Here is a 72,089-nt window from a genome sequence, read left to right on the forward strand (position 1 = left end):
GGAGTCACACTGAAGCCACACATGTCATATGAGTCCTCTGTGCTGCAGCTCCAGCGTCTGATAGAACATCACTAACACCAGCTAGCTTCTGCTCCATTCAGGAGTCATCCTCTCCAGAGTACATGAGAGATTCCCCCTCTTCATCCTCTCCAGAGTACATGAGAGATTCCCCCTCTTCATCCTCTCCAGAGTACATGAGAGATTCACCCTCTTCATCCTCTCCAGAGTACATGAGAGATTCATCCTCTTCATCCTCTCCAGAGTACATGAGAGATTCCCCCTCTTCATCCTCTCCAGAGTACATGACAGATTCACCCTCTTCATCCTCTCCAGAGTACATGAGAGATTCACCCTCTTCATCCTCTCCAGAGTACATGACAGATTCACCCTCTTCATCCTCTCCAGAGTACATGACAGATTCACCCTCTTCATCCTCTCCAGAGTACATGAGAGATTCACCCTCTTCATCCTCTCCAGAGTACATGAGAGATTCACCCTCTTCATCCTCTCCAGAGTACATGAGAGATTCATCCTCTTCATCCTCTCCAGAGTACATGAGAGATTCATCCTCTTCATCCTCTCCAGAGTACATGAGAGATTCACCCTCTTCATCCTCTCCAGAGTACATGAGAGATTCACCCGCTTCATCCTCTCCAGAGTACATGAGAGATTCACCCTCTTCATCCTCTCCAGAGTACATGAGAGATTCATCCTCTTCATCCTCTCCAGAGTACATGAGAGATTCACCCTCTTCATCCTCTCCAGTGTACATGAGAGATTCATCCTCTCCAGTTTACATGACAGATTCATCCTCTTCATCCTCTCCAGTGTACATGAGAGATTCACCCTCTTCATCCTCTCCAGTGTACATGAGAGACTCATCCTCTTCATCCCCTCCAATGTACATGACAGATTCATCCTCTCCAGTGTACATGACAGATTCATCCTCTTCATCCTCTCCAGTGTACATGACAGATTCATCCTCTCCTGTGTACATGAGAGATTCATCCTCTTCATCCTCTCCAGTGTACATGACAGATTCATCCTCTTCATCCTCTCCAGTGTACATGAGAGATTCATCCTCTTCATTCTCTCCAGCGTACATGACAGATTCATCCTCTTCATCCCCTCCAGTGTACATGACAGATTCATCCTCTCCAGTGTACATGACAGATTCATCCTCTTCATCATCTCCAGTGTACATGAGAGATTCATCCTCTCCAGTGTACATTAGAGATTCATCCTCTTCATTCTCTCCAGTGTACATGAGAGATTCATCCTCTTCATCCTCTCCAGTGTACATGACAGATGTATCCTCTCCAGTGTACATGACAGATTCATCCTCTTCATCCTCTCCAGAGTACATGACAGATTCATCCTCTTCATCCCCTCCAGTTTACATGACAGATTCATCCTCTTCATCCTCTCCAGTGTACATGAGAGATTCATCCTCTCCAGTTTACATGACAGATTCATCCTCTTCATCCTCCCCAGTGTACATGAGAGATTCACCCGCTTCATCCTCTCCAGAGTACATGAGAGATTCACCCTCTTCATCCTCTCCAGAGTACATGAGAGATTCATCCTCTTCATCCTCTCCAGAGTACATGAAAGATTCATCCTCTTCATCCTCTCCAGAGTACATGACATATTCATCCTCTTCATCCCCTCCAGTTTACATGACAGATTCATCCTCTTCATCCTCTCCAGTGTACATGAGAGATTCATCCTCTCCAGTTTACATGACAGATTCATCCTCTTCATCCTCTCCAGTGTACATGAGAGATTCACCCTCTTCATCCTCTCCAGTGTACATGAGAGACTCATCCTCTTCATCCCCTCCAATGTACATGACAGATTCATCCTCTCCAGTGTACATGACAGATTCATCCTCTTCATCCTCTCCAGTGTACATGACAGATTCATCCTCTCCTGTGTACATGAGAGATTCATCCTCTTCATCCTCTCCAGTGTACATGACAGATTCATCCTCTTCATCCTCTCCAGTGTACATGAGAGATTCATCCTCTTCATTCTCTCCAGCGTACATGACAGATTCATCCTCTTCATCCCCTCCAGTGTACATGACAGATTCATCCTCTCCAGTGTACATGACAGATTCATCCTCTTCATCATCTCCAGTGTACATGAGAGATTCATCCTCTCCAGTGTACATTAGAGATTCATCCTCTTCATTCTCTCCAGTGTACATGAGAGATTCATCCTCTTCATCCTCTCCAGTGTACATGAGAGATTCATCCTCTTCATTCTCTCCAGTGTACATGACAGATTCATCCTCTTCATCCCCTCCAGTGTACATGACAGATGTATCCTCTCCAGTGTACATGACAGATTCATCCTCTTCATCCTCTCCAGAGTACATGACAGATTCATCCTCTTCATCCCCTCCAGTTTACATGACAGATTCATCCTCTTCATCCTCTCCAGTGTACATGAGAGAGTCATCCTCTCCAGTTTACATGACAGATTCATCCTCTTCATCCTCTCCAGTGTACATGACAGATTCATCCTCTTCATCCCCTCCAGTGTACATGACAGATTCATCCTCTCCAGTGTACATGACAGATTCATCCTCTTCATCATCTCCAGTGTACATGAGAGATTCATCCTCTCCAGTGTACATTAGAGATTCATCCTCTTCATTCTCTCCAGTGTACATGAGAGATTCATCCTCTTCATCCTCTCCAGTGTACATGAGAGATTCATCCTCTTCATTCTCTCCAGTGTACATGACAGATTCATCCTCTTCATCCCCTCCAGTGTACATGACAGATGTATCCTCTCCAGTGTACATGACAGATTCATCCTCTTCATCCTCTCCAGAGTACATGACAGATTCATCCTCTTCATCCCCTCCAGTTTACATGACAGATTCATCCTCTTCATCCTCTCCAGTGTACATGAGAGATTCATCCTCTCCAGTTTACATGACAGATTCATCCTCTTCATCCTCCCCAGTGTACATGAGAGATTCACCCTCTTCATCCTCTCCAGTGTACATGACAGATTCATCCTCTTCATCCTCTCCAGTGTACATGAGAGATTCATCATCTTCATTCTCTCCAGTGTACATGACAGATTCATCCTCTTCATCCTCTCCAGTGTACATGACAGATTCATCCTATCCAGTGTACATGAGAGATTCATCCTCTCCAGAGTACATGAGAGATTCATCCTCACCATCCTCTCCAGTGTACATGAGAGATTCATCCTCTTCATCCTCTCCAGTTTATATGAGAGATTCATCCTCTTCATCCTCTCCAGTTTACATGACAGATTCATCCTCTTCATCCTCTCCAGTGTACATGAGAGATTCATCCTCTCCAAAGTACATGAGAGATTCATCCTCTTCATCCTCTCCAGTTCACATGAGAGATTCATCCTCTTCATCCTCTCCAGAGTACATGAGAGATTCATCCTCTTCATCCTCTCCAGTGTACATGACAGATTCATCCTCTTCATCCTCTCCAGTGTACATGAGAGATTCATCCTCTCCAGTGTACATGAGAGATTCATCCTCTTCATCCTCTCCAGTGTACATGAGATTCATCCTCTTCATCCTCTCCAGAGTACATGAGAGATTCATCCTCTTCATCCTCTCCAGTGTACATGACAGATTCATCCTCTTCATCCTCTCCAGTGTACATGAGAGATTCATCCTCTCCAGTGTACATGAGAGATTCATCCTCTTCATCCTCTCCAGTGTACATGAGATTCATCCTCTTCATCCTCTCCAGTGTACATGACAGATTCATCCTCTTCATCCTCTCCAGTGTACATGAGAGATTCATCCTCTCCAGAGTACATGAGAGATTCATCCTCTTCATCCTCTCCAGTGTACATGAGATTCATCCTCTTCATCCTCTCCAGTGTACATGACAGATTCATCCTCTTCATCCTCTCCAGTGTACATGAGAGATTCATCCTCTCCAGAGTACATGAGAGATTCATCCTCTTCATCCTCTCCAGTGTACATGAGAGATTCACCCTCTTCCTCCTCTCCAGTGTACATGAGAGATTCACCCTCTTCCTCCTCTCCAGTGTACATGAGAGATTCACCCTCTTCATCCTCTCCAGTGTACATGAGAGATTCTCTCTCTCTCTGCAGGCCGGCAGGGTAAAAAGCCTGTACCTGTGCTCCATCCCGCTGCAGCTGACACCAGCACACCACAACTGGCTGATAAGAAACAGCAACACTGGTTTCCACCTTATCTTTACTGGCCCTGGTTCACGTGACACTGACAGTCTGGCAGATGGATGGTGCTGGATGACTGGAAAAATAATAAAGGAAAAGCCAGAGACAGAGAGGAAGAGGTGGAGAGGTGGGCGTTAACGTCTGCTCTGGTAATGATTGGACAGCGAGGGAAGCTGACAGGATCGCTGCTGTTATTTCAGCTTTGTCAGGAGCTGCAGATACCACCGCCTCCCACCCTGCAGATGCTGGAAATATCCCCACTGTCTTCATGCTCTTCAACTTACTGACCCCGAAGAACATTTTCCTGTTTTCAATAATCCAGCAGAACATTTTCCTGTTTTCAAAAACTTTCTCTTGACTAATTCCACTAAGGTTTTGGATTCAGCTGCATTATCCCGCATTACGTTAAGAAAGTTATCTGCAAGTTCTGTAAGTATATTTCTCACATAAGCTGAAGGAGCTCGTCCAGGTTCACCATGGTGAGTGTGACGGAGCGTTTGGCCAGGCGGACATGTTTGGTAGTGGTCATACATGGGTATTTCCATTATGATAATCTAGGACAGATCACTGGTGGCCTTCCTCCTCTTTAACACAACAGCCAGTCTACGGAGTGGAATGCAGCAGCATTCATGTACCGCTGCAACTGAAACACAGCGTCCGTCCATCCATCCATCCATCCATCCATCCATCCATCCATCCATCCATCCATCCATCCATCCATCCATCCATCCATTCATCCACTCATCCATTCATTCATTCATCCACCCACCCACATATCCATTCATTCATTCATCCATCCACACATCCATTCATTCATCCATCCATCCATCCATCCATCCATCCATCCATCCATCCATCCATCCATCCATCCATTCATCCACTCATCCACCCATTCATCCACTCATCAATTCATTCATTCATCCACCCACCCACATATACATTCATTCATTCATTCATCCACACATCCATCCATCCATTCATCCACACATCCATCCATCCATCCATACATACATCCATACATCCATACATACATCCATCCATCCATTCATTCATCCAGTCATTCATCCATCCACCCACATATCCATTCATTCATCCATCCATCCATCCATCCAACCATTCATCCATTCATTCATTCATCCATCCATCCATCCATCCATCCATCCATCCATCCATCCATCCATCCATTCATTCATTCATTCATTCATCCATTCATCTTCAGCCGCTTCTCCGGGGTGGGGTCGCGGTGGCAGCAGGCTAAGTAGGGCACTCTAGATTTCCCTCTCCCCAGCAACGCCCTCCAGCTCCTCCTGGGGGATCCCAAGGCGTTCCCAGGCCAGATTGGACATGTAGTCCCTCCAGCGAGTTCTGGGTCTACCCCGGGGTCTCCCCCCAGTTGGCCGTGCCCGGTAAACCTCCAAAGGAAGGCGCCCAGGAGGCATTTTACACAGGGACGTGATGAAATAGCAAATGAATGCAGGCTGTGCAGAACATGACACTACCATGTGAACCCTCGGGACGCCGCCCGTGTACTGCATGTACAGTCCCTGTAGACCAGCGAGCCTGGCCCACAACACCACAGCATCTCCTTCCAGCTGTCACATGATCAGCTGAATAAGCCATGGATGGACTTTCACGCGGCTCGGGTCCTGGCTGTCCCAGTGGCATCTGGACACTGCTGGGCCTCCTCCTCCTCCTCCTCCTCCTCCTCCTCCTCCTCCTCCTCCTCATGTGCAGGAACCAGGGATCAGCAACACTTTATTTGGCATTCCATTTCATGTACTTCTGTAGGTGAAATGGAAGGACATGTCATTTCCCCCAGCCCACAGCAGTACAACACACATCCACACTGACGCACACATGCACACTGACGCACACATGCACACTAACACATATATCTAAACTAAATCAAAAAACGTTTTTTTAAATCGCTGTCCAAGGGAAGGACCGCCAGCCAGCATGACTGTCAGAACTGCCGGTCTGCATGGGCTAGCAGTTAGCTTAGCCTGCCCCACCTCTGCGTCCTGTCAGACCGCCCTTGGCATTGCCTCCTCGGTCGTAGCTCCAGGCAGGGCCGTAGTCCCTGGGTCCACAGGACGCAGCAGACCAAGCTCTCCCAGCCGATCCAGCGCCAGCTCTCCCAGCCATCAAACGAAGACACACCTGAGACGCAGACGTGGACAAAGACCCTGCATGGCGGTACTGGGTGAGGCCGCCGCAAACCTGAATTCGCACTGCCATCTTCCCACACCGGAAGCAGAAAATGTTCTTCATATATTTCATAAGTCCATTATGATCCTGTTCAATCCTCTTTCAGTGCTGTATTGTGTAAATTGTGTAAACACAACATCATGGCACGTTGTGCGTCTTGGGAGAGAGAGCCTCCTCTGGTGCTCTCCCCGAGCTTTCTTCCTAGTTTCCTCCCTGCTAAAGGGGGTTTCAGGGAGTTGTTCCTTATCCGATGAGAGGGTCTCAGGACAGGATCGTGTGTTGCTGTTAAGCCCCCTGATGCACATTTGTAATTTGTGATATTGGGCGATACAAAACAGAGCTGACTTGACTTGACTTTCCCTTCCAGACTGAAACAAAGAGGGGGGACTGTAGAGGTGCACGGAGGCCAAACATGTGCAAGAGTCCTTGTGAGAAAAACACACCTCTTACATGTCAATGTGCTGTGAACAGGTCTGAGTAGGTCTACTGTTGTTTCTGTAGGTCCAGCTGACTCTCTTCCACCAGATGCCTTTAGGGGAAAAACAAGTGAAGTTTTGCTTCTGAGCCCACCAAGGTGGCCCTTCCCCAGCCCTCCTTTGTTAGGTTTCCTCTTTGTGTGCACATTTAAGTGATCCGAGTTGTGGAGAGATTTTCTACAAACTACATTTCCACCATAACCACCATGTCCTGCTCTCTTCATACCGTCAGCAGACACACGGTGGAGGCCACTAACACTCCCTCACTCTGCCTGTCCAGGTGAACGCATCCCTGGAGGAGCAGGCCTTCACTGAGGCCTGGGGGTTGAAGGCCAAGGAGGTGTTCACCCCTTCGTTGCTGGAGACTCTTCCAGAAGACGTCAAGAAGCTGCTCGCCAAGATAGGTGAGCTGGGAGCCGCCAACCTGCCGGAGGATGAGAGACAGGAGGTTTGTTCCCATCTAATATTTCATTATTGTGGAAGGCCGAACCAGATGGTGTCCGTATGTCACGCTGACAGAAGTATTCAGCGCTCTCGTGTATACCGGTGTATCAGAAAAAGACTGACAAATGTTTGAAATCTTTCTGTTTCCCCGTTTAATTTTGTGTCTTTAGTACAACAAAATTCTGAGCAGCATGGACCAAATTTATTCAACAGCCACCGTGTGTCCAAAGCCAGACGAGTGCTGGAACCTGGAGCCAGGTAAGATGACCAAAAGAGTCAATCAGGTCCATAAAGAGTCACAAACTACGGGATGAAGGGATTGTTCAGAGGACACTCAGTGAAAACTAGAGGAGTGTACCCAGTAGACTGCAGGCCTCTGCCAGGTTTACGTATCTCACCTTCCCTGTACACACGGACAGAAAACCAGAGTTTTCCCTGCCATTATACCACCTCTGTACAGCGCCCAAGTCAACCGGGTGGGAGTATGGAAGGGAAACTATTTAATATGCCGCGCACATGGTGCCTGTCAGTCTGTGGATGTGCAGCCTCCTAGGTGAAGCCTGGCATGAAAGCCACCAAGTCTGACATGAAATGACAGAGATCAGTCCATGACCATTTCAAAGCTCTTATTAAAAGACTTGAGATGTGTTTGGCTGTCATGGTTTTCATGAAATGAAATGAATGAAGGTGAATGACGTTCATTCATTCTGAAGCAATAACACGGTGGTAAGAAAACATAGCTCAGCCAGGTGAAATGTTTTGTCGTAGCTACTGAGATGATTTCCAGCTGTGGCTGTGATTAATCCTACTCTTGAAATTGTATTTTTATAGCAGCGTTTTAACACTGGAGACTATGGCGCTGCTGCGTGGCGGCGAGGTTAATAAGGGGACTTATTGTTGGTTCCTCCAGTGTTCCTCCAGTTCTCTTGTGCTGAGCTCAGCAGTGAATGTTATGCTGGCTTGTGAAACACGATGGACTTCTTGTTTACTTTCAAGACTCATACCTGAACACATCATGTTTTGGTTCCGACACCATTACTGTCCGATCTGACTCAGCCGTAGATGTGAGTCACGCATGCTCACGGTTGACCCAGGGCAGCGGCGACGGGGAGCAGTGTGGGTCGAGCGAGTTAGAGAGTGAATGAGGAGAGGGAGCGGCGGTAGTGAGAACAAACGTTTTTCAAAGGGTTTTAATCACCGCAACCACGAGAGGTTCTTCATCATACAGTCATAACCTGCACACACATCTTCAGGCTGATAGGTCCAGTAGTCACACACACACACACACACACACACACACACAAGCATACGTGACCACTGGTGGAGGTAAAAAACAATGTGGAAGAAGTTGGTGTAAACACAAGCTGAAGGGAACACGAGAGCCCAGAAAGAAAAACAGCAGAGGAGGTAGCGATGTTATCGCCACAAGGAAAAGCAACAGGATGCAGACCATTACAGAAGTCTCTAAGTGCTTTAGCAGAAACTCATGGGTGTTGAATCGGAGAACCAGCATGTTAGCAGTCTTAACAATGCAGCACGAAGCCCGCTGGCTTGACCAGCAGCTGTTTTCCTCAGCAGAGTGGGGCTAACAATGTGCCTGCTCACACACGGCCATGAGCAGCGGCCGGGTCCAGCGACCCACACTGCTGGAGCACTTCCCTTCAAGTGCCAGGGGGCTTGTTTGTTAAGGAAAACCTCCTTAGCGGTTCTGGGTTTCATAATGCTGCAGAGTAAACACCTCGGGGAGGAGCGGGGGTCATTCTGAGTACACACCCTACGGGACTGACTACCAACAAAATAAAACCCACGCCGTTACAATAACAGACCACTGAACGCTCTATCTTCTGCTGACTTTTTCAACCCTTTCTGCACCGCCACTTCCTCCAGACCGTTGAGGGTGGATGTTGCTTTAGTTGTTGTAATCAGGACTAATCTCTTGAGTCTTGTGTCTGTCCTTCTGAGAAAACACACCCAGGTCACCGCAACAATGCATGTCAAGTTGGTTTCAGAGTTCTTGTCTTTCTTACTGTGTTGGGGCTGGAGTGTCTGGATGTAGGCTATGCGTCCCTGGTGTCTGAGGTTGTGACGGACTTTTCTTCTCCTGCAGAGCTAACCAAAATCATGGCTACCTCCAGAAGCTACAAACGGCTGCTTTACGCATGGGAAGGTTGGCACAATAAATCGGGCGTACCTCTTAGGAACTACTACCCTAAATTTGTCCGGCTAAGTAACAAGGCCTCAAAAGCCGACGGTAAGAACATGACCTTTGACCCTGCCAGTGCATTTTTTAGTTGAAGCTATTGCAATCAGGTAAACATTCAGCAAATTTGCTGCATTTCTCTGCTGCCTTGAATTAAAAACAGCTTTGACAATAACCAAGTCAGGGCAGATGAAGCACAGCAGAACAGAAGACGAGACACATGCGAGTGAGTCTGACATGTGAGGACGATCTTCTGACAGGTTTTAAAGACACTGGAGACTACTGGCGCTCCTGGTATGAATCCCAGACGTTTGAGGAGGACGTGGAGGCGATCTACAGGACTGTGGAGCCACTCTACCTGCATCTGCACGCATTCGTCCGCCGCAAACTTTACAACCAATATGGCTCCAAATACATCAACCTGAGAGGACCTATCCCCGCTCACCTGCTAGGTACACCACCTAGGCCTCTTTTACAGGCTTCCTCTTCTCTTGCATGCACTTAACTGGAGGGATGGGTTCTATTCAATCACTCTGTGTTATAAGTACATGTGTCACCATCTTACAGTGCTGTGATTACAACTATGCCCAAATGCCCTGTGAACAGTACACATGGCCACCGTGACTCTAGTTAACGCTCACGCCATATTTGCAGATGAAACTGGCCATTGGTTTTGGTCGTTATGCCCCTGTATTGTTTATAAGGGTGGGGCCACCTGCAGTCAGTTGAGACTGAAGAGGTCACTTAGATGATAATGAAACGGATCTGTCAATGAACGTGTCCGGATGAACTGATTCAACCTTCTTTGAGCATTGTAAGGTGGTGACAGATGTACTCTTAGACCCCCCCCCACCCCCCGTTCAGGGATGGACATTCCCTCTTAACATAGATGGCCTCTTTGACTCCCCGTTTAAACCAGCGTTCCTCCCTGTCAAGGATGTGCACATCCTCATCCTTGAAAGAGTGGCCTGTAGATGGTGTAGACTGTAGATGGTGTCGACTGTGGAGTCCCGGCCTGACGTGTTAGTGCTCCTGTGTTGTGCCATCCTCTTGGTGGGCTGCATACACATTACTCAAGTGGTTCCCACAGTAATCAAGTATCTGATGTCACTGTCTCCAGGAAATATGTGGGCCCAAACCTGGAACAACATCTACAGCATGATGATCCCCTTCCCTAACAAACCCAATGTGGATGTGACAGAGGAAATGGTCAAACAGGTAAGTGAGAGGAAACTGTGGACTGGAAGTGTTTGCCATGAGCAGTCTCGCCAGCAGAAGATGCACACCACAAATACAAAAACCTGTCCAATTCAGGTGTCCAATTCTGTCTTTATGATCTGGAACCTGGAGACGGGTGACTGAGATGAAGACCATCGTCACTCATGTGCGTTGTTCTTCTGTCCAGGGTTACAACGCCACATACATGTTCCATGTGGCCGAGGAGTTCTTCACCTCACTGGGTCTGATCGAGATGCCACAGGAGTTCTGGGACAAGTCCATGTTGGAGAAACCAGCTGACCGTGAGGTGGTGTGTCACGCCTCCGCATGGGACTTCTACAACCGCAAAGACTTCAGGTAATGTGATGATCTTATGACTAGGAAGACCAGCTCACACGATTAACATGTGCATGGTGCTGGAGGCTATGGAACATATCATAAGCATGATACTGGATATTGACACATGTCATGACATCTGTTTCCATATGTAAAAACAGCATGTTTAAGAGTCCACCTGAGCTCCATCACATTGAACTGTTTGGTAATATAAAGTATAATATCAAACCAGAACTAGTTTTCAAATAATACTCCCTCAAATATTTCACACCTCATTTTGTGGGAAATTTGCAGTCATGGGTTGTTATTATCATTAATTTAGACAACACAATTGTGTATTATGATATGACAACATCTGAATTTCCTCCCCATACAATACCACTGACGGATGATAAACGGTAATATTGAATTATTTCCAAGTTGAACTGCCTACAGAGAAGCATGATTACCACTCTCTCCCTTTGTTAAACAACAGGAAATAGGACAAACACTGACAAGGGCCAAGCAGATGGAGCTTCAGAGTCTTATTTAAGGACATTATTTAGGGGTGTCCGGGTGGTGTACCGGTCTATTCCGTTGCCTACCAACACGGGGATCACCAGTTCGAATCCTCGTGTTACCTCCGGCTTGGTCGGGCGTCCCTACAGACACAATTGTCCGTGTCTGCGGGTTGGAAGCCGGATGTGGGTATGTGTCCTGGCCGCTGTACTAGCGCCTCCTCTGGTCGGTCGGGGCGCCTGTTCGGGGGGGGAGGGGGCACTGGGGAGAAGAGCGTGATTCTCCCACGTGCTACGTCCCCCCGGTGAAACTCCTCACTGTCAGGTGAAAAGAAGCGGCTGGTGACTCCACATGTATGGGAGGAGGCATGTGGTAGTCTGCAGCCCTCCCCGGATCAGCAGAGGGGGTGGAGCAGAGACCGGGACGGCCCAGAAGAGTGGAGTAATTGGTCAAGTACAATTGGGGAGAAAAAAGGGGGAAAATTACATTTAAACAAAAGAAAGAAAAAGAGCTGTTACGGTTTCACCCTCACGACCTCCGCAACCCACCTCTTCCGTTCCCTCCGGGCCTCCACGGCGCTCGGCTTCGCCTGGGCCTCCGCTCCTCACCAACACAGCTGGGGCACGTTCACGTTCGCCTTCACCGGACTCAGACCCTGAGGTCCCCAGCACCCCCCAACGGGCACGGCGCGCCCTACAGCGCCTCTGATGCCATCTGCTGGCAGACTGGCAGCACGGCTCTGCACTTCCCCAGTCACTCGTTCCCTCAGCTGTTCCCCATCTACAATCATCTCAGCTGTTCCCCATCTACAATCATCTCAGCTGTGCCCCATCTACAATCATCTCAGCTGTTCCCCATCTACAATCATCTCAGCTGTTCCCCATCAACAATCATCTCAGCTGTTCTCAACACATAATTTCAATTAGCTTTTACATAAAATTACCTTTCATCTTTTACTTTGCAAGGTATTTACTTGATAATTAATTTCCATGTTCACACATGGTGCTCTGTTATAAAACACTCGTCTAATTTTAAAAGACTAGTCTTGTTTTAAAACACTCGTCTAGTTTTAAAAGACTCATCTTGTTTTAAGAGACTCGTCTTTAAAAAGGCTTGTCTTGTTTTAAAAGACTGGTCTTGTTTTAAAACGCTCATCTTGTTTTAAAAGACTTGTTTTAAAACACTCATGTTTTAAAAGACTGATCTTGTTTAAAAACACTCATCTTGTTTTAAAACACTCATCTCGTTTTAAAAGACTCGTCTGGTTTTAAAACACATCTTTTAAAACATTTGTCTTGTTTTAAAACACTCATCTTGTTTCAAACACTCATGTTTTAAAAGACTCGTCTTGTTTTAAAACACTCATCTCGTTTTAAAACACTCATCTTGTTTTAAACACTCTTGTTTTAAAAGACTCGTCTTCTTTTAAAAGACTCGTTTTAAAACAGTCATCTTGTTTTAAAAGACTCATCTTGTTTTAAACACTCTTCTTTTAAAAGACTTGTCTTGTTTTAAAACACTTCTTTTAAAAGATTTGTCTTGTTTTAAAACACTCATCTTTTAAAAGACTCGTCTTGTTTTAAAACACTCATCTTGCTTTAAAAGACTCGTTTTAAAACACATCTTGTTTTAAACACTCTTCTTTTAAAAGACTCGTCTTGTTTTAAATCGCTCATCTTGTTTTAAAAGACTCATCCTGTTTTAAAACACTCGTCTTGTTTTAGAACACTCATCTTTTAAGAGACTCGTCTTGTTTTAAAACACTCGTCTTGTTTTAGAACACTCATCTTCTCAAAGACTCGTCTTGTTTTAAAACACTCGTCTTGTTTTAGAACACTCATCTTTTCAAAGACTCTTCTTGTTTGACGTAATTTTGTTTGATTGAGTTTCTTCTTTGTGTTGCGCAGAATCAAACTCTGCAAGTAATGAGCCAAATGTTTTGATTGGCCGCTTCTTCTTCCATCCTATTAGTCTTTTATTGTTTTCTTCCTTTAAGTTTTAACTTCTTGATTCTTTTTTTAAATTATTCTTTTTATCTTTACTATCTTACTATTATCATGTTATGTGCTCTGAAGTTGCTCTGTGTTTTCGTTCTCACTTGTTGGTTGTAAAACAGTTTTAAAGGGGCTTCATTATGTTTTCCTGCTGTGATGTGCTTCCTAATACATCACAGTGAGCAGTATTTCCTGTATGAAATATGAATAAGTTTTTTATTATTTATTTGTGTTTCTTTTGGAGGGTTGGATAGTGTGATGGGTTTATTTCCATCTAGGTCAGCACTTTAAAGTGTTTTTGTTGGGACATGTCTCATATGCAGTAGGTCTTCTGATCCAAGACGATGTTCTGCTACGGGAGAAAATAATGCAAGTATGACCTTTGCTATCTGCAGGATCAAGCAGTGCACCAGAGTGACGATGGAGCAGCTGTTCACAGTGCATCATGAGATGGGTCATGTGGAGTATTACCTGCAGTATAAAGACCTGCCCGTCGGCTTCAGACGAGGAGCCAACCCCGGCTTCCATGAGGCCGTGGGAGACGTCCTGTCCCTGTCGGTCTCCACGCCCAAACATCTGCACACCATCGGCCTGCTGCACTCCATCACCAACGATAACGGTACTTTGAATTACTACAGTTAGACTTACAGTTAGTTAGTCTGTGTTGATATATTCTTACATAACTCATTCATTATCCAAGCCGCTTATCCCAACTGGGGTCACGGGATGCTGGAGCCTATTCCAGCAGTCATTGGGTGGCAGGCGGGGAGACACCCTGGACAAGCTGCCAGGCCATCACAAGGCCAAAAGACACACACACATTCACACCTAGGGACAATTTAGTGCGGCCGATTCACCTGACCTACATGTCTTTGGACTGAGGGAGGAAACCGGAGCCCCCGGAGGAAACCCACACAGACACGGGGAGAACATGCAAACTCCACACAGAGGACCACCCGGGACGATCCTCAAGGTTGGACTATGCCAGGGCTTGAACCCAGGACCTTCTTGCTGTGAGGCGACCACGCTAACCACTGCTCCACCGTGCTGCCATTATATTATATTATATTATATTATATTATATTATGCAGCACTTCAACATGCATTCAAGCACAAAAATGTGTGGTGAACTTGCAGCAGTAGAGCTGCATGATGCAGAAAAATACTGGATAAATGTGACTCAGAATCAGAGTTTCAGCCCAGAAATCAACCTTCTGAAGGCAGGAAAACGCCTCAACACTATCTCTGAAATCAGAGATCTAAAACAATTTCTGGATGATGAGCTACTCCAATAATGGTGAAGCGCAACATAGTGATGCTCAGCGTGGAGAATGTCTGGGATAAACAGCAGAGTATTGAAATGGAGGCAATTGTGACCCCCCCCCCCCAGATGTGCTCAGCCATGATGAAGGTGCCTGGTGAGCACATAAAGAAAGCGATGAAGAGGAGAGGTCTTCAACTCAGACTTCCTTGGAGATGACAAACCTTAACTTCAGTGCTAATGGGCTCAGATTTCTACTGGAAATAGTATCCGGCCGTGTAGCGAGAGTGACAGAGAGCCTGGTAGCACTAGAGAACACGTTTGGATAGGCAATGCAGGGCCCAGTATCAGTATCCAGCGTGACAGAGATAACTTGTATGCAGATTCAGCTCAGCGCAGATGCACAGATTGATAGGCAGCTGCATGCATTTTGGGAGCTTGAGTCACTGAGAATCCCAAGTGAAAAGTCTGAGAGCCCCGAGGATGCAGAAGCTCTACAGCGGTTTGAGGAAACCACCATCTACAAGGATGGGCATTACCAAGTAGAGCCGCCATGGCGCCAAGACCATCCTACACTCCAGGATAACGTCCGCATCACCAAGAAAAGGTTGGAGGGTTTGGAAAAGAAACACAGAAAGGATGTTACGCTCTACAGCAGATACAATGATGTAGTGGAGGACTACTTAAAACAAGAAAAGCCGAGGATGTGTCCAGAGAAAATATATCGTGCAGTGAGACATATTACCTTCCTCATCATGCTGTATTGAGAAAGGATAAAGTGACACCCAAATTACAAGTTGTGTTTGATGCTTCGTCCCACGAAGATGGAAGATGCTGTAAGAGTTCTGTGGTTTACAGGCCTGCCCACTGGACAGAAGGACAAGAAGCTGTGGGTGCTACAAATGAAAAGGGTGGTGTTTGAAGCTTCTTCAAGCACATTCTTACTTGCAGCCACCATAAGAAAACATTCAAGGCAAAATAAGTCAGAACACCCACAAGTGGTGGAGACCATAAGAAGCTCACTTTATGTTGATGACTTTATTGCCAGCTCAAGGGAGGTGTCTGAGGCCCATTCAGTGACGACAACAACAACAACAGCTAAGGCCATCATGTCCACTGTGGGCATGGACTTCTGCAAGTGGATGACAAACTCTCCAGAGTTTAAGGAAAAATACCAGGAGATCTCAATGGACTGCACTATAGAGCCAGAGACACATGGGTCAATGCTAAAAGTTCTGGGCTTAGTGTGGAGACCAGCAACTGATGACTGTGTTCTACCTCAGGGGATTGATAGCCTTTTTGAAAGAGAGATTAAAAACAAAGGTGCAGCCGAAATAGCTCAGTTGGGTGAGACGTGCGCTCAGTCAAAATAATTCCATGAAAAGTGCCGGGAAAAGCTAAACTCAATTTCGAGGAACTGAGCACCATTCTGACAGAAGCTGAACCCATAATAACCTCAAGGCCCCTCACTACATGCACAACAATGTGAATGAGCCACGACTGCTGTCACCAGCTCACTTCATGGTGGGTCAGAGACTACTTGCATGCCTACTAAGCCATTCCAGCATTTACTCACCACCTAACAGTAAAGAAGGAGGAAATGACATGGAGGTGAAGATATGGGCAGAGACTCATAACCAGTTTCCGAAGCAGCTGGCGAAGAGAATATTTGTTGGACTTGAAGTCAGCCCAGTGCTGTGAGACACCACAGCCATCCCTGCTGAAGGTAGGGGATGTTGTCCTCATCGGAGAGGACAACACACCAAGGCAGTCATGGAGACTGGGGAGGATTGAGGAACTGTTTCCAGGTGGTAATGGACTTGTGCGGTCATGTGCAGTTCACTCTGCCACAGGGACTGTATTAAGGAGACCAATTCAGTTACTGTATCCTTTGGAAATTTAGATGAACAGTAGTTCGTCGAGGGGATGTTGTGACTTTATTTTGATAAAGCTGATGTTTATTTGATAAGAGCTGTTCATAATGCAGCGAATTCGGGGGGCAGTCTGGGAACCGCCATAGCCGGGACGCGAACCCGTGTCTCCCACTCCGCAAGCGACAACGTTAACCAGTCGACGGGCTCGCGTCCCGGCTGTGTGGGTTCCCGGGCTGCCCCCGAATTCGCTACAATAATGTAAACTACTAATAAGACACGTTAGCTAACGGGTCTGACCCTTTAGTCGAGCCGTTAGTGACGTCGCCTTGTGGTGCAGTACACCCCGTATCGAATCCCGCACCGGGCAAGAAAATAACCGGTTACAATAAGATAATAATTCAGCTAATTCCAGTTTATATGGCAAATACTGAGTTTAAATGACTGTGCGTTTCATTTGAATATTCTGTTTGTGAAGTAGGTACAGAGGATAATTTAGAGATGGCGTGTATGGTCAGCTGTTAAAAGACTACATTTCCCATGATGCTCCGGGACCGAGCATCACGCTAGCGTTAGCGAGCGTCGTTAGGGACTGTGTTGTTTATATGCAGTCAGCTGAGGCTGAAGAGGTCACTGAGAGGGCGATGAAAGGTATCTGTCAGTACAGGTTGTGTCCAGATGACCTGATCCAAACTTCCGCGATAGAAGAAAGGCATTATGGGAAACTACATTTACTTTAGTTCAGTGAGCTTGTTATTAGCAGCCATGTTGTTTACGCCTCGCTATGACGTGCTAAAATGTATAGTCCCTTACTTCTTTACGCAGATAACTGTATGACTGTATTAACATGTAGTTCTCTACATTTATCCATGAAGTCATACTGCTGGCTAATGTCAAGAGTATGGCTTTGGAACAGGCATCGTGTCTGGAGAGCTAAGCGAGTGTGTGTGTGCGCATGTGCAGAGACGGACATTAACTACCTGCTGAAGATGGCGCTGGAGAAGATGGCCTTCCTGCCCTTCGGCTACCTCATCGACCAGTGGAGGTGGAGCGTGTTCAGCGGCCAGACGCCTCCGGAGCGCTACAACGCGGACTGGTGGAATCTCAGGTGGGCTTCCACACCCGCACGTGACCACAGGAAGTCCTCTGATGGACCCTTAACGCCAAGTGATGGGCTGATGTGCCGATAATTTGCCAGTTTTCTGAATCCACCCCCCCTCCCCCTGTCTTCTTTTTTTTGAAGGGTAAAGTACCAAGGTATCTGTCCCCCCACCCGCCGCACAGAGGAGCACTTTGACCCCGGAGCCAAGTACCACATTCCTGGAAACACTCCATACATCAGGTATTACTACCCAGTTCCCACCTCTCTCACCAACACCATTACTGACAGGAAGCATCACATCCAGCTTTACAACGATACCATCCTATCTGTGCAATGAAGGGATGCCATATAGTACAATGTGTGTATATATATACAATTATTATCATACATACATTATACTGTATGTATAATGCTTATATATATATATATATAAAATCATTATCATACATACATTATACATATAGCATAATGTGATTATATAATTATTATCATATGTACATTTCACATATAATGTATATATATCATATATTATTATCATATATATACTGTAACATGCATGGATAAGTGGGTAATGGGTCGGACCCTTTAGTCGACTGGTTAACGTTGTCGCTTGCGGAGCAGGAGACAAGTGTTCGCGTCCCGGCTGCGGCAATTCTTGTGGTTGCCCCCTGAATTCGCTAAAATACATTATACATATAGTATAATGTGTGTGTGTGTGTGTGTGTGTGTGTGTGTATATATATAATTATCATATATACATATATTATAATGTGTATGTATGTATGTATGTATGTATGTATGTATGTATGTATGTATGTATGTATGTATGTATGTATATAAAATCAATCATTATATACATTATACATATAGTATAATGTGTATATATAATTATTATCATATATACATATAGTATAGTATAGTATATATATATATAATCATTATATACATTATACATATAGTATAATGTGTATGTGTGTATATATAATCATTATATACATTATACATATATTATAATGTATATATGATAATAATAACTGATGACATTCATACAGCGCTTCATCTAGACATCCAAAGTGCTTCACACTGGTGTGTGTGTGTGTGTGTGTGTGTGTGTGTAAGAAAGCAGTGGAGGGAGAATGACAGGATGCAGAGAGAAAGGGAAGCTGGGCTGTAGGCTGTTCTGATTATCTTGACATGTATATGCTGAGGCAAAGACTAAAGACTAACTACCAAGCTCTGAATGAATAGTGTGTCTGACTCCCTGACAAAGACGAGCAGCTTCTTCCATATGGACGGAGGTCTGCTGAAAGACAGATTAAACTGAACAGTCAGTTGAACAAAGGAACAGGTAGTTAAAGGGAATAAATACTTCTCAGATGTAATGTGAATATCTCATTGATGGATTGGTTGGTTGGGTGGTTGGTTTTTGTTTCCTGCAGGTATTTTGTCAGCTTTATTCTGCAGTTCCAGTTCCATGAGAAACTGTGCGAGGCAGCCAATCACAAGGGCCCCCTGCACACATGTGACATCTACTGGTCCAAGGAGGCAGGAACCATCTTAGCGTACGTATTTTTCTCCAGAATCGGTCTTTTGTACAAATGATGGAAAGATAAAACTCGAACATGGGTGATTTGAGGATAAGTTAAGAAGTCAACACTTCCATCATATAAATATACACTACCGTTCAAAAGTTTGGGATCACCCAAACAATTTCGTGTTTTCCATGAAAAGTCACACTTATTCACCACCATATGTTGTGAAATGAATAGAAAATAGAGTCAAGACATTGACAAGGTTAGAAATAATGATTTTTATTTGAAATAAGATTTTTTTTACATCAAACTTTGCTTTCGTTAAAGAATCCTCCATTTGCAGCAATTACAGCATTGCAGACCTTTGGCATTCTAGCTGTTAATTTGTTGAGGTAATCTGGAGAAATTGCACCCCACGCTTCCAGAAGCAGCTCCCACAAGTTGGATTGGTTGGATGGGCACTTCTTTGAGCAGATTGAGTTTCTGGAGCATCACATTTGTGGGGTCAATTAAACGCTCAAAATGGCCAGAAAAAGAGAACTTTCATCTGAAACTCGACAGTCTATTCTTGTTCTTAGAAATGAAGGCTATTCCATGCGAGAAATTGCTAAGAAATTGAAGATTTCCTACACCGGTGTGTACTACTCCCTTCAGAGGACAGCACAAACAGGCTCTAACAGGTACTATTTAATGAAGATGCCAGTTGGGGACCTGTGAGGCGTCTGTTTCTCAAACTAGAGACTCTAATGTACTTATCTTCTTGCTCAGTTGTGCAACGCGGCCTCCCACTTCTTTTTCTACTCTGGTTAGAGCCTGTTTGTGCTGTCCTCTGAAGGGAGTAGTACACACCGGTGTAGGAAATCTTCAATTTCTTAGCAATTTCTCGCATGGAATAGCCTTCATTTCTAAGAACAAGAATAGACTGTCGAGTTTCAGATGAAAGTTCTCTTTTTCTGGCCATTTTGAGCGTTTAATTGACCCCACAAATGTGATGCTCCAGAAACTCAATCTGCTCAAAGAAGTGCCCATCCAACCAATCCAACTTGTGGGAGCTGCTTCTGGAAGCGTGGGGTGCAATTTCTCCAGATTACCTCAACAAATTAACAGCTAGAATGCCAAAGGTCTGCAATGCTGTAATTGCTGCAAATGGAGGATTCTTTGACGAAAGCAAAGTTTGATGTAAAAAAAATCTTATTTCAAATACAAATCATTATTTCTAACCTTGTCAATGTCTTGACTCTATTTTCTATTCATTTCACAACATATGGTGGTGAATAAGTGTGACTTTTCATGGAAAACACAAAATTGTTTGGGTGATCCCAAACTTTTGAACGGTAGTGTATAACAGGAAACATAAAGCACTAGTGTGATCTACATCTACTTCCTCCAGTAAGGTTCTCCAGTCCGGCTCTTCTAAACCTTGGCCAGAAGTTCTCAGTGAGGCCCTGGGCACCAACAAGATGGATGCCGGTGCCTTTATGAGATACTTTGAGCCCATCATGAAATGGTTGGAGGAGCAGAACAGGAATGAGACATTGGGCTGGCCCGATTTCAGCTGGGTCCCGCCCATCCCAGAAGGCTATCCTGAAGATATTGGTAAGACAGAGGTTTGAAGGTGATCAGTGGTGACTGAAAATAATGAGAATGAAATTCAAATGACCAAACTAGCGAAGAAGAAGCGGTGACAAAAGAAAAGATTTTGATGTATGCAAATTGTGAAGAGCATTTTCCTACTGGCAATGTACCTAGCTAGCTGCTTTATAGATGAAAACCACAGTGAGTACCTGAAAAAGAAGATGGTGCTGGATGGAGATTCAAGTTAACATTGAGTAAACGGGGGGGGGGGGGGTTGCGTCTCTTTCAAAAATGGGTTCTGTACCATTTATCCATGGACTTAGTCATGGCTTTACATTGAACCCGTACTCGCTGTCCCTCCACCAGATAAGAATACAGACGAGCTGGAGGCCAAGAAGTTTCTGGAAGAATACAACCGAACGGCAGAGACTGTGTGGAACGCCTACACCGAGGCCTCCTGGGCATACAACACCGACATCACCGAGGCCAACAAGCAGACCATGGTCAGTACATCCATCCGTCTGTCTGTCTGTCTGTCTGTCTGTCTGTCTGTCTGTCTGTCTGTCTGTCTGTCTGTCTGTCTGTCTGTCTGTCTGTCTTTCTACTTGCCTGTCTGTTTTTCTCTTCCTGTCTCAGTTCATTCTGTGGTCGTATGTGACCAGCTGTGTAACAGCATTTGTTATTCCGTCTGCAGCTTCAGAAGAATCTGGAAATGTCCAAACACACTCTGGACTACGGAGTCAGAGCCAGAGGTTTTGACACGGCCGACTTCCAGGACCCTTCAGTCAAACGCATCATCAAGAAACTCAGTGACATCGAGCGGGCTGGACTACCGACTGCCGAGTTGGAAGAGGTTTGAACTGCCATGTGATTATTTGACAAACACAAAATCTGAAAGTTTTTTGTTTTGTTGCTTAAATAGACGGAAGAAGCTGATGTACATTTTTGAGTTGTAAGGGGGTATCTTTACTATTTCAGTACAACACTCTCCTGTCAAACATGGAAACAAAGTACAGCGTCGCCGAGGCCTGCAGAGCTGACGGGACCTGCCATCCATTAGATCCAGGTGAGGTGATGAGACACAGGTGAGATGATGACGCACAGGTGAGGTGATTAGACACAGGTGAAGTGATGAGACATAGGTGGGGTGATGAGACACAGGTGAGGTGATGAGACACAGGTGAGTTGATAAGAGACAGGTGAGATGAGACACAGGTGAAGTGATGAGACACAGGTGAAGTGATGAGACACAGGTGAGGTGATGAGACATAGGTGAGGTGATGAGACACAGGTGAGGTGATGTGACACAGATGAGGTGATGAGACACATGAGGTGATGAGACACAGGTGAAGTGATGAGACATAGGTGAGGTGATGAGACATGGATGAGGTGATGAGACTCAGGTGAGGTGATGAGACATAGGTGAGGTGATGAGACACAGGTGAGGTGATAAGACATAGATGAAGTGATGAGACACAGGTGAGGTGATGAGACACAGGTGAGGTGATGAGACATAGATGAAGTGATGACGCAGGTGAGGTGATGAGACATAGATGAAGTGATGAGACACAGGTGAGGTGATGAGACACAGGTGAAGTGATGAGACACAGGTGAGGTGATGAGACACAGGTGAGGTGATGAGACATAGATGAAGTGATGAGACACAGGTGAGGTGATGAGACATAGATGAAGTGATGAGACACAGGTGAGGTGATGAGACATAGATGAAGTGATGAGACACAAGTGAGGTGATGAGACACAGGTGAGGTGATGAGACATAGATGAAGTGATGAGACACAAGTGAGGTGATGAGACACAGGTGAGGTGATGAGACATAGATGAAGTGATGAGACACAGGTGAGGTGATGAGACATAGATGAAGTGATGAGACACAAGTGAGGTGATGAGACACAGGTGAGGTGATGAGACAGATGAAGTGATGAGACACAGGTGAGGTGATGAGACACAGGTGAGGTGATAAGACATAGATGAAGTAATGAGACACAGGTGAGGTGATGAGACAGGTGAGGTGTTGAGACACAGTTGAAGTGATTAGACACAGGTGAGGTGATAAGACACAGGTGAAGTGATAAGACACAGGTGAGGTGATGAGACAGGTGAGGTGATAAGACACAGGTGAAGTGATAAGACACAGGTGAGGTGATGAGACACAGGTCAGGCGATAAGACACAGGTGAGACAGGTGGCCTACAGGTGGCAGCGTTGAGGCCAGGTTCCATCTTAAACCACATATCAACTGAATGAAAACTGACACCAGCCAGCAAAACTCATGGTCGCTGACACCAGCTTAACTGTTACACATGAGAAATGTGATGTGTTCAGTAGGGCTGTAAGAAAGGATCGATACACTCGAGTATGGCGATATTATCTTTTGTGTTACTGTATAGATTCTCAAAACCACTCTATCGATTTTTAATTGTTTACATGTAAAGGTTTGTGACAAACACGTTGTGTTGTGTGTAACCCCACGACCGCTAGATAACAGTGTTGTAATCTATCTTCAGCCATTTGACTCTTCCACTCCAACCAACAACATGAACTGAGACAGGAAGTAGCATAAACATAAAGAACACAGGCCTATGAAACCGCAACATAATGCCTTTCTTACAGTATCGCAATATAGCGCAGTATACTGAATATGACCCCCTATATCGTGATACGTATCATATCGTCAGATCTCTCAATACACAGCCCTAGTGATCAGCAATGTTTCATTTTAATTATAAATGACTACTATTGTGTAGGACATGATTGTATTTTTAGACATCGATCAGTGGGCATCACATAACATGTTAACAGAAAGGCCACGTGGGATCACTCATACAGCGTGTTTGTACATATTGCATGTTTGGTGGCTAAGTGACGACCTGACAGGGTCCATTCACTGCATGACTGGTTCCAACTGATCGAGCAAAAAAGGCCTGTATGACTACTGCATCTAATAATCTAGCCAGTAAGGCCTGTATGACTACTGCATCTAATAATCTAGCCAGCAAATCCTGTATGACTACTGCATCAATAATCTAGCCAGTAAGGCCTGTATGACTACTGCATCTAATAATCTAGCCAGCAAGGCCTGTATGACTACTGCATCTAATAATCTAGCCAGCAAGGCCTGTATGACTACTGCATCTAATAATCTAGCCAGTAAGGCCTGTATGACTACTGCATCTAATAATCTAGCCAGCAAATCCTGTATGACTACTGCATCAATAATCTAGCCAGTAAGGCCTGTATGACTACTGCATCTAATAATCTAGCCAGCAAGGCCTGTATGACTACTGCATCTAATAATCTAGCCAGCAAGGCCTGTATGACTACTGCATCTAATAATCTAGCCAGCAAGGCCTGTATGACTACTGCATCTAATAATCTAGCCAGCAAATCCTGTATGATTACTGCATCAATAATCTAGCCAGTAAGGCCTGTATGACTACTGAATCTAATAATCTAGCCAGTAAGGCCTGTATGACTACTGAATCTAATAATCTAGCCAGCAAGGCCTGTATGACTACTGCATCTAATAATCTAGACAGCAAGGCCTGTATGACTACTGCATCTAATAATCTAGCCAGCAAGGCCTGTATGACTACTGCATCAGATAATCTAGCCAGCAAGTCCTGTATGACTACTGCATCAATAATCTAGCCAGTAAGGCCTGTATGACTACTGCATCAATAATCTAGCCAGTAAGGCCTGTATGACTACTGCATCTAATAATCTAGCCAGTAAAACCTGTATGACTACTGCATCTAATAATCTAGCCAGCAAGGCCTGTATGACTACTGCATCTAATAATCTAGCCAGTAACGCCTGTATGACTACTGTATCAATAATCTAGCCAGCAAGGCCTGTATGACTACTGCATCAGATAATCTAGCCAGCAAGTCCTGTATGACTACTGCATCAATAATCTAGCCAGTAAGACCTGTATGACTACTGTATCAATAATCTAGCCAGCAAGGCCTGTATGACTACTGCATCTGATAATCTAGCCAGTAAGGCCTGTATGACTACTGCATCTAATAATCTAGCCAGTAAGGTCTGTATGACTACTGCATCAATAATCTAGCCAGCAAGGCCTGTATGACTACTGCATCTAATAATCTAGCCAGTAAGACCTGTATGACTACTACATCTAATAATCTAGCCAGCAAGGCCTGTATGACTACTGCATCTAATAATTTAGCCAGCAAGGCCTGTATGACTACTGCATCTAATAATCTAGCCAGTAAGGCCTGGATGACTAATGCATCTAATAATCTAGCCAGTAAGGCCTGTATGACTACTGCATCTAATAATCTAGCCAGTAAAACCTGTATGACTACTGCATCTAATAATCTAGCCAGTAAGACCTGTATGACTACTGCATCTAATAATCTAGCCAGTAAGACCTGTATGACTACTGCATCTAATAATCTAGCCAGTAAGACCTGTATGACTACTGCATCTAATAATCTAGCCAGCAAGGCCTGTATGACTACTGCATCTAATAATCTAGCCAGTAAAACCTGTATGACTACTGCATCTAATAATCTAGCCAGTAAAACCTGTATGACTACTGCATCTAATAATCTAGCCAGTAAAACCTGTATGACTACTGCATCTAATAATCTAGCCAGTAAGACCTGTATGACTACTGCATCTAATAATCTAGTAGCAAGACCTGTATGACTACTGCATTTAATAATTTAGCCAGCAAGACCTGATTGAGTACTGCATTTAATAATCTAGCCAGCAAGACCTGTATTACTACTGCATTTAATAATTTAGCCAGTTAAACCTGTATGACTACTGCATCTAATAATCTAGCCAGTTAAACCTGTATGACTACTGCATCTAATAATCTAGCCAGTAAAACCTGTATGACTACTGCATTTAATAATCTAGCCAGTAAGGCCTGTATGACTACTGCATCTAATAATCTACCCAGTAAAACCTGTATGACTACTGCATTTAATAATCTAGCCAGTAAGACCTGTATGACTACTGCATCTAATAATCTAGTAGCAAGACCTGTATGACTACTGCATTTAATAATTTAGCCAGCAAGACCTGATTGAGTACTGCATCTAATAATCTAGCCAGTAAGACCTGTATGACTACTGCATCTAATAATCTAGCCAGTAAAACCTGTATGACTACTGCATCTAATAATCTAGCCAGCAAGACATGTATGACTACTGCATCAATAATCTAGCCAGCAAGGCCTGTATGACTACTGCATCTAATAATCTAGCCAGTAAAACCTGTATGACTACTGCATCTAATAATCTAGCCAGTAAGGCCTGTATGACTACTGCATCAATAATCTAGCCAGCAAGGCCTGTATGACTACTGCATCTAATAATCTAGCCAGTAAGACCTGTATGACTACTGCATCTAATAATCTAGCCAGTAAGACCTGTATGACTACTGCATCTAATAATCTAGCCAGTATGACCTGTATGACTACTGCATCTAATAATCTAGCCAGTAAAACCTGTATGACTACTGCATCTAATAATCTAGCCAGTAAGACCTGTATGACTACTGCATCTAATAATCTAGCCAGTAAGACCTGTATGACTACTGCATCTAATAATCTAGCCAGTAAAACCTGTATGACTAGTGCATCTAATAATCTAGCCAGCAAGGCCTGTATGACTAATAATCTAGCCAGTAAGACCTGTATGACTACTGCATCTAATAATCTAGCCAGTAAGACCTGTATGACTACTGCATCTAATAATCTAGCCAGTAAAGCCTGTATGACTACTGCATCTAATAATCTAGCCAGTAAAACCTGTATGACTACTGCATCTAATAATCTTGCCAGCAAGGCCTGTATGACTAATAATCTAGCCAGTAAGACCTGTATGACTACTGCATCTAATAATCTAGCCAGTAAAACCTGTATGACTACTGCATCTAATAATCTAGCCAGTAAGACCTGTATGACTACTGCATCTAATAATCTAGTAGCAAGACCTGTATGACTACTGCATTTAATAATTTAGCCAGCAAGACCTGATTGAGTACTGCATCTAATAATCTAGCCAGTAAGACCTCTATGACTACTGCATCTAATAATCTAGCCAGTAAAACCCTTTATGAGTACTGCATCTAATAATCTAGCCAGTAAGACCTGTATGAGTACTGCATCTAATAATCTAGCCAGTAAAACCTGTATGAGTACTGCATTTAATAATCTAGTAGCAAGACCTGTATGACTACTGCATCTAATAATCTAGCCAGTAAAACCTGTATGACTACTGCATCTAATAATCTAGCCAGTAAGACCTGTATGACTACTGCATCTAATAATCTAGCCAGCAAGACCTGTATGACTACTGCATCTGATAATCTAGCCAGGGAAAACCTGTATGACTACTGCATCTAATAATCTAGCCAGTAAGACCTGTATGACTACTGCATTTAATAATCTAGTAGCAAGACCTGTATGACTACTGCATCTAATAATCTAGCCAGTAAAACCTGTATGACTACTGCATCTAATAATCTAGCCAGTAAAACCTGCATGACTACTGCATCTAATAATCTAGCCAGTAAACCTGTATGACTACTACATCTAATAATCTAGCCAGTAAGACCTGTATGACTACTGCATCTAATAATCTAGCCAGTAAAACCTGTATGAGTACTGCATCTAATACTCTAGCCAGTAAGGCCTGTATGACTACTGCATCTAATAATCTAGCCAGCAAGACCTGATTGAGTAATGCATCTAATAATCTAGCCAGCAAGACCTGTATGACTACTGCATCTAATAATCTAGCCAGCAAGACCTGTATGACTACTGCATTTAATAATCTAGCCAGTAAGACCTGTATGAGTACTGCATCTAATAATCTAGCCAGCAAGACCTGTATGACTACTGCATCTAATAATCTAGCCAGCAAGACCTGTATGACTACTGCATCTAATAATCTCGCCAGTAAAACCTGTATGAGTACTGCATCTATTAATATAGCCAGCAAGACCTGTATGACTACTGCATTTAATAATCTAGTAGCAAGACCTGTATGACTACTGCATTTAATAATTTAGGCAGCAAGACCTGATTGAGTACTGCATCTAATAATCTAGCCAGCAAGACCTGTATGACTACTGCATTTAATAATCTAGCCAGTAAAACCTGTATGAGTACTGCATCTAATAATCTAGCCAGTAAGACCTGTATGACTACTGCATCTACTAATCTAGCCAGTAAAACCTGTATGACTACTACATCTAATAATCTAGCCAGTAAATCCTGATTGAGTACTGCATCTAATAATCTAGCCAGTAAGACCTGTATGACTACTGCATCTAATAATCTAGCCAGTAAGACCTGTATGACTACTGCATCTAATAATCTAGCCAGTAAGACCTGTATGACTACTGCATCTAATAATCTAGCCAGTAAGACCTGTATGACTACTGCATCTAATAATCTAGCCAGTAAGACCTGTATGAGTACTGCATCTAATAATCTAGCCAGTAAGACCTGTATGACTACTGCATCTAATAATCTAGCCAGTAAAACCTGTATGAGTACTGCAGAACCAGGCGGTGGTGTTCAGCTTCAGGAAGGGTTTTGTGCTTCAGACCTGCAGACGATCATGGCTGAATCCCGGGACTATGAGGAGCTGCTGTTTGCTTGGAGAGGCTGGAGGGATGCTGCAGGGAAGGGGCTGCGGGGGGACTACCGACGATACGTGGAGCTCGCCAACAAGGCCGCTCGACTCAACGGTACCACCTGACACCACACCACAGCACCACCTTCACACCCCCTCCTGTCGTTGTGTGGTTTGTGTACGCTGCGTCATTGTTCACATCAGGTCCTCATGTGTGTTGTGCCACGGCTGTCCCCGACTTGTAGGACACACGGACAACGGGGCCTTCTGGCGCTCGCTGTACGAGACGGCCGCCTTCGAGCAGGACCTGGAGACTCTGTGGAAGGAGCTGGAGCCGCTTTATCAGCAGGTGCACGCTTATGTACGTCGAGCGCTCTACAAGAAGTACGGAGCCAAGTACGTCAACCCGAAGGGGCCCATTCCTGCCCACTTACTGGGTAAGTCCAGCAGGAAGAACCGAGCCAGTACACAGCCAGTCCAGCACCGAGACCGGCCCGCTGGCCAAAACCCCCTGTAGTGTGTCAGCACAGGCCCGGAATCCAGCACGGAGACCGGCCCGCTGGCCAAAACCCCCTGTAGTGTGTCAGCACAGGCCCGGAATCCAGCACGGAGACCGGCCCGCTGGCCAAAACCCCCTGTAGTGTGTCAGCACAGGCCCGGAATCCAGCACCGAGACCGGCCCGCTGGCCAAAACCCCCTGTAGTGTGTCAGCACAGGCCCGGAATCCAGCACGGAGACCGGCCCGCTGGCCAAAACCTCCTGCTGTGTGTCAGCACAGGCCCGGAATCCAGCACGGAGACCGGCCCGCTGGCCAAAACCTCCTGCTGTGTGTCAGCACAGGCCCGGAATCCAGCACGGAGACCGGCCCACTGGCCAAAACCCCCTGTAGTGTGTCAGCACAGGCCCGGAATCCAGCACGGAGACCGGCCCGCTGGCCAAAACCCCCTGTAGTGTGTCAGCACAGGCCCGGAATCCAGCACCGAGACCGGCCCGCTGGCCAAAACCTCCTGTAGTGTGTCAGCACAGGCCCGGAATCCAGCACGGAGACCGGCCCGCTGGCCAAAACCCCCTGTAGTGTGTCAGCACAGGCCCGGAATCCAGCACCGAGACCGGCCCGCTGGCCAAAACCTCCTGTAGTGTGTCAGCACAGGCCCGGAATCCAGCACGGAGACCGGCCCGCTGGCCAAAACCCCCTGTAGTGTGTCAGCACAGGCCCGGAATCCAGCACGGAGACCGGCCCGCTGGCCAAAACCCCCTGTAGTGTGTCAGCACAGGCCCGGAATCCAGCACGGAGACCGGCCCGCTGGCCAAAACCCCCTGTAGTGTGTCAGCACAGGCCCGGTGGTGTTCAGCTGGTGGCTGTGCGTACTCACGGCTTTAGCCTGGATTTAATCTGCTTTCACGGGCATCAAGCGTGACATGGTGTGTGACAGGTCCACATGGCGAGGGGCTGGACCGGCTCCACGTCCCAAATCCCCCTGGGCTGAGCTGGCAGGCTGGAACAGAACCAGGTCCATAAGTACAAGATGATGTGTCTGACCATGCCTCCTCTTCTCAGGGAACATGTGGGCGCAGACCTGGTCCGGCGTCATGGATCTGGCCATTCCCTACCCCCACGCCACGCAGGTGGACGCCACGCCGGCCATGCTGGCCAAGGTGAGCCGGCACGCCAGGCACCCGCTGCCCAGCAGGCGGCGCTACACACAGGACGGCCCGACCAAAATCACCTGTACTGGCCATGCAGCTTGCACACACACGGAATGTGGCTGGTTTCCTGTCTCTGCACTCCCCACACAATAACAACACAACCACCATCACTGATATACACAAGGGCCGACAACACACACAATAACAACATACAATAACAACACAACTACCATCACTGATATACGCAAGGACCGACAACACACAATAACAACATACAATAACAACACAACTACCTTCTCTTATATACACAAGGACCGACAACACACAATAACAACACAGCAACCTTCTCTTATATACACAAGGACCGACAACACTCAATAACAACACACAATAACAACACAACTACCTTCTCTTATATACACAAGGACCGACAACACACAATAACAACATACAATAACAACACAACTACCTTCTCTTATATACATAAGGACCGACAACACACAATAACAACACAACAACCTTCTCTTATATACACAAGGACCGACAACACACAATAACAACATACAATAGCAACACAACTACCATCACTGATATACGCAAGGACCGACAACACACAATAACAACACAACAACCTTCTCTTATATACACAAGGACCGACAACACACAATAACAACACACAATAACAACACAACTACCTTCTCTTATATACACAAGGACCGACAACACACAATAACAACACAACCACCATCACTGATATACACAAGGACCGACAACACACAATAACAACACAACAACCTTCTCTTATATACACAAGGACCGACAACACACAATAACAACATACAATAGCAACACAACTACCATCACTGATATACGCAAGGACCGACAACACACAATAACAACACAGCAACCTTCTCTTATATACACAAGGACCGACAACACTCAATAACAACACACAATAACAACACAACTACCTTCTCTTATATACACAAGGACCGACAACACACAATAACAACACAACAACCTTCTGTTATATACACAAGGACCGACAACACACAATAACAACACAACAACCTTCTCTTATATACACAAGGACCGACAACACACAATAACAACACAACTACCAACACTGATATACACAAGGGCCGACAACACACAATAACAACACAACAACCTTCTCTTATATACACAAGGACCGACAACACACAATAACAACACAACTACCATCACTGATACACACAAGGGCCGACAACACACAATAACAACACAACAACCTTCTCTTATATACACAAGGACCAACAACACACAATAACAACACAACAACCTTCACTTATATACACAAGGACCGACAACACACAATAACAACACACAATAACAACACAACTACCATCACTGATATACACAAGGGCCGACAACACACAATAACAACACAACAAACTTCTCTTACATACACAAGGACCGACAACACACAATGACAACACAACCTCCCTCACTGATATACACAAGGGCCGACAACACACAATAACAACACAACAACCTTCTCTTATATACACAAGGACCGACAACACACAATAACAACACAACCACCTTCACTGATATACACAAGGACTGACAACACAGAATAACAACACAACGACCTTCACTGATATACACAAGGACTGACAACACAGAATAACATTACAACAACTTTAACTTATATACACAAGGACCGACAACACAGAATAACAACACAACAACCTTCACTTATATACACAAGGACCGACAGCACAGAATAACAACACAACAACCTTCACTTATATACACAAGGACCAACAGCACAGAATAACAACACAACAACCTTCACATATATACACAATTGTGTTTATTCACCTCCCCTCTGTGTTTATTCACCTCCGGTCTGTGTTTATTCACCTCCCCTCTGTGTTTATTCACCTCCCCTCTGTGTTTATTCACCTCCCCTCTGTGTTTATTCACCTCCCCTCTGTGTTTATTCACCTCCCCTCTGTGTTTATTCACCTCCGGTCTGTGTTTATTCACCTCCCCTCTGTGTTTATTCACCTCCCCTCTGTGTTTATTCCCCTCCCCTCTGTGTTTATTCACCTCCCCTCTGTGTTTATTCACCTCCCCTCTGTGTTTATTCACCTCCCCTCTGTGTTTATTCACCTCCCCTCTGTGTTTATTCACCTCCCCTCTGTGTTTATTCACCTCCCCTCTGTGTTTATTCACCTCCGGTCTGTGTTTATTCACCTCCCCTCTGTGTTTATTCACCTCCCCTCTGTGTTTATTCACCTCCCCTCTGTGTTTATTCACCTCCCGTCTGTGTTTATTCACCTCCCCTCTGTGTTTATTCACCTCCCCTCTGTGTTTATTCACCTCCCCTCTGTGTTTATTCACCTCCCCTCTGTGTTTATTCACCTCCCCTCTGTGTTTATTCACCTCCGGTCTGTGTTTATTCACCTCCCCTCTGTGTTTATTCACCTCCCCTCTGTGTTTATTCACCTCCCCTCTGTGTTTATTCACCTCCCGTCTGTGTTTATTCCCCTCCCCTCTGTGTTTATTCACCTCCCCTCTGTGTTTATTCCCCTCCCCTCTGTGTTTATTCACCTCCCCTCTGTGTTTATTCACCTCCGGTCTGTGTTTATTCACCTCCCGTCTGTGTTTATTCACCTCCGGTCTGTGTTTATTCACCTCCCGTCTGTGTTTATTCACCTCCCCTCTGTGTTTATTCACCTCCCATCTGTGTTTATTCACCTCCCCTCTGTGTTTATTCACCTCCCCTCTGTGTTTATTCACCTCCCCTCTGTGTTTATTCACCTCCCCTCTGTGTTTATTCACCTCCCCTCTGTGTTTATTCACCTCCCCTCTGTGTTTATTCACCTCCGGTCTGTGTTTATTCACCCCCCCCTCTGTGTTTATTCACCTCCCCTCTGTGTTTATTCACCTCCCCTCTGTGTTTATTCACCTCCGGTCTGTGTTTATTCACCTCCCCTCTGTGTTTATTCACCTCCCCTCTGTGTTTATTCACCTCCCCTCTGTGTTTATTCACCTCCCGTCTGTGTTTATTCACCTCCCCTCTGTGTTTATTCACCTCCCCTCTGTGTTTATTCACCTCCTGGTTGCTGCACTAGCGCCTCCTCTGGTCAGTCGGGGCACCTGTTCAGGGGAACTGGGGGGAATAGCGTGACCCTCCCATGTGCCGTTCCCCCCTGGCGAAACTCCTCACTGTCGGGTGAAAAGAAGTGGCTGGTGACACCATGTATCGGAGGAGGCATGTGGTAGTCTGCAGAGGGGCGGAGCAGCAACCGGGACGGCTCGGAAGAGTGGGATAATTGGCCAAATGCAATTGGGGAGAAAAGGGGGAAAACTCCCCCCCAGAAAAGAAAGGAAATGCTTCCTTTAAGAAATGGGTGGTCACCTTCCATTTCACGCAGCGAAAGTGACTCAATAGAGAAGGCGACACAACTAAACTGGCAGGAGGAAACATGGATTACAGAGACCAGGGGTAGGAGTAAATTCTCAAAATGGACTTCAGATGGTAACATGTACTGTCCTGGGTGGCCCGGTGGTCAGCACTATTGCCTCACAGCAAGAAGGTCCTGGGTTCGAACCCCAGGTTGTCCCAGGTCCTTTCTGTGTGGACTTTGCATGTTCTCTCCGTGTCTGCGTGGGTTTCCTCTGGGTGCTCGGGTTTCCTCCCACCATCAAAGAAACATGCATGTTAGGGTTAATACTCCTGCCCGTGTCCCTGAGCAAGGCAATGGAAAGAAGAACTGGAGTTGGTCCTCAGGCGCTGCAGCTGTCCGCTGCTGCTGCACAAGCAGAGAACACATTTCATTGTAATTGTACAGGGACAAAATAAAGTGGCTTTGTGTGTCTGGTTTGCTTCATCCCAGAATACCAGACTGACAACATGCTGACTCACATCATCTTCCCTCTTCCAGGGCTGGAACGCCACCAGGATGTTCCAGGAATCAGACAAATTCTTCACCTCCTTGGGTCTGCTGCCCATGCCACTGGCGTTCTGGGCCAAGTCCATGTTGGAGAAACCATCTGATGGACGCAAGGTGGTGTGTCACGCCTCTGCCTGGGACTTCTACAACCGCAAAGACTTCAGGTTCAGTTCATTCATCTGCTATCCTGTGTGCAGAATGGTGGGCCACCACCAGTGGCAAAGCCCAACCAATGTGGACTTTCATAAATGTCAAATTTAAAAAAAAAACCAAACATCTTAACAAAACTGAGATACAAGCGTTGGAAACATGCTCATCACCATCTCCACCTCTCCAGGATCAAGCAGTGCACCGTGGTGACGATGGATGACCTGATCACCGTGCACCATGAGATGGGCCACGTCCAGTATTTCCTGCAGTACAAAGACCAACCTGTGTCCTTCCGCGATGGAGCCAACCCCGGCTTTCATGAGGCCATCGGCGATGTACTCGCCTTGTCGGTTGCCACCCCAAAACACCTGAAGAGTATTGGTCTCCTTGATAAAGTGGAGAACAATCATGGTGAGTCAACGTACACAGATACTGTAAACACTGAAAGGTCAAGTACTTGTCTTTCTGAAAATCACAGAGTCCCTGTGTGGAGCGTCTTGTACTAGGTGAGGTGCAATATGTCAATATATATTTAGGACTCATTTCTGACCACTTTTCCAGAGAGTGAGATTAACTTCCTGATGAGCATTGCCTTGGATAAAATTGCCTTCCTGCCCTTCGGCTACCTGATGGACCAGTGGAGATGGAAGGTGTTTGACGGACGCATCCCATCATCTGAATACAACAAGGAGTGGTGGAACCTCAGGTGAAGATACGATCTGCAACAATTACATTAACATCTAGATCTAAATTAACATGGCGGCACGGTGACCCAGTGGTCAGCACTGTTCCTCACAGCAAGAAGGTCCTGGGTTCGAACCCCGAGTCGTCCCAGGACCTTTTTGTGTGGAGTTTGCATGTTCTCCCCGTGTCTGCTTGGGTTTTCTGCAGGTCCTCCGGTTTCTTTCCACCATCAAAAAGACATGCATGTTAGAGTTAATATTCCTGCTTGTGCCCCTGAGCAAGGCAATGGAGAGAAGAAGTGGAGTTGGTCCCCGGGTGCTGCAGCCGCCCCCTGCTCCTGTACAGTAGGATGGTTACATGCAGAGAACACATTCAGTGTAACTGTACAATGAGTAAATATAGTGGCTTTCTTCTTCATCTACACGAACACCCACATCTGTATCCACATCTGTATCTTTCTTCTTCATCTAAAATAACACCCACATCTGTATCCACATCTGTATCATTCTTCATCTAAAATAACACCCACATGAACACCCACATATGTAGCCACATCTGTATCTCTTCTTCATCTAAAATAACACTCACATGGACACCCACATCTGTATCCACATCTGTATCTTTCTTCATCTAAAATAACACCCACATGAACACCCACATTTGTATCCACATCTGTATCTTTCTTCTTCATCTAAAATAACACCCACATGAACACCCACATCTGTATCCACATCTGTATCATTCTTCATCTAAAATAACACCCACATGAACACCCACATCTGTAGCCACAACTGTGTCTTTCTTTGTCTAAAATAACACCCACATGAACACCCACATCTTTATCCACATCTGTATCTCTTTGTTCTTCATCTAAAATAACACCCACATGAACATCAACATCTGTATCCACATCTGTATCTCTTTGTTCTTCATCTAAAATAACACCCACGTGAACGTCAACATCTGTATCCACATCTGTATCTTTCTTCTTCATCGACACTAACCCCCACATCTGCACCTTTCTTCTTCATCTACACTAACACCCACATCTGTATCCACATCTGTATCTCTTTGTTCTTCGTCTAGAATAACACCCACATGAACATCCACATCTATATCCATATCTGTGTCTCTTCTAAATATACACTAACACCCACATGAACAGCCACATCTGTATCCACATCTGTATCCACATCTGTAGCCACATCTGTAGCTCTTTTTCATCTAAAATAACACCCACATCTGTAGCCACATCTGTATCTCTTTGTTCTTCGTCTAGAATAATACCCACATGAACATCCACATCTGTATCCATATCTGTGTCTCTTCTAAATATAAACTAACACCCACATGAACAGCCACATCTGTAGCCACATCTGTATCCACATCTGTAGCTCTTTTTCATCTAAAATAACACCCACATCTGTAGCCACATCTGTATCTCTTTGTTCTTCGTCTAGAATAACACCAACATGAACATCCACATCTGTATCCATATCTGTGTCTCTTCTAAATATACACTAACACTCACATGAACAGCCACATCTGTAGCCACATCTGTAGCCACATCTGTAGCTCTTTTTCATCTAAAATAACACCCACATCTGTAGCCACATCTGTAGCCACATCTATCTTCATCTAAAATAACACCCACATCTGGAATCACATCTGTAGCACAATCTATCTTTCTTTTTCATGTACATGAACATCCACATGAATACCCACATCTGTATACACATCTGTATCTTTCTTCATCTAAAATAGCACCCACATGAACACCCACATCTGTATCCATGTCTACAGCTTCTGATAGTCCCACTTTTGTAAGTTCCAGATTAAATATGTGTCTGAGCTGAGTCAGCATGCAGGTGGCAAGACCAGATGATCAGCTGAGTGAACAGGTGAGCAGGTAGGTTAACTGATGACTGGTTAAAGGGTCAGACTTTTTCCTTTGTGTACAGGATGAAGTACCAGGGTCTGTGTCCACCTGTAACTCGCACTGAAGATGACTTTGACCCGGGTGCAAAGTTCCACATCCCTGCTAACGTGCCCTATGTCAGGTAGGTAGTCTTGTTCTGCCAGACACGCACAACACCTGTTAACTAAAAACACACAACTGAATAATTACTGGTGTTGTAAATACACACTCGTGTTTGTGTGTGAGAAGTCAGAAGGTCATGGACAACACTCTTAGATGTCCACTATGTTTGTGTGTGAGAAGTCAGAAGGTCGTGGACAACAATCTTAGATGTCCACTATGCTAAACAAATATTATTTCTGATATGATTATAGTGCCGTTCCTGTTTTGTTTTTTGTTTTTTTTGGGGGGGGGGTTGAATGTGTATGTGTACCCACTGCTGCTCTGCCGCCGTGTTATGCTGAAGGCGAGGAAGGTCCACCAGACCTGGTGTGGACCATCAGAGGTCCACGTGTGGACCATCAGGGCTAGTGTAATTGGATTGAGAGCATCAGCAGGACTGCTGGCTGAGCGTACGTGTTTAATGCCCCACCAGGTACTTCGTCAGCTTCGTCATCCAGTTCCAGTTCCACAAAGCGCTGTGTGACGCTGCCCGACACCAAGGACCCCTGCACACCTGTGACATCTACCAGTCCAAAGAGGCTGGGAAGCTGCTGGGGTACACACACACACACACACACACACACACACACACACACACACACACACACACACACACACACACACACACACACACACACACACACACACACACGTCACGCAAAGAAACAGGCAAAATACGTGCACACACGTGCACACAAGGATGCGTGCACAAAGGCATATCTAAATGTACACAGCCACAACACGAAATGATGATGATGATGATGGTGATGATGATGATGGTGTGGCTTTATTACTTTGATTCAACACTATCCAAAAACATCTCCAGACATGGCTGGAAAATGCTGACATACTTTGGTTTTGGTGAGTCTGCCGGTCATGTTCTCACAGCCGCCTACGTATGTCTCAGTGAAACGCTCTGGTCTGAAGCCTACTTCAGCCTACTTCATTCTACTTCAGCCTACTTGATTCTACTTCAGCCTACTTCATTCTACTTCAGCCTACTTCATTCTACTTCAGTCTACTTGATTCTACTTCAGCCTACTTCATTCTACTTCAGCCTACTTGATTCTACTTCAGCCTACTTGATTCTACTTCAGCCTACTTCATTCTAGTTCAGCCTACTTCATTCTACTTCAGCCTACTTGATTCTACTTCAGCCTACTTCATTCTAGTTCAGCCTACTTCATTCTAGTTCAGCCTACTTCATTCTACTTCAGCCTACTTCATTCTAGTTCAGCCTACTTCATTCTACCTCAGCCTACTTCATTCTAGTTCAGCCTACTTCATTCTACTTCAGCCTACTTCATTCTAGTTCAGCCTACTTCATTCTACTTCAGCCTACTTCATTCTAGTTCAGCCTACTTCATTCTACTTCAGCCTACTTCATTCTACTTCAGCCTACTTGATTCTACTTCAGCCTACTTCATTCTAGTTCAGCCTACTTCATTCTACTTCAGCCTACTTGATTCTACTTCAGCCTACTTCATTCTAGTTCAGCCTACTTCATTCTAGTTCAGCCTATCTCATTCTACTTCAGCCTACTTGATTCTACTTCAGCCAGCTTCATTCTAGTTCAGCCTACTTCATTCTAGTTCAGCCTACTTCATTCTACTTCAGCCTACTTCATTCTAGTTCAGCCTACTTCAGCCTACTTCATTCTACTTCAGCCTACTTCATTCTACTTCAGCCTACGTCATTCTACTTCAGCCTACTTCATTCTAGTTCAGCCTACTTCATTCTAGTTCAGCCTACTTCATTCTAGTTCAGCCTACTTGATTCTACTTCAGCCTACTTGATTCTACTTCAGCCTACTTCATTCTACTTCAGCCTACTTCATTCTACTTCAGCCTACTTCATTCTACTTCAGCCTACTTCATTCTAGTTCAGCCTACTTCAGCCTACTTCATTCTACTTCAGCCTACTTCATTCTACTTCAGCCTACTTCATTCTAGTTCAGCCTACTTCATTCTAGTTCAGCCTACTTCATTCTACTTCAGCCTACTTGATTCTACTTCAGCCTACTTCATTCTAGTTCAGCCTACTTCATTCTAGTTCAGCCGTTGCGATGTGCACATTTGTGCACGTTTGTGCGTTCACGCCCGTGGGATTTTGTAGCCCTGACGTTGGTCTCAGAGGCCAGTGTAGAACCGGGCTGACCCCTGAATCTACACACCGACTGGCTCACACTGCTGTCTCTGCAGGCCTGGGTGACTGCTCGTTGCAAGAGGTAGACGATAGATATTAGGAGGAAGGAATTACAAATGACCATCATGCTTTGCTGCTGACTGTCAGACAGATGTGCCCATGGTAAGGGTTGATACATGAGGCCCCAGGTGTGTCACTACGACAGAGTTTTGTTACGGTGCTGCACTCATCAACTGCCTATGCCCATATACTGTTATACTACATTGCTTATATACTGCTATATTACACCATCCTGTCGATGTAGGCGAAAGCCAAGCAGATGTAGTCCACCGCCCGAAGTGGTTTCGCTGAGCCAGGTTTCAGTGAAACGAAGGGCAGCAGAAAGTGCAGAGTCCTTGTTCATGAAAAGGAAGCAGAGCTGTGACTTGTTCTGTTCTGAAGACATTTGGAAGCATCGCTGTGAACCCTGGTTCCTCACTAAATCCATCTCTGGTCCTCCTTGTGGTTTTGCAGCGATGTGATGAAGCTTGGCTTCAGCAAACCCTGGCCAGAGGCCATGGCCATGATCACTGGCCAGCCCAGAATGACCGCCCAGCCGCTGGTGGAGTACTTCAAACCTCTGTTGGACTGGCTGCAGGCCGAGAACAAGAGAAACGGAGAGGTGCTCGGCTGGCCAGAGTATGACTGGAAGCCTTCAAGTAGGTTTTTACACACACACACACACACACACACACACACACACACACACACACATATTCTCACACGACAATATGCAAATGAGTGTACTCATGCATGCTCGCAGAAAAGTGAATCACTGCGTCTGGACACAACGTTTAGTGGGAGAAACGTTTCATCATCATCTAAGTGACCTCTACACCCTTATAAACAATACAGCGGTTGCAGGTACCCCACCCTTATAAACAATAAAGGGGCATAATGACCCAAACCAACGACCAGTTTCATATGCTAATATGCTGTGACCATTAACTAGAGTTACAGTGGTCATGTGTACTATTCACAGAGGATTGGGGAATGGTTGCAATCACATCATTGTAAGGTGGTGACAGATGTACTCTTACCCCCCACTCTACTCTTAGCCCACCTGCAGTCACTGTATTGTTTATATGGGTGGAGACACCTGCAGTCGCTGTATTGTTGATAAGGGTGGAGGCACCTGCAGTCACTGTATTGTTCATAAGGGTGGAGACACCTGCAGTCACTGTATTGTTTATAAGGGTGGAGACACCTGCAGTCACTGTATTGTTTATAAGGGTGGAGACACCTGCAGTCACTGTATTGTTTATAAGGGTGGGGATACCTGCAGTCACTTTATTGTTTATAAGGGTGGGGGCACCTGCAGTCACTGTATTGTTTATAAGGGTGGAGACACCTGCAGTCACTGTATTGTTTATAAGGGTGGAGACACCTGCAGTCGCTGTATTGTTTATAAGGGTGGAGACACCTGCAGTCACTGTATTGTTCATAAGGGTGGGGATACCTGCAGTCACTGTGTTGTTTATAAGGGTGGAGACACCTGCAGTCGCTGTATTGTTTATAAGAGTGGAGACACCTTCAGTCACTGTATTGTTTATAAGGGTGGAGACACCTGCAGTCACTGTATTGTTTATAAGGGTGGAGACACCTGCAGTCACTGTGTTGTTTATAAGGGTGGGGTACCTGCAGTCACTGTATTGTTGATAAGGGTGGAGTACCTGCAGCCTCTGTGTTGTTTATAAGGGTGGGGTACCTGCAGTCGCTGTATTGTTTATAAGAGTGGAGACACCTGCAGTCACTGTGTTGTTTATAAGGGTGGAGACACCTGCAGTCACTGTATTGTTTATAAGGGTGGAGACACCTGCAGTCGCTGTATTGTTTATAAGGGTGGGGTACCTGCAGTCACTGTATTGTTGATAAGGGTGGGGTACCTGCAGTCACTGTATTGTTGATAAGGGTGGGGTACCTGCAGTCGCTGTATTGTTTATAAGAGTGGAGACACCTGCAGTCACTGTGTTGTTTATAAGGGTGGAGACACCTGCAGTCACTGTATTGTTTATAAGGGTGGAGACACCTGCAGTCGCTGTATTGTTTATAAGGGTGGAGACACCTGCAGTCACTGTGTTGTTTATAAGGGTGGAGACACCTGCAGTCACTGTATTGTTTATAAGGGTGGAGACACCTGCAGTCGCTGTATTGTTTATAAGGGTGGAGACACCTGCAGTCACTGTGTTGTTTATAAGGGTGGGGTACCTGCAGTCGCTGTATTGTTGATAAGGGTGGAGTACCTGCAGCCTCTGTGTTGGTTATAAGGGTGGGGTAGCTGCAGTCAGGTGAGGCTGGAGAGGTGGCTTGGCTGATGGTGGAACGTGTGTGTCAGTACTCGGTGTGTCCAGGTGAACTGATTCAACCTTCTGTGATTTCCTACCTGGATTATTGAGCAGCAGCAAGACATCTCATGCATGCTCTTGCACAGAGGCAAACCAGGGCATGCTGCTCACAAACATGAATGTGCACTCCCACACAAACTGACACATGCACACTCCTCCCTTGCATGTATGTTGAAGTGGTGGAGAGGAAAATGTTTGTCAAACACTTCCAGTAAACAAACTGTCTGGACAGCGACAGCGAAGGTTAAGAGCTAGCGGCGGCAGAGAAAGCCGAGTGGAGGCACTCGTTCAACAGAAGCCATTCACTGTGTTTATCTGCTCAGCAGCTGCTCCCAGTGAAGCCTATCTCCCGCTCGTGGTTTACTGATGACATCCTGCTTGAGAAGATTAGAGACAGAGAAAAACAGTCCAAGGGACAGAGAGAGGAACCCAGAGCAAGAAAGAGATGAGTAGGAAAGGGTATGATAGAAAGAGAGACAGAAATAGAGAGAATGCTGGATGGAACAAATGGAGAGATAGCAGGTTGGAGCTCCAGAATGTGAAAATGAACGACAGTATGAAGAAGGATGGCGAGAAGAAAGTTAGAGAAGAACGAGGAAGTTATGAGGAACATCGAAAGTGAGAGGGAGCAGGCGACTCAGAAGAACTCGACTTCTGTTAAGAGGTCCATCTGATCTGCATGACGTAGCGTTAGCCATTCAGAGGGATGTATGTCATTGACGATATTAAGAGAATACTAGAGGCAGTTAACCATTTGCGTGTCTCCTGCACAGCTGAGACCGCCACTGAAACCAACAAAGTGGACTTTCTGGGAATGAGCATGGATGGAGCGTCCGCTGTGGCCGGACAGTGGATCCTGCTGGTCCTCGGGCTGGTCCTGCTGGTGTCCACCATCCTGCTGGCCTACAAGTACAGGCAGTCAAGGAGGCCCGAGAAGTCCCAGTCCACCCTGGAACTACAGCAGAAAGACTAGCTGGTCTTTCCATACAGACTGCTGTGACGGCAACAGGGCCGACCTCAAGATCACGTCTTATCAGATAACCTTTATGCTTTCTGGTCTGCATCCCCCCCATCATGTCTTGTGTATATTTATTGTATAAATTTGGAGTGAAAATTATTTTGGCTATGCAAATATACAACCTTACTGTTTTGTAATTTATTTGTGATATGAATATGAATGCCAAGGGGAAATGTCTCCAATGAATGTTTGTAAAGCCTTTCATTGTGTATGTCTGTTTTGGATATTTGATTTTCAGTGGCTCCTCTGCCTTTCGACAATAAAGAGGTATCACATTTCTTATGGCTGTGTGTTCACGCGACGACACCATGGAGAAGAAGGGACAGGAAATAATGACTTGTCTCAATTTAACCACCACGTTTCATACAATTTCATTATGCTGAAATGGCAATGTGGAGAAAAAACACCAACACACAGAGGGAGGGAGGGAGAGACAGACAGAGACGGGGAGAGAGACAAACAGAGCGGGAGTCAGACAGACAAGGAGAGAGAGACAGACAGAGCCAGAGAAAGAGAGCGAGAGTCAGAGAGCCAGAGAAAGAGTCAGAGAGAGCCAGAGAAAGACAGCCAGAGTCAGAGAGCCAGAGAAAGACTCAGAGAGAGCCAGAGAAAGAGTCAGAGAGAGCCAGAGAAAGAGCGAGAGTCAGAGAAAGCCAGAGAAAGAGAGCGAGAGTCAGAGAAAGAGTCAGAGAGAGCCAGAGAAAGACAGCCAGAGTCAGAGAGCCAGAGAAAGAGAGCGAGAGTCAGAGAGAGCCAGAGAAAGACAGCCAGAGTCAGAGAGAGCCAGAGAAAGACAGTGAGAGTCAGAGAGAGCCAGAGAAAGACAGCCAGAGTCAGAGAGCCAGAGAAAGAGAGCGAGAGTCAGAGAGAAAAAAACAGGAGAGCGAGAGTCAGAGAGCCAGAGAAAGAGTCAGAGAGAGACAGAGAAAGAGAGCGAGAGTCAGACAAGGAGAGAGAGACAGAGAAAGAGAGCGAGAGAGAAAGAGAGAAAGAAACAGGAGAACGAGAGTCAGACAGAGAGTCAGAGAGAGAGAGAGCCAGAGAAAGAGTCAGAGAGAGCCAGAGAAAGAGAGCCAGAGTCAGAGAGAGCCAGAGAAAGAGAGCGAGAGTCAGAGAAAGAGTCAGAGAGAGCCAGAGAAAGAGAGCGAGAGTCAGAGAGCCAGAGAAAGAGAGCGAGTCAGACAGAGAGAGCGAGAGTCAGAGAGAGCCAGAGAAAGAGAGCGAGAGTCAGACAGAGAAAGAGGGCAACAGTCAGACAGAGACAGAGAAAGAGAGCGAGACTCAAAGAGACAGAGACAGAGAAAGAGAGCGAGAGTCAGACAAGGAGAGAGAGCCAGAGAAGGAGAGTGAGAGTCAGACAGAGAGAGAGAGCCAGAGAAGGAGAGTGAGAGTCAGGCAGAGAGAGAGAGACAGAGAAAGAGATTGAGTCAGACAGAGAGAGAGAGAGCCAGAGAAAAAGAGAAAGAAACACGAGAGCGAGAGTCAGACAGAGAGTCAGAGAGAGAGAGCCAGAGAAAGAGTCAGAGAGAGCCAGAGAAAGAGAGCCAGAGTCAGAGAGAGCCAGAGAAAGAGAGCGAGAGTCAGAGAGCCAGAGAAAGAGTCAGAGAGAGCCAGAGAAAGAGCGAGTCAGAGAAAGCGAGCGAGAGTCAGAGAGCCAGAGAAATAGAGCGAGAGTCAGAGAGCCAGAGAAAGAGTCAGAGAGAGACAGAGAAAGAGAGCGAGAGTCAGACAAGGAGAGAGAGCCAGAGAAAGAGCGAGAGTCAGAGAGAAAAAAACAGGAGAGCGAGAGCCAGAGAAAGAGAGCGAGAGTCAGAGAGCCAGAGAAATAGAGCGAGAGTCAGAGAGCCAGAGAAAGAGTCAGAGAGAGACAGAGAAAGAGAGCGAGAGTCAGACAAGGAGAGAGAGCCAGAGAAAGAGAGCGAGAGTCAGACAGAGAGAGAGAGACAGAGAAAGAGATTGAGCGTCAGACAGAGAGAGAGAGAGCCAGAGAAAGAGACAAGGAGAGAGAGACAGACAGAGCCAGAGAAAGAGAGCGAGAGTCAGAGAGCCAGAGAAAGAGTCAGAGAGAGCCAGAGAAAGACAGCCAGAGTCAGAGAGCCAGAGAAAGACTCAGAGAGAGCCAGAGAAAGAGTCAGAGAGAGCCAGAGAAAGAGCGAGAGTCAGAGAAAGCCAGAGAAAGAGAGCGAGAGTCAGAGAAAGAGTCAGAGAGAGCCAGAGAAAGACAGCCAGAGTCAGAGAGCCAGAGAAAGAGAGCGAGAGTCAGAGAAAGAGTCAGAGAGAGCCAGAGAAAGACAGTGAGAGTCAGAGAGAGCCAGAGAAAGACAGCCAGAGTCAGAGAGCCAGAGAAAGAGAGCGAGAGTCAGAGAGAAAAAAACAGGAGAGCGAGAGTCAGAGAGCCAGAGAAAGAGTCAGAGAGAGCCAGAGAAAGAGAGCGAGAGTCAGACAAGGAGAGAGAGACAGAGAAAGAGAGCGAGAGAGAAAGAGAGAAAGAAACAGGAGAACGAGAGTCAGACAGAGAGTCAGAGAGAGAGAGAGCCAGAGAAAGAGTCAGAGAGAGCCAGAGAAAGAGAGCCAGAGTCAGAGAGCGAGAGTCAGAGAAAGAGTCAGAGAGAGCCAGAGAAAGAGAGCGAGAGTCAGAGAGCCAGAGAAAGAGAGCGAGTCAGACAGAGAGAGCGAGAGTCAGAGAGAGCCAGAGAAAGAGAGCGAGAGTCAGACAGAGAAAGAGGGCAACAGTCAGACAGAGACAGAGAAAGAGAGCGAGACTCAAAGAGACAGAGACAGAGAAAGAGAGCGAGAGTCAGACAAGGAGAGAGAGCCAGAGAAGGAGCGTGAGAGTCAGACAGAGAGAGAGAGCCAGAGAAGGAGAGTGAGAGTCAGGCAGAGAGAGAGAGACAGAGAAAGAGATTGAGTCAGACAGAGAGAGAGAGAGCCAGAGAAAAAGAGAAAGAAACACGAGAGCGAGAGTCAGACAGAGAGTCAGAGAGAGAGAGCCAGAGAAAGAGTCAGAGAGAGCCAGAGAAAGAGAGCCAGAGTCAGAGAGAGCCAGAGAAAGAGAGCGAGAGTCAGAGAGCCAGAGAAAGAGTCAGAGAGAGCCAGAGAAAGAGCGAGTCAGAGAAAGCGAGCGAGAGTCAGAGAGCCAGAGAAATAGAGCGAGAGTCAGAGAGCCAGAGAAAGAGTCAGAGAGAGACAGAGAAAGAGAGCGAGAGTCAGACAAGGAGAGAGAGCCAGAGAAAGAGAGCGAGAGTCAGAGAGAAAAAAACAGGAGAGCGAGAGCCAGAGAAAGAGAGCGAGAGTCAGAGAGCCAGAGAAATAGAGCGAGAGTCAGAGAGCCAGAGAAAGAGTCAGAGAGAGACAGAGAAAGAGAGCGAGAGTCAGACAAGGAGAGAGAGCCAGAGAAAGAGAGCGAGAGTCAGACAGAGAGAGAGAGACAGAGAAAGAGATTGAGCGTCAGACAGAGAGAGAGAGAGCCAGAGAAAGAGAGAAAGAAACAGGAGAGCGAGAGTCAGACAGAGAGTCAGAGAGAGAGAGCCAGAGAAAGAGTCAGAGAGAGCCAGAGAAAGAGAGCCAGAGTCAGAGAGAGTCAGAGAAAGAGAGCGAGAGTCAGAGAAAGAGAGCGAGAGTCAGAGAGCCAGAGAAAGAGAGCGAGTCAGACAGAGAGAGCCAGAGAGAGAGAGAGCAAGAGTCAGAGCCAGACAGACGGGGAGAGAGAGACAGACAGACAGAGCCAGAGAAAGAGAGCGAGAGTCAGACAGAGAGAGAGAGCCAGAGAAAGAGAGCGAGAGTCAGAGAGAGAAAGAGGGCAAGAGTCAGACAGAGACAGAGAAAGAGAGCGAGACTCAAAGAGAGAGAGAGCCAGAGAAAGAGAGTGAGAGTCAGAGAGAGCCAGAGAAAGAGAGCGAGAGTCAGACAGAGAGAGAGCCAGAGAAAGAGAGCAAGAGTCAGAGCCAGACAGACGGGGAGAGAGAGACAGACAGACAGAGCCAGAGAAAGAGAGCGAGAGTCAGACAGAGAGAGAGAGCCAGAGAAAGAGAGCGAGTCAGACAGAGAGAGAGAAACAGAGTAAGAGAGTGAGAGTCAGACAGAGAGAGAGCCAGAGAAAGAGAGCAAGAGTCAGAGCCAGACAGACGGGGAGAGAGAGACAGACAGACAGAGCCAGAGAAAGAGAGCGAGAGTCAGACAGAGAGAGAGAGCCAGAGAAAGAGAGCGAGTCAGACAGAGAGAGAGAAACAGAGTAAGAGAGTGAGAGTCAGACAGAGAGAGAGAAACAGAGAAAGAGAGCGAGAGTCAGAGAGAGAGACAGAGAAAGAGAGCGAGAGTCAGCCAGACAGACAGACAGGGAGAGAGAGCCAGAGAAAGAGAGTGAGAGTCAGACAGAGAGAGAGAGCCAGAGAAAGAGAGCCAGAGTCAGAGAGAGCCAGAGAAAGAGAGCGAGAGTCAGAGAAAGAGTCAGAGAGAGCCAGAGAAAGAGAGCGAGAGTCAGAGAGCCAGAGAAAGAGAGCGAGTCAGACAGAGAGAGCGAGAGTCAGAGAGAGCCAGAGAAAGAGAGCGAGAGTCAGACAGAGAAAGAGGGCAAGAGTCAGACAGAGACAGAGAAAGAGAGCGAGACTCAAAGAGAGAGAGACAGAGAAAGAGAGCGAGAGTCAGACAAGGAGAGAGAGCCAGAGAAGGAGAGTGAGAGTCAGACAGAGAGAGAGAGCCAGAGAAGGAGAGTGAGAGTCAGACAGAGAGAGAGAGACAGAGAAAGAGATTGAGAGTCAGACAGAGAGAGAGAGAGCCAGAGAAAGAGAGAAAGAAACAGGAGAGCGAGAGTCAGACAGAGAGTCAGAGAGAGAGAGCCAGAGAAAGAGTCAGAGAGAGCCAGAGAAAGAGAGCCAGAGTCAGAGAGAGCCAGAGAAAGAGAGCAAGAGTCAGAGAAAGAGAGCGAGAGTCAGAGAGCCAGAGAAAGAGAGCGAGTCAGACAGAGAGAGCCAGAGAGAGAGAGCGAGAGTCAGAGAGAGCCAGAGAAAGAGAGCGAGACTCAAAGAGAGAGAGCCAGAGAAAGAGAGTGAGAGTCAGAGAGAGCCAGAGAAAGAGAGCGAGAGTCAGACAGAGAGAGAGAGAGCCAGAGAAAGAGAGCAAGAGTCAGAGCCAGACAGACGGGGAGAGAGAGAGACAGACAGAGAGAGAGAGACAGAGAAAGAGAGCGAGAGTCAGACAGAGAGAGAGAGAGCCAGAGAAAGAGAGCGAGAGTCAGCCAGACAGACAGACAGGGAGAGAGAGCCAGAGAAAGAGAGTGAGAGTCAGACAGAGAGAGAGAGACAGAGAAAGAGAGCGAGAGTCAGACAGGGAGAGGGAGCCAGAGAAAGAGAGCGAGAGTCAGAGCCAGACAGACAGACAGGGAGAGAGAGAGTCAGACAGAGAGAGAGAGACAGAGAAAGAGAGCGAGAGTCAGACAGAGAGAGAGAGACAGAGAAAGAGAGTGAGAGTCAGACAGAGAGAGAGAGACAGAGAAAGAGAGCGAGAGTCAGAGCCAGAGAGAGAGACAGAGAAAGAGAGCGAGAGTCAGACAGGGAGAGAGAGCCAGAGAAAGAGAGCGATAGTCAGACAGAGAGAGAGAGACAGAGAAAGAGAGCGAGAGTCAGACAGGGAGAGAGAGCCAGAGAAAGAGAGCAATAGTCAGACAGAGAGAGAGAGACAGAGAAAGAGAGCGAGAGTCAGACAGAGAGAGAAACAGAGAAAGAGAGTGAAAGTCAGACAGAGAGAGAGAGACAGAGAAAGAGAGCGAAAGTCAGAGCCAGACAAACAGACAGGGAGAGAGAGAGACAGAGAAAGAGAGCGAGAGTCAGACAGGGAGAGAGAGCCAGAGAAAGAGAGCGAGAGTCAGACAGAGAGGGAGACAGAGAAAGAGAGTGAGAGTCAGACAGAGAGAGAGAGACAGAGAAAGAGAGTGAGAGTCAGACAGAGAGAGAGAGACAGAGAAAGAGAGCGAGAGTCAGACAGAGAGAGAGAGACAGAGAAAGAGAGTGAGAGTCAGACAGAGAGAGAGAGACAGAGAAAGAGAGCGAGAGTCAGAGTCAGAGCCAGACAGACAGACAGGGAGAGAGAGAGACAGAGAAAGAGAGCGAGAGTCAGACAGGGAGAGAGAGCCAGAGAAAGAGAGCGAGAGTCAGACAGGGAGAGAGAGACAGAGAAAGAGAGCGAGAGTCAGACAGGGAGAGAGAGCCAGAGAAAGACAGCGAGAGTCAGACAGAGAGAGAGAGACAGAGAAAGAGAGCGAGAGTCAGACAGAGAGAGAGAGACAGAGAAAGAGAGCGAGAGTCAGACAGAGAGAGAGAGCCAGAGAAAGAGAGCGAGTCAGACAGAGAGAGACAGAGAAAGAGAGCGAGAGTCAGACAGAGAGAGAGAGAGAGACAGAGAAAGAGAGCGAGAGTCAGAGCCAGACAGACAGACAGGGAGAGAGAGCCAGAGAAAGAGAGCGAGAGTCAGACAGAGAGAGAGAATCAGATAAAGAGAGCGAGAGTCAGACAGAGAGAGAGAATCAGATAAAGAGAGCGAGAGTCAGACAGAGAGAGAGAGCCAGAGAAAGAGAGCGAGAGTCAGACAGAGAGAGAGAGACAGAGAAAGAGAGCGAGAGTCAGAGTCAGACAGGGAGAGAGAGCCAGAGAAAGAGAGCGAGAGTCAGACAGAGAGAGAGAGCCAGAGAAAGAGAGAGAGAGTCAGACAGAGAGAGAGAGCCAGAGAAAGAGAGCGAGAGTCAGAGCCAGAGAGACAGACAGGGAGAGAGAGCCAGAGAAAGAGAGCGAGAGTTAGACAGAGAGAGAGAATCAGATAAAGAGAGCGAGAGTCAGACAGAGAGAGAGAAACAGAGAAAGAGAGCGAGAGTCAGACAGAGAGAGCCAGAGAAAGAGAGCGAGAGTCAGACAGAGAGAGAGAATCAGATAAAGAGAGCGAGAGTCAGACAGAGAGAGAGAATCAGATAAAGAGAGCGAGAGTCAGACAGAGAGAGAGAGCCAGAGAAAGAGAGCGAGAGTCAGACAGAGAGAGAGAATCAGATAAAGAGAGCGAGAGTCAGACAGAGAGAGAGAGAGCCAGAGAAAGAGAGCGAGAGTCAGAGCCAGACAGACAGACAGGGAGAGAGAGCCAGAGAAAGAGAGCGAGAGTCAGACAGAGAGAGAGAATCAGATAGAGAGCGAGAGTCAGACAGAGAGAGAATCAGATAAAGAGAGCGAGAGTCAGACAGAGAGAGAGAATCAGATAAAGAGAGCGAGAGTCAGACAGAGAGAGAGAGCCAGAGAAAGAGAGCGAGAGTCAGACAGAGATAGAGAGACAGAGAAAGAGAGCGAGAGTCAGAGCCAGACAGACAGACAGGGAGAGAGAGAGGAATTTGTGTTCTCGTGTCTTCCCAAGTCAGAGGGTTGTGTGGAAAACCTGCCAGCAGACTGAAGAAAAAGAAAAACCATCAGGATCGTCTTTCTGTCAGTTTCAGTGTATTTTCAGTGTTGATGAACACTAACGGGGCTTAAACAAAGTACAAGTGGTACCTTGCTGACTTGTATAAAACTACAAAGCAGACATACAACAGGACACAGAACAGAAGATATTGTAGAAATACACATGAATTAATTTCCAACCCTTAAATAGCTCAACTCATGTTGATGTCACGATTTGCAGATGACACACTGCTTCTGAACCACAGCCTACGATGTCATGACACAGTGATACATGTTCCAGTGTTGCGACTCCCAGAATGTGATGATTTGGGGATATGCAGGTGCTCACATAGAAGAACATAATAAATAAAAATCATCAGTTAAAGGACCTTTGAGAATTCAAGTACACTCCTGTCATCCCGTCACCAGATATTGGCCTATTTCAGAGATACACAAACACCACTGTGCCTCCATTAGCGGTACATGGAGTGTTTGGGGGCAGCTAGATTGAAATTACAGCAGAAAACTAGAACTGAGTTTACCTGTTCTAAATTCAGGTTAAGCAGGCAGGTCGATCATCTCTAACCACACCTTAATCATGTGCTTCAACGATGTTGCTGAGATCCACAGAAACTCACAGTAAAAAACTTGCTGTATGCAAACCGATGAAACCAACACTCAGATAAGGCACTTTGTTGTTCACTCATACGAGTGGCATTCACACTATAAAAGATGATCTCCGAAACTACTGTAAGAACCAACCAATACCTGCTGATAGAGCCCAAAGAACAATTACACACAGTTAAGCAGACAGACCCACTGTGATGAGACACAAAACAGAAATAAGGGAAATGTGTGTGTGTGATTATCATTAGCTCCACACTGAGGACAAGTGGATGGAAAAATGATCAACAAAGGAATGAGAAAGTGTTCATGCAAAAGCCTTTTCCCATACACAGATCCAACAACAGCAACTGAATCTAAAACAGTTAGTCTCTGTTCCAACGTACGACACTGCTTTCATCCAAAAATACTGAACAATGACAGTCTGTGTGATGAAGGTTTGGCATATTGCACTGAAGATCAAAATCAACTGCAATTTCTAGAAAACAATAAAGTCCTACAATGAATGCACTATTCACGGTCGGTCCATTCACCCCGCAGCTCATGTGGCTTGCAAATCAAATCTTCTGTCTTCACTTGGCCACCGTCAAAAAGTTTGTGAGGTGAAAATGGCTGAGCGGTCAGTAGTAAAGCTGAGTCCCTGTCCAGTTGGTGATCCAATACTTCTTCTGCGGCTCCTCGGGCTGAAAGCCCAGATTGAGCTGGTAGCGTTCAGCCTGGCAGATCTTCACCCCGCGGTGCTTTGGCATTATCCGGTAGTAGATAGCCCGCTTGAAAAATCCAAGCTGGATGAGAGAGAGAGAGAGAGAGAGAGAGAGAGAGAGAGAGAGAGAGAGAGAGAGAGAGAGAGAGAGAGAGAGAGAGAGAGAGAGAGAGAGAGAGAGAGAGAGAGAGAGAGAGAGAGAGAGAGAGAGAGAGAGAGAGAGAGAGAGAGAGAGAGAAGGGGGTGAGATTAGAAAACACAGAAGACTCCACATTAAAGCAAGAGTGCAGTTTGGATCAATGAGGACAGAAGAACTTTTATTAATCTGAGATGAAAGAAGGAAAGTTAGGTGAAAAGAAATTTACAATCATCATCCAAATCAGTCCGCAGACAGTTCTGAGGAAGATGATAGACAATGATGAAGATACACAGCAAAAGGTTTGCAGTCGTGCTAAGGTGCATTAGCCTGAAAAGACCCAAGAAAAGTCGACTAGAAGAAGCTGAAAGAAGAAACGGTGAAATCAGAGTTGAATCTGATCCCATTTACAGATGAGCTTTCCATTGGAAGAACTGACTTATTACCCAGAAACCCGCATGGTGTGTTGGAGGACCTCCACATTTTAGGAGGTGTCAGTAGTCTTCAGTTAGCCTCTCTGTCTCAGAGGGCTGGATCTTCATCTCAGCCTTCTGGGCCTTGGCCTCATACATCTCCCTCCTGCTAGCCCTCCGGAAGAAACCACACTAGGGGAAGAAGAGGAGGAGGAGGAGGAGGAGTAATGGGAGGTTACACAAATAACCTGACGTGGATGTTAGACCCCAATCACACCAGCATTGGTGAACATGACATTTAGCAGCAAATTCAATTCACATCAATGGATTCACTTCCATGTGCAAAGCGAATTCAGAGTTGAGGTTTGGTGGACTTCGACATGACGCCGATGTCAACGTCAGAGCTTTGTGTAGTGGCTTTTGTTCTGGTGCTCCCAATGGTTTGTTTTCATGTCACAACTCTAAGTAACACTGGAAACCAACGTTATCCTGACTGTGCAGAAAGCATCGCATGCAGGTCACAATTTTTGACGGTTGCAGATGTTGGTGTAACACCAGCAATATACTGCAGCGGTACTGTTCATACTGTGGAGGAAGAAGACTGACCAACAAGGTCATCTGACATGGTAATACTGAACAACATGTCAAGCCACACAGAACATTTAATTAAACCTCATTAAGCATTTGATAATGTTTAATTTTGTATTTTAGCACGTATCACTAGCTCGTGTGCATTCAACATGCAAGGTCCTTCTTTTCCTGTTAACAATTTCCTGTGGGCATCTTGATGGGAATGTTGGACCCCACCAGCACCAATAAAAAATAACATATAGAGGAACAATTACAGGACGCTAATACACTGAATGACTGTTGCTACCAAAGTGCGAGCACGGAAAGGGTGTTAAATATGATATTTACAATGTAAAAACATTATGGGTTGCATCTTTATTTGCTCTTCAAAGGTGATCAATACATTTTCAAAATTGAACTAAATTGTCCTGATCACCAGTGTAGTGGAGCAGAAATGTCCATTCAGTTTGTGTCTTTAGAGTGAAACGTGTTCTGATGGACACAATCCATGTGGGGGCGACCATCATCCTTACCTTCCACAGAATAAGACTGATGACTCCAAGAAGAAGTATTCCTGCCACAGCAGCCAGGATGATGATCCACAGTGGGATCTGGTAGGGCATCTCCTCTCCTAGTACCGGGTCAATGTCCACCGTGAACTGGTACAATAGAGAGTCCAGTAAGCTCACCAGCAATACCAGTAACACTTTTATCATCATTCTCTGCACCACCACCACACACACACCTCTATGGTTTCACTGGCCATCTTGATGGTTGGTTTGTCTGTGATTAGTTTTAATGTACCCTGACCTTTGACCTTGACCCTCAAGGCATTGGAATAGTCCTAGAGAGAAGCACACAGAAAAGGACCAGTGCTAAATTCCTTGAACATTCAGGTTCCTGTTTCTACAGGACAATATTCTGATACACATGCTTGTACGCCATCATTATTCATTATCATTCAGTCATTTCGGTCTTGGTGATGGCTGACCTCCAACATGGTGCTGTTCCAGACGCGAGACCGGATGATGATCTTGGCTGTGTTGGTCATGTTGACCAGCGGACAGGTGAAGGTCACGCACCGTGCCGTCCGTTCAGAGCAATCCTGCATAAAACATCCAAAAAAAAAAAAATATGTATATACATATATATACGTATATACTGAACAAAAACATAAATGCAACACTTTTGTTTTTTCTCCAATTTTCCATGAGCTGAAATCAAAGATCTAAGACTTTCTATGCACACAAAAGGCCTATTTCTCTCACATGTTGTTCACAAATGTGTTTGGATCTGTGTTAGTGAGCACTTCTCCTCCGCCGAGGTAATCCTCCACCTGATACGTGTGGCATATCACGATGCGGCTTAGACAGCAGGATCACTGCATAGGTGTGCCTTAGGCTGCTCACAACAAAAGGCCTCTTTATATTTCTGTTTATGTTTTGGTTCGGTGTGCATGTGTGTGTATATATATATATATCAACACAGATACAGGAAAAACGATTTTAATGCATAGCAGTACAGGCCTGTTTCATGCGTCTCGCACTCATCAGCTGCTAATGTCTAATTAGCAGCTGCTAATATTCCGCTCCTCATTAGTTGAGCACTAAACACCATTGACGGTTTTGGAAAAAAACGCAATGTACACACTTAACGGTAGGGAAAGTGCTCAACAAATAAGGAGCAAAATCACCCAGTGAGTCAAGTAAATTCTTTATGAGACAGTACAAGCCTGCTTCATACACACACACACACACACACACACACACACACACACACACATATACATATATATACAGAGGTGTGAAAAAGTGTTTGCCCCCTTCCTGATTTCTTATTTTTTTGCATGTTTGTCACACTTAAATGTTTCAGATCATCAAACTAATTTAAATATTAGACAAAGATAACACAAGTAAACACAAAATGCAGTTTTTAATGAAGGTTTTTATTATTAAGGGAAAAGAAAAATCCAAACCTACATGGCCCTGTGTGAAAAAGTGATTGCCCCCCCCCTGTTAAAATATAAATTAAGTGTGGTTTATCACATCTTTGGAAAGCTGAGTTCAATTTCTCTAGCCATACCCAGGCCTGATTACTGCCACACCTCTTCTCAATCAAGAAATCACTTAAATAGGACCTGCCCGACAAAGTGAAGTAGACCAAAAGATTCTCAAAAGCTAGACATCATGCTGCAATCCAAAGACATTCAGGAACAAATGAGAAACAAGTAATTGAAATCTATCAGTCTGCAAAAGGTTATAAAGCCATTTCTAAAGCTTTGGGACTCCAGCAAACCACAGTGAGAGCCATTATCCACAAATGGCGAAAACATGGAACAGTGGTGAACCTTCCCAGGAGTGGCCGGCCGACCAAAATTACCCCAAGAGCACAGCGACGACTCATCCAAGAGGTCACAGAAGACCCCACAACAACACCCAAAGACCTGCAGGCCTCACTTGCCTTAGCTAAGGTCAGTGTTCATGACTCCACCATAAGAAAGAGACCGGGCAAAAATGGCCTGCATGGCAGAGTTCCAAGACGAAAACCACTGCTGAGCAAAAAGAACATAAAGGCTCATCTCAGTTTTGCCAGAAAACATCTTGATGATCCCCAAGACTTTTGGGAAAATACTCTGTGGACTGACGAGACAAAAGTTGAACTTTTTGGAAGGTGTGTGTCCCATTACATCTGGCGTAAAAATAACACAACATTTCAGAAAAGGAACATCATACCAACAGTAAAATACGGTGGTCTGGGGCTGTTTTGCTGCTTCAGGACCTGGAAGACTTGCCGTGGTAAATGGAACCATGAATTCTGCTGTCTACCAAAAAATCCTGGAGGAGAATGTCCGGCCATCTGTTCGTGACCTCAAGCTGAAGCGCACTTGGGTTCTGCAGCAGGACAATGATCCAAAACACACCAGCAAGTCCACCTCTGAATGGCTTAAGAAAAACAAAATAAAGACTTTGGAGTGGCCTAGTCAAAGTCCTGACCTGAATCCGATTGAGATGCTGTGGCATGACCTTAAAAAGGCGGTTCATGCTCAAAAACCCTCCAATGTGGCTGAATTACAACAATTCTGCAAAGATGAGTGGGCCAAAATTCCTCCACAGTGCTGTAAAAGACTCATTGCCAGTTAACGCTTGATTGCAGTTGTTGCTGCTAAGGGTGGCCCAACCAGTTATTAGGTTTAGGGGGGAATCACTTTTTCACACAGGACCACGTAGCTTTGGATTTTTTTCCCCCTTAATAATAAAAACCTTCATTTAAAAACTGCATTTTGTGTTAACTTGTGTTATCTTTGTCTAATGTTTAAATTTGTTTGATGATCTGAAACATTTAAGTGTGACAAACATGCAAAAAAATAAGAAATCAGGAAGGGGGCAAACACTTTTTCACACCACTGTATATATACACTATATATGTATATAATCCAGTGAGTCAAGTAAATTCGTTATGAGACAGTGTTTCATGGCATAAACAATCATGAGCTGTGAGTAAAGCTGCTACAGGAGGACAGAACACACCATCTACTGCCTCGTCATGCACATCACGTGCACAGCGTCCAGTGGGGAAGGGAGAGGTGCCACATTCCAAAACTGAAAAACACGTAATCGCTAACGGTCCAGTGGGGGGTGGGGGGGTATTTGTGTATTGTCCTGATTTATTTATAATTACAAAATGGGTGCTTATATCTACAGTGCTGCTTGAAAGTATGTGAACCCCTTGAGCAGTTTAGATGTTTCTGTTGTTGTACCATGATTTTCTTATTCTATCATCACCAGTTTTTATGTATGAAATGTCAGATATATGTTTATCAGTTGCAGGTACTTGTTTAGTGGGACTTGTTTAAGTAGCCCAAAAACTACATGAAACATGGAATTAGTGTATGTGCAAAAGTAAGTGAACCCCCAGCTGCATTGGTTAAGTCAAGCAGGTAACAGACTCGGGTGAAACACATTTGGGTGCTTAATTAATCATTTGAGCAGACCAATGAAATGAGACATCCTTGGGAAAGGGTTTGGCCTGCACTAATTAAAAGAGAGAGGAAACCAACCAAACCACTGTGGTCTCATACAAATCAACAAGGCCGAGAGCAAAGGAGATATGCGGGGACATGAAGAAGAGGGTAGTGACTGCCCATCAGTCTGGGGAGGGATATAAGACCATCTCCAAAAGATTCCAGCTCCATCCATCCACTGTAAGACAAATAATTTACAAATGGAGGGCCTTCAACATGACAGCAACTCTGCCTAGAAGTGGACGCCCATCAAAACTATCACCCAGAAGCACCAGAAAAATAATAAACCAGGTAAAGGCCAACCCAAACATCACCTCTAGAGAGTTGCAGACCTCTCTGGTAGCATCTGGGACAAATGTGCATGTGTCTACAATCAGACGGAAATTGAATAGCCATGACATTCATGGGAGGGTTGCTAGAAGGAAGCCTCTGCTCTCAAAAAAGAACAAAGCTGCCCGTTTCAACTTTGCCAGAGAGCACTTGGACAAACCAGAGGCCTTCTGGAAGTCCATTCTCTGGACAGACGAGTCCAAAATAGAATCATTTGGTCACAATCAAAACCAACATGTTTGGAGAAAAGCCAACACTGCATATGAAGAAAAGAACCTCCTCCCAACAGTGAAGCATGGTGGTGGAAATGTGAAGGTCTGGGGCTGCTTTTCTGCTTCTGGACCTGGACGACTCCATATTATCCAAGGAACCATGAATTCTCCGGCATATCAACAAATTCTTGACCAGAATCTCCTGCCATCAGTCAGGGAGTTGAAGCTGGGACGAAAATGGATTATGCAACAAGACAATGACCCAAAGCATTCCAGCAACACTACAAAGGAATGGCTTCAGAGAAAGAGGATTCGTACTCTGGATTGGCCCAGTCAAAGTCTGGACCTTAATCCAATTGGAATGTTGTGGCGAGACCTGAAGAAGTTGGCACATACCAAATGTCCCTCCAACCTCTCTCAACTGGCTGAGTTCTGCAAGGAGGAGTGGGCAAAAAACCCCATAAGCAGATGTGAGAGACTGGTTAGTGGTTACAGAAGACGTTTGGTTGAAGTGATGGCTGCAAAAGGAGGAGCCACAAGCTACTAATACAAGGGTTCACATACTTTTACACATGTTAAATGTTCAGTTTTTGTGAAATAAACCACCTTTGTTGAATTAAATAATGAAAATATATCTCTTTTTGTGTGTGTGTGTGTGTCCATTATTTGGAAGGCTTTACAAATTGGGATTTGGATGTATGTGTAATAAGCTTATCTTAATGTTTTTTACAAAAACAGTGACCATGTCTGGAGGGTTCACAAACTTTCAAGCAGCACTGTATGTGTGCAGCTGCAGGCCAGTTCATTGCTGTTATTCAGTGTGGACATTTGTGGTTTGCAGATGATAAAATATTGTTCAGGTACACATACTAGGTTACACATTTTAATACTGGCTGAATATGTTTTGTTCTTTCAGAGGCTTTTCCAGGTGGTTGAATAATTAATGTTTCTGTCTGCCAATGACCAAATATAAGGGCTTAAAGAGACATACGTGGGTCTAACTGAGGGGACATTCAAAACTAGGTTTAATACACACATGTAGCTTTACAAACAACCGTTTAAAGAGTGTCACATGTTTAAGCAAATAATAAATACTTTTCTGTGTGAAATAATACTTTTCCAGAAAAGTTTTTTATTATTTGCAGACCTGATATGTTCACCTTGAATCACAGAAACAAATTGGCCACCAGTTGTAGACACTGAAAACATATCTCCTTTGTAACTACAAGTAAAACGTCTTTATTATTCTCTGCCCCCTCCCCATTAGATGATACACACGTGACATTTACTAGTTTGTTTTTCTTTATATATATTTTATCTGCCTGTCCTTCCAACTGTGCCCCAACACCACCCCACTATATGATTCACATAAATTACCTTGTTATATTGTAAATGCAGGCCATTTCAACAGTGCCCTGGTCCCTAAGCGCTTTTCAAAACAAGCCCCAGTCGCTTACCCCATTGGTTGTAATGTTTCTACCCCTCCATTGGTTGCTGTGCATCATAAATACCTGCCCCATTGGTTGTTATAGTTTAAATGTTTCCTCATCTGATTGATTGCTGTCCAACTGAACTTAGGGGGGTGACGCTGGGCAACATAAACAGTTTCTTTGTCGAATCACATTGGCAGCTGATGAGTGCACCATGCACCAAACAGGCCTGTACTGCTATGTATTACAACTTTTTTTCCTGCATCAGTACTGATATTTTGCTCCTCATTAGTTGAGCACTTATAACAACACCATTGACAGTTTCGAAAAAAAAAATATAAAGTAGAAAGTAGAACTATTGTAATATATAAAAGGATGATTTGACTCATGATTAATTTTAACATAAAGCATATTTTGAAAGATTTGTTAAGCCACAAAAATCATTTTGGCAATTATGTAAATCAAGTCACATGTTTTAGAATTATTTCACTATAGAGGTGGTCCCAAGGTTACGAACAAGTTCCATTTTTGATTCTGTTCGTATGTAGAATTTGTATGTAAATCAGAACAGTTATTCAGTTTACATCTAGCGTCAATTAGTCAAATGTTTGTCTTAGTATATAGTATATATTTTACCTAAAACATCACAAAAATAATGCAGTAATAATAATAATCTAATTTCTTCTTTCAGCTTGTTCCCTGTTTCTCAAAGGTCACCACAGAGGATTTTATAGTTTCCATCGGTACCCTGTGAGCGCACAGCACCAATGGCAGTTGTCGTTAATCTGGGCCTCGACCGATCCAGTATTCATTCATTCATTCATCATCAGCCGCTTCTTCGCGGTAGGGCCGCGGCCGCAGCAAGCTAAGTAGGGCACTCCAGCCGTCCCTCTCCCCAGCACCGTCCTCCAGATCCTGCTGGGGGATCCCAAAGCGTTCTCAGGCCAAATTGGACATGTAACCCTCCAGTGAGTTTTGGGTCTAGCCCGAGGTCTCCTCCCAGTTGGCCGTGCCTGGTAAACCTCCAAAGGAAGGTGCCCAGGAGGCATCCTGATCAGATGCCCGAACCACCTCAACTGGCTCCTTCCGACGTGAAGGAGCATAGGTTCTAGTCCGAGCTCCCTCTGGATGTCCGAGCTCCTCACCCTATCTCTAAGGCTGAGCCCAGACACCTTACGGAGGAAACTCATTTCAGCCACTTGCATCCACGATCTCACCCTTTCGGTCACTACCCAAAGCTCATGACCATAGGTGAGGGTTGGAATGAAGATTGACTGGTAAATTGAGAGCTTTGCCTTCCAGCTCAGCTCCTTCTTCACCACAACGGTCTGGTACAACGTCCGTATTACTGCTGATGCTGCACCAATCCGTCTGTCAATCTCCCGCTCCATCCTACCCTCACTCGTGAACAAGACCCCGAGATACTTGAACTCCTTTACTTGAGGCAACAACTCATATCCAACCTGGAGGGAGCAATCCGCCATTTTCCGGTAGAGAACCATGGCCTCAGACTTGGAGGTGCTGACTCTCATCCCAGCCATTTCACACTCAGCTGCAAACCGCCCCAGTGTGCGCTGGAGGTCGTGTTCCGATGAAGCCAACAAAACCACATCACCTGCGCAGAGCAGAGATGCAATTCTGAGGTTCCCAAAACGGACACACTCCTCACCTTGGCTGCTCCTTGAGATCCTGTCCATGAATATCACAAACTGAATCGGAGACAAGGGACAACCTTGGCGGAGTCCGACACCCACTGAAAACGTGTTTGACTTTGTGCTTAGAATGCGGACACAGCTCTCACTTTCGTTATACAAAGACCGGATGGCTTGTAGCAACTGCCCCAGTACCCCATACTCCCGCAGTACCCCCCACAGAGTACCCCGGGGTCCACAGTCATAAGCCTTCTCCAAGTCCACAAAACACATGTAGACTGGCTGGTCAAACCCCCATGCCCCCCTCAGCACTTCCACAAGGGTAAAGAGTTGGTCCGTTGTTCCACGGCCAGGACAGAATCCAAATTGTTCCTCCTGGATCCGAGGTTCGACAATCAGTCAGAGCCTCCTTTCAAGCACCCTAGAGTAGACTTTATCAGGGAGGCTGAGCAATGTGATGCCCCGATAATTGAAGTACACCCTCCGGTCCCCCTTTCTGAATATGGGAACCACCACCCTAGTCTGCCACTCCACTGGTACTGTCCCCGACCTCCACGTGACACTGAAGAGGCGTGTCAACCAAGACAGCCCAACAATGTCAAGAGCCTTCAGCATCTCAGGGCGAATCTCATCCTCGCCTTGCCACCGAGGAGCTTTTTAACTACTTCAGGGGCGTCTGCCAGGGATATGGGTGGGGCTTCTCCTGAGTCTTCAGACTCTACCTTCTCCACTGAGGATATGTTAGCCAGGTTCAGAAGCTCCTCAAAGTGTTCTTTCCACCACTCAACAACATCCCCAGTCCGGGTCAACAGTTCCCCTCCCCGGCTGAACACAGCCTGAGTCAAGCCCTGCTTTCCCATCCCGAGTCACCAGATGGTTTGCCAGAACTTCCTGGAGTCCTCCTCCATAGCCTCGCCCAACTCCTCCCACACCCGAGTTTTTGCTTCAACGACCGCCAAAGCGGCAGCCCTTCTGACCTCCCGATACCTGTCTGTTGCTTCAGGAGACCGCTGGGCCAACCAAGTCCAAAAGGCCTCCTTCTTCAGCCTGACGGCTTCCCTTACTGTGGTGTCCACCAGCGGGTTTTTAGGTTGCCGCCTCAACAGGCATCGATAACCTTATGACCACAGCTCCTGCCTGCCGCATCTGCAATAGAGGAACATGGGCCACCCAGCCTCCCTTGGGATACAAGAGAACTTCTTCCGGAGGTGGGAATTGAAGACCTCACAAACAGGGGCCTCCCCCAGATATTCGCAGTTCACCCCCACTACACATTTGGGTTTGCCAGGTATTTCTGGCAGCCTTCCCCGCCATCTGATCCAACTGATCACCACGTGGTGATCAGTTGACAGCTCTGCTCCTCTCTTCACCCGAGTGTCCAAAACATACGGCCGCAGATATGATGATACGACCACAAAGTCTATCAGCAATCTTCAGCCTAAGGTGTTCTGGTACCAAGTACACTTATGAAATACCTTATGTTCAAACATGGTGTTTGTTATGGCCAATCCGTGGCGTTGTTGAGGCGGCAGTCATCACCACATGGGCACCAGCCGCCATTAACCTTCATGACCATATGCAGCGGGGAGGCCCATGGACTGTTGCAGCGGCGCACAATGCCAAGGCGCTCCATGTTGGCAAACTCCTCCCTGGCGATGGTGAGCTTGGCTTGGTCGACGCACTGTGCATGGGCATAGACTGGAGGCCAGTGGTGGTTATGTGGTGTTCCACTGCATGCTTGGTGACTGCTGATGAGAAGATGGGCTTTGTGAGGACCGGAAACTCAGCGAGCAGACGCTGACATTCATCCCTGGTGGCAAGCATATTGGGCAAATCGATGGGACCCACCTCCCCCAGCGTACATGGGTAGAAGCAGAAGGAGACAGCGTTAATCAAGCGGCGGTTTTTAACACCCACCAACAGTCCATAAGCGCACAGGAAATCCGCGCCCAGGAGGGAAATGTAATACTTTGTGGTTTTGCTATAGTCACTCTTACAGTGGTCTTATCGGAACTTGACAGGAGACGATATCACGTCTGACTACTCTTTATTGCAGCCTCCATCTTGTGTGTTTGTCATGCAGCAAGCATCCTCATATAACCCTGACATATGCAAATGAGGCGTCGTGTCAGCCAATTATAGCTTGTTCAGAAAGCTAAAGCTCGTTTGGTGTTCAACCGCCCTAAGTTCTCCCACAAAACTCCCCTTCTCATGTCCCTACACTGCCTCCCAGTAGCTGCTTGCATCCAGTTTAAGACTCTGGTGCTAGCCTACAGGGCAGTCAAAGGAACAGCTCCTTCCTATCTCCAGGCCATGGTCAAGCCCTACACCCCCGCCCGACCACTTGGGACGCCTGGTTGCCCCGTCGCTCAGAGGCCCCTGCTGCCGATCGACCCGGTCATGGCTCTTTTCTGTCCTGGCCCCACAGTGGTGGAATGAACTCTCCACTGATGTCAGGACAGCGAAGTCGCTGCCCATCTTTCAGCGCAGGTTGAAAACTCACATCTTTAAGAACTACTACCCTGTTACTTGCTCTTAGCATTTATTGTATTCACTCATTTAAAAAAAACAACAAAAAAACTCTCTTTCTTACACTTTTACTTCAGCACTGGTTTTGCTCTTAGATGCTTGTTTAGATGCACTTATGACCTCTGATGACTAGTAGTTCTGATCTCCTACGTTAAATGATGCACTTATTGTAAGTCGCTTTGGATAAAAGCATCGGCTAAATGACTGTAATGTCATGTAATATCCTATGTTATGTCTAGCTACAGGATATTACATCCCTCTTCTTTTGTAATGAAATAACATAACATTAGAAAATAATTGTTTATTAATTCTGTGACATTTTATCAATTAAAGAACGACTAATGCAGATCTAATAATAATAATACTAATAATATCATAATAATACTTTCACCTTTCGGAGTTTCACTTGAACAATATGCTAAACAGTGCATTGCCCCTTTTCTCCTTGCAGAACAGATAAGTAACAGGTAAGTAATAGGTATGTTGAACCAACACATTTGCAATTCAATTAGAATCAGAATTTTTTTCTTTTATAGGGCAGCGATCTGCCTACACCCTTTACAATTACAAGTCCAGCACTTTTCTCGGCTTGACTCTGCGCCCAGACCTGGTAGTGACACAAGGTGTTTGCCCATCAATGGCAAAGTCCTCAGTGCCAGTAGTGTCTGCAGGTAAGTTCTGGGTCGTTTGAATGTCCAGCCCATCACACACATCAGCTGTGTGTTGTGGTTCACATTCTTTGGTCTGCAGGAGGCAACGGCGGTTGCAGCGGTACGTTTGGCCCTAAGCAGTGCGGATGTGGTGAGACCTGTCTGTATCTGCAGGTTGAAGGATGGTTGCAGGTTTCCACTGTCCATTTTCCAGTTGGTAGTGTACAGGGCCCAGCCTGCAATGCTGACAGCAGCCTGACATTTTGGTTGTAGTACCAGCGCTGCTGGAGTTGCTGCTGTTCTTGCCTCTCTCTCACTGACTTTTGGCAGACGACCTGAGGTTGCAGGTGTGTCGCTGTGGTGGGGAGAATGGATCTCAGCCTTCAGCTCATAAGCAGCTGTGCTGGTGACTTGAAGCCATCTACTGGAGTGTTCCGGTACTCCAGCAGACTGTGGTAGGGATCCGTCTTTTCAGCTTGTGCCTTGTCCAGCATCGCTTTGGCTGTCTGGACTGTTTTTCTGCAAGCCCATTGCTTTGCGGGTAGTGGGGGCTTGTTGTTGTGTGTTTGAAGTCCCATGCACTCGCAAAGTTCCTGAATTCCTGTGAGCTATATTGTGGGCCGTTATCTGAGATTACCTTTTCACGAACGCCATTCTGGGAGAACATGGCTTTCAGCTTACGGATCACCGCTAATGAGGTGGTAAAATACAGCCTCTCAAGCTCGAAGTACATGCTGTAGTAATCAACAGCTACTACATAGTCCTCTCCCTTCCAGGAAAACAGATCAGTGGCAATGACTTGCCATGACCTCTCTGGAATTTCGTGTGACATCATTGGTTCCTCTGGGTTTGATTTTCGAGGTTCAAGCAGATAGCGCACTTCTCCACCATGGCCTTGATTTCTTTTCCCATTCCTGGCCAGAACAGGAGGTCTCTGCTTACTTTTCTCCATGCCCAGGTGTGGAGTGTGTATGCGTGTAAGCATGTTTGCTCTGAAGAGAGTGTGAGACGGTGATTTTCTCACCTTTGAATAGGATTCCATCCATTTCAGATACTTCCTCCCTGTGGTTCCAGTATTCAGCTATGGTGGGCGGGCATCTTTTTCTCGCCTCAGGCCATCCTGACTGTATCATCTGCTTCAACACGGTGAGCTGAGCGTCTTGTTCAGTTGCTGCTTTGATGTCAGCAAGCTTTCTGTCACTCACTGGCAGGTTGCTGATGACTGTGTGAGTATCGACGCCCTCGCTCAGAGTGTGGTCACTGTAGGCTTTTGACTTCCTGGAGAGTGTGTCTGTGACAGAAATATCTTTACCTGGATGATGGATGATTGCGATGTCATATTTCTGCAGCTGTAGGATCATTCGTTGTAAGCGTGGAGGAGCTACTGCAAGGGGCTTTCTCAGTATCGACTCCAATGGCTTGTGATCTGATTCTATGATGACCTTGCGCCCGTATATGCATTGGTAAAAACGTTTACACCCAAAGAGAACAGCAAATAAACTTAGCACAAAAAGTAAGGAAATTTGTGTTTGGTAGATGATGTCTTTGTTGTAACAATGCTTCTTGGCAATAAATCTTATATCAGGCAGTTGATTGTCAGCACCTGGGGTACCAGAAGCTCAAAACGAGTCAATAGCAACAGCAAAATAAGCTGTTTGGCATTGGCAGAGAAGATTTGGCAATTTTTTCATGGGCGCAACCCAGATACTCAGCTCTGCTGCTCATCCCACAAATGCATGTTCCTTACACATGTGGCGCCATTTAAAAGGGAAATAAATGGTATAAGATTTATTGCCAAGAAGCATTGTTACAACAAAGAAATAATCTACCAAACACACATGTCCTTATGTTTTGTGCTAAGTATAGTTCTTTCTCTATTTGAGCATAGTTTTCTTCTGTGGCTGTGAGTGATTTGGAAGCATACGCGATGGGCTTACCTTCCTGTAGGAGCACTGCCACTAAGACACTCTTAGACGCATGGACTTCGAGCCTCAGCTCCCTGTTGGGGTCATAGTAGGTGAGCATGGGTCCTGGCTCCCATGTGATGAGGTCCTTCATCTGCTGGAAAGAGTGAGTGGTGCGTTTCATCCCATACAAACTCATTGCTTTGCTTCAGGAGCTGGCGGAGGGGTGCATTTACTTCGGACAGCCTGGGAGCGATTCGAGCCAGGTAGTTCACCATCCCCAGAATGGTCTCCAGCTCAGCCTTGTTTCGTGGTGGCTCCATCTCCTTCACGGCTTTTACCTTTTTGGGGTCCGGTTTGATGCCGTCGTGTGTGAGCCTGTGTCCAAAGTAACTGACCTCTGTGACGCAGATCTTGCTCTTTCCCGGGCTGAAACACACTCCCCTCTCTCTGGTCCTCTCCACCATGGCTCGCAGGTTGGCATCATGCTCCACCTTGGTTCAGCCATAGACCAGGATGACATTGACGATTGCAGCGACGCCACTCAGCCCTTTGTAGGTTTTGTCTATTTTTCTTTGGAACTCATCCTGTACCGAAATGATGCCAAAAGGCAGGCGGAGGAACCTGTGTCGGCCAACCACAGTATTGAATGTCGTTAACATGGAGGATTCGTGTGTTAGCTTAATTGCCCAGTAGCCTGACCTTGCATCCATGATGCTGAAAAACTGTGCTCCTGCCAGTTTTGCAGTGATGTCATCCAGCGTGGGAAGTGGGTAGTGTGGTCTTTTGATGGCTTTATTCAGATTGCGGGGATCTAGGCATATCCTCAGTTTGCCTGTGTGGGGCTTCTCTACCACGCATTCACCCAGTCTGTAGGCTCGGTCACCTTGGAGATGACTCCGGCCTTTTCCATGTCATCCAGCTCGTCCCTCAGACGGCTGCGGAGAGTGAATGGGATTCTCCATGGTGGGTATATGACTGGTGTGGCTGTGGGGTCCAGGTGTATGCTGCATTCACCTGGACACTGTCCGATCCCCTGAAAAACATCTGCAAATTCCTCCACTACATCACAGTTTTCAGCTTGTGCAGCATTAACAGACAGGACCAGCTTGATTAGAACCATGTCAAGACAAGCTTTCAGTCCTAAGACAGGTGGAGCTTGGGTGCTGACTATATAAAATTCAAGTGTCATGGCAGTGCCCTTGTACATACTGTACTTACAGCTCAGATTACAGGTCCCTTTAACATTAGTAACACACTTCCAAACAGTTTGTGAAAACGGTTAGCTGTAATAATGTTGACCTAAGCACCTGTATCTAACTTGAATTTAACTCTGTGCTTTTCTTGACCGATTTCAACCTCAGCAATGGCCTACTTCCTGTCTGTGCCTTTCTGCTATTTTGTAACTGTGTCAATGTACAGTTCATCCAGTTCCTCTATATTACTGCCCTCTACTGTATGCACTGGCCTGGGCCTGCGTGGCTGCTGGGACCTACATACCTTGGCGAAGTGATTGAATTTTTTGCACTTGTTGCATTGCCATCTTTTTGCTGGGCATGCCTGTTGTTCACTGTGCTCCCTTGCACAATTCTCACACGTTTTGTAACGTTTGGCACTGTCTCCGCTGCTTTTGAAGGTTTTTCCGTGACCGTTGTTTTTCGGAGCGTCTCTGTGTGTTTTGCCATGGCTCACTACATGGACTGCATGGCTAGCCGATGGCGCACGATTGTTCACCATAACTTTTCAACTGCTCTTGTGCTAGCTCGTGTGAATGCACGATGTCGTGTGAACGCTTTTGCTAAGTGTAGTGCAGCTCCATGGCTCAGCAGTTTCTCTTGGACTGTAGGCGAGTTGGTTGTGAAAACAATACGGTCCCTAACCATTTCGTCTGCGTTAGCATAGCCACAGTCTTTGACCAGCAGTTTCAAGTCTGTTACGAATTGTTCAAACGATTCGCTAGCACCTTGCATTCGCTTTTGAAATTTATATTTAGCACAGATTGGGCTAGCTTTTGGGATAACATACTCCTCCAGTTTATCATAGTACATTTGCAGTACCTTTGCCTGGTCCGCTGTCAGCGTCCACGTGTTGAAAATATCCCGTCCTTTGTCTCCGACCCACAAAAGGAGGTAGCTGCACTTATCCTCCTCACTCTTTGCCTTCAACGGTCCAGTAAACATTAGCTGCACGTTGCTTGAACCTTCTTCATGACTCTGGTAAACTGGTCGAGTCCCAATCCAATCTCAGTATTGGAACACCCGAGGAATCCATTTCGAATGGTAGACGATGAGTCCGCTATTCTGACACCATGTAATACTTTGTGGTTTCGCTATAGTCACTCTTACAGTGGTCTTATAGGAACTTGACAGGAGACGATATCACGTCTGACTACTCTTTATTGCAGCGTCCATCTTGTGTGCTTCAGGCATGCAGCAAGCATCCTCATATAATCCTGACGTATGCAAATGAGGCGTCGTGTCAGCCAATTATATCCTAGGCTATGTCTAGCTACAGGATATTACAGGGAATGGACACCTTTGCCATCACAAAGTCCCAGCCGAACCGCCAACCTTCAAAACCCACCTCCACATACCTCGTGCCATAGGTGCGGATGGGGGTACCGTTGGCAGCATCCATGGGGGGGGGGCGAATCCACCGACCATCGCGTCCACTGCTGTTGCAGGCAGGATGCGTCGCTGCACGCCCAATCAACTAGCATCCACCGGCCGGAGATGGTGTCTTAAATAAACAGCAACCTGCCTTCCTGGCCAATGCTCAGGGCTACTACTGAGCGCCGGCCCTGGCTTTTCCCGCCCCGCTGAAAGAGTATGGTGCACGGCATTGCTTGACTTTGGCTTGTCGTCTTCCAAGCCTTGCAGCGAAAACAACCAGTCTGCCCGCTCCACCTCTGCTAGCTCAAAAGCCTGCAGCAAGTGTCTCTTAATTGTAGCATACTTATCCACGGGCAGTGGGGCTTGAAGCAGGCCCAATATCCGTGACACCATAGATGTTCCGAGTGCCGCCACGATGTAGTAGTACTTGGTCTCATCCACGGTGATGGTCCTAATCGTGAACTGGGCTTTGATGAGAGCGAACCATGCTGCCGCAGCCATCTCCCAGCAGTCAGGTAGTTTGAGCGAGGCGGCGTTAGTCACTGCCGCTGCACTGGTAGTGTAGGAGCCAAATGTCTCCTAATGGTTAATAATTAATGTTTTAATTAGTAATTTGAATAATTAGTTTAAATACTTATTTTTTACACACTATGCTTTAGGTAACTGCTTTCTTTATGTATGTATTACGTTTGCTGTGCAGTCTTAGATAGGTGCATGTCACTTTAAGAACTGGAGAAGCGTGTTCCCGGGTTAATGCGCTCTAGTCAGTGGAAGAGTGGAATTGCTAGTAGCCTAGATGGAAGAGTGGAGCCACACGGTTTTTCTGACCATGCCTAGCCTACGTGTATCGTGTTTTGTGCACACGTGTATTAGGTCAGGTTAAAAGTTACTATTTCATGGATGCAATTCATTATTTCACTGTATGTCTTCAAGCAAGTTTAAACAAATACTTAAAACGCAAAGGAAGAATCACTTTTGGACCAAACAGACAAGTGGAATACGCGTCAGCCATAAGGCTTTTCTTTTATTTAGTTTAGTTTATCAGGATAGCTATAGCAGCCCTTACACCTTTGTTAGAAAACATCTTGCTCCAAATGGAAAAAGAAGATTGTGATGGATTCAAGGCATTGTGGACAGCAAGGAAACTCACTGACGAGGATTACCCGAGCACTGGTGAGCGACGGTAAAAAGAAAGGCAGGACGGTAAGCAGTAAAAAACTTATCGCTAGCATTGTTTAATTTGAAGACGTTTCAAAGTAACATGGAAATATGGAAGAAGGGTTTGAGGAGCTACCTTGTCAAAAGAGGAATGCGAAAATGACGGAAAAGGCTATCGAGGACAAACTGCATAGGTTAACACAGTCTAGAAGAGCTAAGCTAGGTCAGCTAACCAACCGGGCAATTGAGCTTGAGCAGCTAATGGAAGATGATGCTAACGTAAATGCAGTGAAAAGGAAATTACATTTGGATTATCAGGATTCGCTTGGGGAAATAAGCTAAATGATAATATAAAACAATTAATCCATGACGACAAGTTCTCTGAAGATCAAAATTCATATGAGTCTAAAATAAGTCACATGAGAGGATTTATACAAGAAGTGGAAACATGGATAAATAGAGTCGAGGAGCGGGTAGAGCAAGCTAGACACTGATGCAGAGGAAAAACCTACAGACAGTGTATCAATGGCATCCTTTGCTTCGAGCATTAAGAGTAGCGGGCGTGGGTCAGACATTGGAAGCGAGGCGTCCTCCAGTGCTTCCTCAGTGCGCCTCAAGGCTGAGGTAGAGAGAGCCACATTACTTGCAAAGGCTGCTGCTCTCAAGCAGAAGCAAGATCTTGAACGTCAGGAAGCTGAGTTGAAGGCAAAAAGGGAAGCATTAGAACTACAAACTGCTATTGCTGCCTCTGACGCTAAAATCGAAGTATTAGAAACTGAGCGCTTATCCCAAGTAAGTCCTACATGTCGACTAACTATTGAATCTGGAGTTCTACCACTACATGCAGAACCAATCGTCAACACAGAAAACGGAGGTGAAGAATTCAGGCCACTTTGTCCCCAGCCCACTGGTGTAGGTCAGTCTAGTAACTTTATTGCAGATGATCATGCAGTAGAAACGCTCTGCAGTGTCATGACATGCCAGAATAGCATTACAGAGTTGATGGTGAAGCAGCAAAAAATGATGACATTGCCACCGTTAGACATCCCTATCTTCTGCGGTGATCCTTAAGACTACAATCTTTTCGTAAGAGCCTTTGAGCATGGAGTAGAATCCCACACCGAAAGCTATAAGGACCGTCTCTACTTCTTAGAGCAGTTCACTAGTGGTCCGCCTAAAGAGCTGATAAAAAGTTGTCTTCATATGAGGTCAGATGTAGGTTATTGCAGGGCTAAGCAGCTGCTCAAAGAGGATTTTGGGAATGATTACAAGATTGCTGTAGCCTACATGAACAAGGTCTTGAGCTGGACAACTATCAAGCCAGAGGATGGAGAAGCTTTAAATGCCTTTTCACTCTTTCTAATGGCATGCTGTAATACCATGACTGAAGTGAGTTACATGGAAGAACTGGATAATGTTGTGAACTTAAAGGCTATCGTAGTAAAGCTTCCATACAAGCTACCTGAAAGGTGGAGAGCTGTTGTGTGTAGTGTACAGGAGCAATGCGACAAGAGTCAGGTTTAAAGATTTGGTTGAGATCATAAACAACCAGGCCAAAATTGCACTTCATCCAGTCTTTGGTGATATAAAGGATGGCACAACTGCTAAAGGATCCACAACTAAACAAGACAATCATAGAGCACAGAAAAGAAGTGGAATCAAGAAGTCATTCACCACAAGCGCTATACCATTGGATCGTCAAACAAAAGAGCCAGTGCAAACAGAACACACGAATCCCATCACACCTATGACAAACACATGTCTCTTCTGCAAGGGTGAACATGCCATAGAGTCATGTAGTAAACTAAAAGACAAGCTACACAAAGACAAGGTGGAATTCTTGAGAGGCCAAGGACTATGTTTTAGCTGCTTGAAGCATGGTCACATGAACAAAGCCTGTAAAGTAAAGTTGATCTGTCAGGTGGGTTCCTTAGCTCATCCTACACTGCTGCACATTAAGAAAAAGGACATGGTTGTTGAGCCAAAGAAGGGGACTGTTAAATGTGAAGGTCAAACAGTTTTGAGTGCATTTGTCTGCGCAGAGTATGATGGTTATGAGCTTACTGGGGCCGGAGAAGATGACTGCACACTCACAATATTTCATGTCCAACTCAAAGCCAAGAAGTGTGGTGGTGCAGACTTATCCTTTTCTGGACCCAGGGAGCTCTGACACATTCTGTACAGAGGCATTGATGAATAATTTAAAGCTCAGTTTAAGGAAGAGCGACATACTGCTGAGAACCATGAATGAAGAGAAATCTGTATGCACTCCATGATGTCTGGCTTGGAGGTCAGCAGTTTGTCAGGAGACGAGTTCCTCGAACTTCCAGATGTCTTCACGGAAAGGTCAATACCTGTAGGTAAAGAAAACACCCCAGCAGAAGGATGTTGAAAGGTGGTCTTACCTCAAAGAAATCTATCTCCCTCAGATTGAGGCCGACATTGAACTGCTCATTGGAGCAAATGTACCCAAAGCTATGGAGCCATGGGAAGTGGTGAGCAATGTTGGTAACGGACCATACGCTGTAAGAACCAAACTAAAAGAATGGGCCCTTAAGGGAAATCTGCAGTCATGCAGATATGAGAAAACCGATGAAGACAAGGGTGAATCGTATATCTGTGGCCTGTTTAGAGAATGTGTGGCTTCAACATTTCAAGATGGATTTCCCTGAGGGAGGAAAACGTGATGAAGTAGAGATGTCTAGAGAAGATCGTCAGTTCATGGACATGATCATGGAATCAGCTAAACTGGTGAATGGTCATTACACCATATGTTTACCTCTAAAGACCAAAATGGTCAACATGCCAAAAACTCACAAGATAGCTGAACAGCGAGCACACAACTTACAGCGGAAGTTCATCAGGAATGCCTGCTTTCAACAGGAATACACATTTCATGGAACAGCTTATTCAAAGGGGATATGCAGTACAGTTGTCCAATGAAGAATTGACACACAAGGAAGGGAAAATGTGGTATATACCACACCATGCAGTATATCACCAAGTGAAACAGAAACTGAGAGTTGTGTTCGACTGTGCTGCATCCTATCAGGGCACATCCTTAAATGAGCAGCTTCTTCAAGGTCCAGACCTGACCAATAGTCTAATTGG

The 72,089-nt window shown here is 45.8% G+C and overlaps 2 protein-coding genes across 2 annotated transcripts in view; one reads left to right on the forward strand and one right to left on the reverse strand.

Moving 5' to 3' along the window:
• The first annotated feature begins 7,180 nt into the window (after positions 1-7,180).
• On the forward strand, positions 7,181-42,895 carry ace (angiotensin I converting enzyme (peptidyl-dipeptidase A) 1). Its single transcript, XM_056296990.1, has 24 exons — positions 7,181-7,348; positions 7,515-7,602; positions 9,452-9,595; positions 9,805-9,996; positions 10,665-10,762; positions 10,950-11,119; positions 13,986-14,209; positions 17,686-17,830; positions 17,966-18,064; positions 19,264-19,386; positions 20,747-20,952; positions 21,298-21,434; positions 21,626-21,784; positions 21,910-21,997; positions 28,542-28,685; positions 28,816-29,007; positions 30,129-30,226; positions 34,156-34,328; positions 34,502-34,725; positions 34,876-35,020; positions 36,960-37,058; positions 37,512-37,634; positions 39,737-39,921; positions 42,381-42,895. Exons 2-24 carry the CDS (start codon positions 7,536-7,538, stop codon positions 42,578-42,580), a joined length of 3,435 nt encoding a protein of 1,144 aa, XP_056152965.1. The 5' UTR covers positions 7,181-7,348; positions 7,515-7,535; the 3' UTR covers positions 42,581-42,895.
• Positions 42,896-50,079: 7,184 nt separating this feature from the next.
• The window catches only part of itga3b (integrin, alpha 3b), a 139,432-nt gene continuing 117,422 nt past the window's right edge, over positions 50,080-72,089 (reverse strand). The window contains exons 22-26 of the mRNA XM_056297237.1: positions 53,472-53,585; positions 53,226-53,324; positions 53,014-53,139; positions 51,944-52,102; positions 50,080-51,443 (exon numbers count right to left, since the gene is read on the reverse strand). Coding sequence (XP_056153212.1) covers positions 51,992-52,102; positions 53,014-53,139; positions 53,226-53,324; positions 53,472-53,585 — 450 coding nt within the window. The 3' untranslated portion in view covers positions 50,080-51,443; positions 51,944-51,991. The remainder of the gene's footprint in view (positions 51,444-51,943; positions 52,103-53,013; positions 53,140-53,225; positions 53,325-53,471; positions 53,586-72,089) is intronic.

This window comes from Lampris incognitus, chromosome 17 (assembly GCF_029633865.1).
Source record: "Lampris incognitus isolate fLamInc1 chromosome 17, fLamInc1.hap2, whole genome shotgun sequence".
NCBI lineage: Eukaryota > Metazoa > Chordata > Actinopteri > Lampriformes > Lampridae > Lampris > Lampris incognitus.

Coding starts and splice junctions, on each gene's coding strand:
- ace (XM_056296990.1), top strand. CDS start 7,536: ATGGACCAAATTTATTCAACAGCCACCGTGTGTCCAAAGCCAGACGAG. Junction 21,998..28,541: donor CTGCCATCCATTAGATCCAG/GTGAGGTGATGA, acceptor TTTGTGCTTCAG/ACCTGCAGACGATCATGGCT. Junction 30,227..34,155: donor CGCCGGCCATGCTGGCCAAG/GTGAGCCGGCAC, acceptor TCCCTCTTCCAG/GGCTGGAACGCCACCAGGAT.